Below are 72089 nucleotides of genomic sequence, written 5' to 3' on the forward strand. Positions count from 1 at the left end.
AGTGTCATCTCTCTATGTCTTTTTCTATCTCCTCTAATCATATGGGTATGGATACTCCTGCTGCTGCAATCAGGTGCTGTCCATGTGCCTGAAGAGGGTGTTGGCAGCTGCCCTCCATCCGTTCACACTGCAGGAATGTGCTGAACACTGTCAAAACAACACTTACCCTTCTGTTGTGGTCTGCTTATTTCTGCTGTGTGTTAGTTACATACTCACTGCATCAGGGAATTTAGGCAGCACTTCTACCCTCAGGGGCTGCCATTGTCATGCACAGACCTGCTGCTCTCCCCTGGCCCTTTGCCTCCTGCCACCCCAGACACTGCTCCTGGGAATGCCTCCTACCCACTGTCTGCTTCAAAAACTGCACCACGGGTCCTGCCCTACATCACTCCCTCTTTCTGACCTTTATATCTAAAACACAGCCATTTCCAAGCTTCATTGTACAATTGCCCAGAGCTGGTTGGCTGCGGCACTTCTGACTGCTGAAGCAATTCACCAAGTGGCCTCCAGTGTGAATTCAGGTGAGCATCTCCACTTTTTGCAATAAATTATGTACTCTCTCTCCTTTTTACCTCTCTTGGGAAATTCTCAGGAGTTGTACTGAAGGCAAATATTGCCCAGCATGGCCAGCAAGGGAATTATTACCCAACATAGATGATTTTATGTAACTTTAGAGATCCAAACTCATAAAGGTGTCACACCCAGGAGAAACACTGTTGAACAAGAATAAGGAGAAATCACATCCAGCTCATGGTGGTGAGGATAAAGTGTGATGGCTAAAGAATGAAGGGGCAGAGAGGGAGAAGTGGTTGTGTGTGTTTAAGCAGTATGGATGAATGGAAAAAGCACTTCAGTGTGAGAGGGAAATAAAAGAAGTAAGTCCACAGTTGTGCAGCAGAAAAGAAATGCAGGCCCAGGAGCTGGAATTTTTTCTCCTATTCCCAGTCATGTTATTGACCCACTTCATTCACTTCCACATGCAATGGCTTTCTTAGCTTCAGTTTCTTCATCTACAAGATGACACTGCTCTGCCAGAAATAGGTTTTAGCCTTCATTTATTTCAAACCTTCTGGCTTGGAGGCAATTTTGATTTGCCTTCCTGCTGCCTGCCAAGTATCTGACTGACCACAGTAAACAATTCTGACCCAGGAGACCTTGTAAAGCCATGGTGAGACCTCAAGAGTGGTCTCAAGATAATTGGAGTGCTGCCTTTTCCCATGCCCAAACAGTCCCAAACACAGCCAGCACAAAGGCCAAAAATAGCTGTTCCTCTGCTAAATATCCCTAACAGCCCAGATGTGATAGCAGTTCTCACTCACACCAATAAATTGTGCCCCAAGAAGAGGAATGTGGACATTTTCCTTTTATAGCAGGTTCAGTGTAAAGGTGGTCCTCTGTCCATCCCCTGGGAGCTGTGCAGGAAGCTGAGCACATGTCTGGTCTTCACACCACCTCCACATTTTCCCTCACAGTCCTAAGAGGAGTCAGCCCAGAGACCAAAAAGAAACACCACTGATTTGCCAAAGAGTCTCAACCTGGACATTAAAAATATCACAAACATTCAAAAAATGCAAACAGAAGTTGAAATTACCCCCTTGCCCCATGCAGGTACCAGTCTAAACCTTTTCCCGAGATTCACCAGCACACAGGTTTCAAACCTTTCTTCTTTATTACCTAAACAGCAGGGCTGAGATGGGAAGAAGGGAGGGAAGCAGTGGTGGGACTCACCCTCTGAGCTGGGGTGCCTGAGTGATCTGCACACAGACCCCTGAGCCAAACCCTGCTCCTGCTGCACCCTCTGCTTCCCCGGCCAGCTCGTGTCCAGTGCCTGCCTGTGGCTTTCACAGCTTAGGAGAGGCAGGAGGGGAGCCACTGAAGGCACTTCTTTCTGTCTTGGGCTGCAATTTTTCTGAGTTGTTCTCAATCAAGCTGCTGCCTCCTCTTCTCCTGAGAGAAGATTTCATGTTATGTTCCTATTTATCCTCTCCTGGTTAAAGTTCTTGAGCTGCTTGGGAGAAGGTTGCTGGGGCAGATGTATGGCCTTCTTTAAAAAAAATAGCTAGAAATAAAGCACCATTTTTTCTTTTTGATGGTTGCAATGACAGGGGAAATATAAACCAAGGTCTTGCAGACATCTCTTCATCTTCTCTGCAATGTTTTTTCCCCCTCTTTTTTTTCCCCTTTTCTATTACTTACAGGTTCTGATGTCAATCTTACCATACAAAATAGTCCCAAGCACACATCAGGTGCTAGCTGAGCAGATTCTAATATCTAAAAACCTGGTTGTGCTGGTTCTTTGGAGCTCATGAACTTGCAGTCATTTGTTCTCCTCTCAGAAACCCAGAGCATCGTTTCAGATGATCTCTGTTACAAGGATTCCTTTCAGAGAAATGCATAGTATGGTGGGATAATGATAAAGGAACTATGCATCCAACACCTTCATAAGCAGTCCATATTATCATGATATAAGGCCTGGAATACTCAGGCATAGCCTCTGTCTGAATACAAGCACTATCATAAATCCTGCATGTCAGCCCGTGGGGTTTATGGACTGAATCAAACCCAGATGATTAAACTACTGTTTTGATGATTAACCTGGGTTTCAATTATGCTATTTATTATGTTAGGCAAATAAACTATTTTCTGTTTAAATGAGTTTCCATGTTCTTTTCCACACTTGGGAGTCAAGTGAAGCATTAAGAACCAGCTTTTGCCCATGGATGAAAGAAATGTGTGAAAGGAAACAAAAGAGCCATTTGCTGGGATTTTACTAATAATCATTTCAGGTGTATAAATATAGCAGCTTGCCAAGCATTTGGCCACCAGAGCAGTGTCTGTGCAATAGCTCAGCTTTATTTTAGCCTTTGCAGAATAATTCTTAGGAGACTTGAGGAGAAAGATGGTTTGGTATCTAAAGCCTTGAGCCGAGATTCACAAGACTTTTCTTCCAAGTTTGTTGCTGCCTGCACAGATCAATGCATTTCCCTCTCTGCTTTTGCTCCTCATGTCAGCAGCTTATAAATTCTGGGTAATCAAATCTACATACTTGTTTGCTGTTTAGGGTGATGCAGCATGAGTTTGGTGGGACTTCAATGCGTTAGTATGAATGTTCATTGATGTGAAACAAAGGAAAACAACAAAGAAGGGAAAAGGAAAACAAGCGTTTGCTGGATGGTGCACAGCAGGGGTGATTTTCTTGCTCTTTGAGGTGGATGCTCAAAGGTTGCTCAAAGATGAGGTTCCTTGCATGTGGCTGCAGTAGGCTGGGAGCTTTGTACTGATGTTTCTTAGCAGTGTCAGGCTGGAGGCCACTGCTACTGCCTCAGAAACCAAGTCCAGCACCTCTGAGCAACGTGTCTTATATGAAGAAAGAAGATGACAAGTCGGGATTGAAATTCCTCCAGGACTGTGACATCTTGCTTCATGCTGGTGTAGTAGAGACTCACAGCAAGAATCAGCACTGCACAAAACAAGAGCCACAGGAACACAGGCAATCCAGATGATGTCCTGTCATCTGCTGAACAGTGATGAGAAGAAAAAAAAGAAAGCAGCATGATTTTAGTGCCATCTTAAATGCTTCCCAAATTTGATCCCCTGCTGATGCCTTTGTCCCAGTTTTCTGGCAGCAGCAGGGAACAGAGGGCTCTGATGGTGAGCACTTCTGTAGGGATCAGTTAAATGATAGTGAGTCACATCTCCTGATGGAAGGTGGTGAGTATAAAAGATATCATCTAATGGAGCATTGAAAGAGTTTAATTATATACAATAAGAACAGGATTAGCATAGCTAATGCATGATCTCAACTTCCCCTACAGCAATTATTTTTTATACCTTTACACTAAATGTTAAGTTGAATGCTAAGAGAATATGAAGCTACTTGGTCTAATTATTTAATGTTCACAAATGCTCCATAAAAGAGAGAAGCTGTAGATTTCTGTCCTTTTCCCTGGTAAGTCAGCTTGTTTGGGACTCCTGCTAATTATGGGAAGAACCCAAACATGGCTCCATTAACCAAGAGGCATGTTCAGAAAGCTCTGGCAGTTTGAACCACTCTCAGAGTGCTATGTGTGCTAATTACACCAGAACATCCTCTGCACTTGCTCTTCAGCAAGAGGATACTGTAAAGGTTTTTCTTGCCTTCAAAATATTTTTTAAACATGTTTAAAGTGCCGCAGGTCGGGCACAGCACACATGTGGAAATCAGAGGGCTGCATTCAGCTTGCTGACAGCTGTGTCCCAGTCCTTGCCTGTGTGTATCCATCCAGGGCCCTTGGGGATCCAGTTTGATTCAGATCTGGCTGCTCTGTCTGACTGCATGGCCATTGCACAGTCGGCACTATTTCACAAAGCACTTAGAGTATTACACATGCAGTATAAAGCCAAATTCATGCCTGAATAAAACCCATAGTGTGCAGCTATTTTCCTGCCATATGCACATAATCAATAAGAAGATAAAAATGTGGAGTGTATTATTATGGGTAAAGGGCCAACATTAGCTGTAACATATTTAAATTAGCTTCTACTCTGAGCCCTGGAATACACACCAGTCAATTAAACTGTCATACAGATGTACAGAGAGGAAGGTAAAAGTCATAAAACCAAGCCAGAAACACATAATAATGTATCAAAAAGTGTATGGGGAAAAGGTAAAATGTTAATAGGCAGTCATTTTATAGCTAACCAGAAACCAAATCAATGTCCCATAATAGATCTGAGTGAATTATTTGCAGCAAGTAATTTATTCATTTGAATTTAGCCCTTCTTTCTGTTTTCAAATTATCCATGTGCAGACTTCAGATTTTATAAATTTGTTTATTTGTCATTATTCTATGAAGGGTTGATATGAAGGTGTTTAGCCAGGGAACTGCTCACCACTTTCTGGTTTTGCAGAGATTTGTGAGTTGGGAGTTGGTGTTTCCCTTGTGAGATTTCCCACACCACAGGCTACAGCTCCTGACTGGGTGCCCCACCTGCCTTTTCCAACGTGGGGCTCGGCTGATGAGCACACATGGGAGTAGGGAAACCTTCCTGTGGAAGCTGAGCAGCTTTTCACATCAATCATTTCATATGAAGTGCTTGTAACCTGTTCCAACTTTTAAAAAGCTACTTTCCATGTGAAATTTCTGGGTGATCTCAAATGTAAAAATGGGCTTTCCTTATATCCTCTCAGTTATGAAATACGTTCTATCCATGAACAGAAAAAAATAATGCAGATGAGTAATTCCACCTGCAGAATTGTGGTGAGCTGTGCTCACAACAGCTTCAGCCCATTACTACATTTTGGTGTTGAAAATCAAATTTGCTTTTTTAGATTACAACTAGAAACTTAATGCTTAAATTTATTAGTTAAATTGCTTGTTGGAAGAGCACAGACCTGTGCCCAGTCTCACGACAACTCATCTGAGAAAAGCACTGGACCTGAATACAGGAGATTTTGTCTCAGTTCCTGCCTTGGGAACACATTTCCACCGTGCCCTGAAGAATAGTTGATCTTTGCTTTTCCACCGAGCCCTTTTCTGGCTGTAGTACCCTGTTTCTAGCCCAATAACAGCCCTAGATGATGGTTGCATTGTCATGAGCATACAGCCCCTCTTCCTGGACAAGAGCAATAGCTGAGGGCTATGGGGACATCTGCCTGAGAGGCTCTTTGGCCTCCCAAAACTACAGCTCTGTGTGTGTATATACACGTGTATAGTACCCCTCTCCCCTTCACTGCACTGCCTACAGCAGGGGCTGCATGTTGCCCAGGGTCTCTAGAAATGATCACCATCATCAGAATATCTAGATACACTCATTTTCTTGGGGGTCTGTGAGGCTGCCAGGCCTCAAACAAAAACAAAAACAAAAACAAAACCAAAACAAAACAAAAAAAACCAAAAAAAACCCAAACAAAAATAAACAAAACAAAACAAACAAAACAAAACAAAACAAAAACCTGATTATTTTTATTATTTCTACCCTGCTGTCAGCATGTAAATGAATTGCCTCTTCCCCTCATACAAAACTCAGCAGGGAGAGCTATTGTTTAGCTTGGGGTGCTTTCCTTGCATATCTTAGTGAGAAACCTCTACCTATTCTAATGCCATAAAATATATTCATTATATTTAAATTAAAAATAGCTTCAGGGATTTAATTCTTGTTTCCACTATTTGTCTTACTAGATGTCTTGTTTAAAATTGCGCCAGACCTCATCAGCACCTTGTGCTGCTTATGCTGAGAAGAAAAAGCAACAACCACTGACATCACAAACGGCTGTGTATATGGAGGGTATATTTGCACAGTGCATCCCACCAGCTGCAAAAGCAAACTCAGGTTAATGCTATCGATGGCTCACAGCTATAATGTGAAAAATTCTACTTACCCACTATGTAGTCACAGCAGGAAATTACTAGAAAACAAAATGAAAATGTTCTTACTTGCCTGGAAAGGTCTCTTGGCAGCGGGTGAACAAGAAAAGCCAGAACCAAGCAGTGTCTCTGAAATTGCCTGTCACCTTGGAGATGCTGGGCAACCTCTTACACCACTTTTGGCTCTGGATGAGGACCTACTCAATCCATGCAAACATGCAGATGCAGGTGAATTTCAGGAAAATGAGGAAAAATTATTGTGTGCCAGAATGCAGAGGCAGGATTGCTGCTGTTGCAGGGAGGTCAGGAAACAGCTCTGCTAAAACCCCTCCCTATTCCACATATTTCCTAGAAAGGAAAGGATTTAGACCAGCAGGCTGAAAGAATGAAAGTTAAGAAAGCACTGTCAGACTAACTTTCATTTCAACAATATCCTGGAAATGAGTCTGCTTGGCAGCCAGGGCCTAGACAAAATCCAGGATGAAAAATCCTGGATTGGAAATGGAAAAATTTCAGTGGTGCCAGAAACCTTCATTTTACCAGCCTTAATGTGAGTAATATTGTGTGGACAAACAGCAAATAACCTAAATCACAGACTGTTTGCAACACAGAATACTAATAATGGGTTGGAACATTCCTGATGTCTCCATGAAAAAGAGTCAGAGTCTTCTCCATGCTTGCAGCTCCCTGCATGAGTTCCAGCACGGCTTTGCTGAAGTCAGAGCCAGTGGGTGACCAGCCTGGTCCCCTGGGCTGGACTGACTGCAGGATTCCCAGTGCTGATGTGGGGTATGGACTCCAGCAGAGAGCTGAGGGAATTATTAATTCCCATCAGAATCCTGCTCTTGAGCAGTCAGATGAGCTTTGAGGAATTTAAGTCTGACTCACTGAGTCTTTCCAGGAGTTCAGTTTTGGTGGGAAAGCCCAGGCCATGTCAACAAGCTTATCAAGAAACAGCTTCCCCTTCATGCATCAGGAGGCATCCCAAACAATGTATTGCCAAACAAATGAGAGTTCTGTTTATAGACACAGCAGATGCCAAGCCTTATTTTCAGAAGCTGTAGCAGTCCAAACAGGTGGCTGACATAGAAATTTTACCATTCTGCCACCTGTGTTTTGACCAGCTGACATATCAAACACATATAATTTTAGTTCTCTACCAATAAATACAATTTTCTTGGTTGGATGGGTTTGGGAAAGTCAGAGGTAATACCAGTTATTATTTGGTGTGGCATACAGTCCATACAGAAGTGCAAACTGGATCCTTGTGCCAGACCTCTGCTGAAGGTCACTCCCAGTTGACCTACTTGCAATATTTTGGCTCATGAATAAAAAGACCAGAGGTTTTGTTAACTGTGTCAGTCCTTGGGTGCCTTTGTTGGCAGAAGTTATTACATCCTGGCTGCTAGGCTCAGACCTCTGCTGTTGTATTCTGTGGCATCTGAGTTACCCACAGTGACATAATTATGTTTAAATGTGGTCTGAGTGGAAACATTGCTCTGGGGAAGCCCTGGGGCCCAGCCAGGCCCATGGTGTACAATGACCCCTGTGGGGGCTGACTCAGGAGTCACTGTGACAGCAACTGAGGGTGAGGCAGGAGCCTGTCCATCCCAGGGCAGGTAGGCAAATGGACCAGATGCAGCTCTGCAGAGCACAGAGCAAAAATCATCCACCCTCTGCTCTGTACTGAGCTGAAAAATCACAAATTATCTGAGGGGGAAGCTGATGTGGGCAGACAGAGTGGATGTCAAAAGCTAGAAAGGTCATGCCAAAATTCCTGATAACTTGGGCATACCATGTTCAATGACTTCTTCTGGCTCACGAAATCGAACCCTTCTCTCTGCTCTCCGCTTTTCCCCCACAGCTTGGTCCACAGGTGGCCTTTTCCTCAGTATGGAAGGAGGATAGCTGCTGTCATCTGTCTAAAGAGTTGATCAAAACACAAAACACGTGAAGTTCAAACAGGGTGAAGTATCTGGGTGAACTTTTCATCTTTGGTGGATGTGTCCCTCGAAGGACATGACACGTAACACATCTGCTTGGACACAGCCAGACCACTGTAATATTTACAGCCAGACAAAAGGGATATTCCTACATTGCCACAGATCTGCAGTACTCTAAAGGTGCATTCTCAGGGAAAAGGATAGGTAGAGCAATGGACAGCAAAATGTTCAGAAAGGATTTCTCTAAATTGTAACAAATATTTGCTGAAGGTGGCTGCTCAACAGCCTTGGGCTGTTCTTGGAAGAACATAAATGTGATATGAAATATATGAACCGTATCATTTGGAGCACCTTTGAAATGTTCTGAGCTAAGCAGTTCCATTCAGAATGCAGCATTACCATTTCAAAAACTGGGACTGTGCAGCTGACTTGGGTTTGGACACTCCTGATGGGTACAAGAAGGTAATTGATTTGCATTTCAATATGACAATTATGCTGTTGCTCTGGTTTTTGCTTGGAAACCACATTTAGTCTTTGACAACAGAATCATAATGCTGTGGATTCTTTGAAATTACAAGAAACAGAGCTGCAATAACAGTAATAACTCACTGTTCTGCATAGGAATGCTCCCACTGCCCAAAGTAATCCAAAGAACCTTGATTCAGACACCCAGTGTCCCCTGGCAGCAGAGAGCAGATGGTAAATTTTCTGCTTTTCAAAGTGAAGGATAGAGATTCTTAACATTTTATTTTTAAGGCTGAAGTAATCTTCTCTAGCCCTTTCCATCTCTCTCCTCTGTTTCTCTACTAGATAAAGGTTATTATTTCTTCTGGATTTGTCTCTGCTCCCTTTTCCCCTCCTTGTTTGTTGTTCCCCCACTCAGTGATTGTGTGCTCCTTACTTCAATTCTTTTCCTTGCTTTAATCTTTCTACTCCTTAATTATCTACTTTTGTCCTTTTTTAGACCCAAATGCCATTGCCTTGACTTTTCTCATTGGATGCTTTCCCCATGCTCACCATTTCACACACCCACTCCTTGGACTGCAGAAACAGGATTAGATCCCATTGACTGCAATGTGGGGGTGTCAGACCCCAGAGTAAAGGGGATAAATAGGTTTTGTTACACATCACGTTCTGGATAACCCCAAAAGACATATTACATAGCCAGCAGGAACTGCTGTGGGGTGAGGAATGTCTTCAGCTTTGATCCCTTCTCCTGAGAGATTCATAAAACCAATCTCAGCACTGATAAGGATGCTTTCTCTGATCCTGGGGTCATATGACCTCTGTCTTCTGACTGGGGACAGTGTGTGTTAGAGCTCTGTGTTTTTCATTCAGCAGCTACAAAGCTGGAAGCCCCATTCAGGTTATGGAAAACCTGGATTTCACTTCTTTCTGAATCCAAAGAAATACAAAGCTACATCTTATATACACACTCTCATCATCAGGGTTAAGGTGCATACAGGGGAGCAGGGAATCTCAGTCTCTGCCACTGGAGCTGTCTTGTTTGGCCTTGAATAATTAAATATTCATTGAGCTAAAGAAAGAAAGAAAGAATGACTTTACAGCCTCGTGTTTGGGCGCTCCCTTGGGGGTGGCAGAAGTCTGCTCCTATCCTTGCTCCAATGAATACTTAATATGTAATACTTAAATATTCATTGGAGTGGTCACTGGGAACAGGGTCTCTCATCTACCAGGTGAATACCCCAATCCCTCTGCAACAGCCACACACACACTTACTCACATAATGAATATTTGATTATTCTGTGTAAAATGAAACAGGTTTAGGGAGACACAGCCTAGCTCAGGCTAGGGGTGGTTATAGCTATAAGGGCTTCTCCTGTGGCACAACCAAGGAAACTGAACCTTATCTTTGAAGAGATTTATAACTCCAAGTGTAGCTGTTGCCCATATGAGCTTTTCCAAGCACTTAGCTGTTTCCCTGTTATTTTAAAAGTTTTAAAGTTATTTTTAAAGTTTTCTATGCCTTCTGATTACATATTTCTACTAGAGTTTCTCACACACTGTCATATAAATAATAATTGTTTTACATTCATCTTTGTAAGAGGAAATAATTGATAGACTGTTAGTTTAACCAGTGTAGTTGGAGAAGTGGCAATTTCATCCTCCAATTCCCTGCCACTTTTGGAATTCTATATATTACAAGGTCAGAAATAAAGTTCCCTCCCTTTGCTTCCTTTTACTCTTTCTATCTTAGTGTGTGTGTGTGAGTTATTTCATGTCGTAGGGCGACACTTAGCAGCGACATCACATCAGAAGAGAAAAACATTAAACTGCCTGGTTGGATAACATCTAGCCAAGGAAGACCTTAAAAAGGAAGTGATTTCATGATATTCACTAGACTTTATTAACTTACAGAAATCAAAGCTCCACAGTGTCAGAATGAACAAAGCACTGTCCCCTCAGACAGAAATCTGGTGTTAACATACTGTGACAAGAGCTGGAAACCTACCAAGGTGATAGCTGTGAAATTGTATGACCCTAAAAACAACCCATTTGTAACAAGCTTCAGGCACTGGACACAGGAACTTCATCACCCATGAGAAGATTACTTACCTGCAGCTCTTTGGCACTAGGATCAGAAAGTGAGGCTGGACATATTTGGGACATGTACTCTGGATGCCAACATGAAGCCTCCCACATGAAGCTTTGGATGGAAAGCCTCTTGCCCAGAAAATGAGAAGGAGCAGGGAAAAGCGTCCGGAGACCCCTGAGCAGCGGGGACGGAGCCGGCAGCAGAGGACAAGGAGTGGAAAGAAGAGTTTGTGCCCTTCGTACCAGGCTGGCGTGGGAAGGATGAGATGTACTCGGGAGCCAAAAATAGCACCCAGTGATAATACTGGCTGTGCAGCTGGAAGCAGGGCTGTTCTGGCAGCAGAAGAGGGCCTGAATGGAGCAAGTCACAGATAAACACCTACGTATTTGTTCTGCATAAATGTGAAGTTGGGGGTGGTTTTTTTAACAGCAATTGCTGCATTTCTGTGATCATGTTGGTTTCCTTTCCGGAATCCATTCCCAGTCACAAAAATCTTGCAGGTGGGATTGCTTTTAATGCTTCTTCCATTCAAAATATGTGGGTAAAGTCATCAGCAAATTATATAAATATAGTGGGATGACAGATATCTCCCTCCAGAACAGTTATGGCCTCACTTTATATGTTTTACAAATTAAATCCATTATTATAGTAATAAAGTGGGATTTAAACATTTGACATTTCTACTCATATTATAATAAGATTATTGATAGAAAGAGAGGTGATTTAATGTTCAAGAGACTTTAACAGCCCCTTGTCAAATGCTGAAGGCTGGGCATCATCAAATATACAATTTCTAGTTAGAAATATACCTGCCATGATTGCTGAAATATACTGGTTTGTTGTCCCTGCAAGCACAAGCTTGTGCTTTTTTTTTATTTTTTTTTTCATTCTTTTCCTGGAGCAATTTATTTACAGTGCCATGTGTAATGTACATGGTTTGGTTTTATTGCAGGTGGTTGGATGGATATTTTCATGTCATGTTCAGGCTGGCCCTTGTTCTGCAGTGTAGAGAGGGTGGCAAGATGCTCATACAGGCACTGGGAACCAGAGGGCACAGCTGCTCTGTGGGCTTCACTACTTATTCACTTCCTTTCAGGGATATGGGGAATGGGTGAGTAGATGGAAAGGATTGGGATCCTCCCCCAGAGAAAACTGGGCCAGAGCAACAGAGGAGGCTTCTGTGGCTGATGTGGGGTCAGCAAACCCTTCAGGATTTGCTGCCCTCCTGCAGCTCAGCCTCTGCATGGGTGTACTGTCCTCAAGCCTGCCCTTAGAGACATCAGCATCCATGTGGAGAGGAATAGATTTTGCTGGTCTAGGGCTCTCCACTGAAGGCACCATACTTGAAAGCTCTCTGAAAAGTTTCCTTACCTTCTCTTTCCTATGCATTGGGGTGATGGAGGGTTTTTCCTCATGCTGAAACCAGCTCACAGCTGCAGGCCTTGTGAAATGCTTCCAAAATCCCCTCTCTGCTGTGTCCTGCAAGTGTTCCACAGAGGTTATTTCAGGAAATCTAGGGTGGCTTTTGGTGGGGAAAAGACAGTCTTTAAAATTTTGTTCATAGTAGATCCTAGACAGAAAGGTGACAAAACCTGTCAAACCATGGTCCCTGGCTTCTCTGGCTCCTCCTTCCTCCTGTTGTGATAATCACTTACTATTAATTCACGTAAAAGGAATTTACCTGCCTGCTTTGGCCAGCAAAATTGATGAAGGTGGGATTAGGGAACTCAGACTCTAGTCCTTATCTAGCTTTGACTTTGTCCATGCAAACTGTCTCATTTATTTTTATTAGTGTCACCCAGCAAGGCACATAAGAAGGTCTTGTGGAGCTTCTTATTTCTGCAGAGTGGGGCAATGCACTTTTAGATCTGAATGAAAAACCTTGTTCATGTCTTTTTCACTGAACCTGGCTTTGTTCAAAGGAAGATTTTACAGTTTTCTAAGTATTTGGTCAAAGATATTTTGGTAATTAAAAAACAAAAGCAAAAACAAAAACAACCCCCCCCCCAAAAAAAAAAACAAACCACAAAAAACCAAACCAAAACAAAACAAAAAAACAACCAAAAACCACCAATGCAGAAGTTGATGGGATTTGTTGTATTCAAGAAATGGACATATGGAGACAACAGTTATAATTTTTCATGCCAGCTTATAAATGTTTTCATGAAAGATTGCTATCTAAATGCCAGGGATGATAATTTCATAGTGGCATTCTCACTTTTATCTCAAGATGTGCTAATTATATTGATAGTAATGGCTGTAAATGCTTGAATAATTAGTAGTTACCTGGGCACTCAAGTTTCAGTGGATAAAGATGTTGTCAGGAGTTCAAATCTCATGACAGGGACAGTTCCATTCGTACTAAGTGCTTTTGATTGTAGTTTAACAGCCTAAAATTGGATATATGTTAGGAATAAAACACAGCCCAATGCTTAAAGTAAAAGAATCCAGGAAAATAACTTCTCTAGCCTCTGAAATCACTGGTAATAAATAAGAGTGGAATGATTTCTACATTAGAAGCTGTAAGAATTTCCTTTAATATTGCCCTTCCTTTTAAAGTAATTTTTCATCTAAGCTTTGATCTAATTTCATGCAAAGTATGTCAGAAACAAAGCTGGACAAATAATTCATAAATGAATTATTTAGCTTATGAGTGTCACCTCTATTTCTTTCAGCTAATTGTTCACAAATAGATAGTGACTTTTGTCAATGCATTCATTATTCAGATTTATTCAGTGGATAATTGCTGGGAGTAATTTTTTGTCTGTAGATTGCTTGGAAACATTTTGCTGTGAACATTTGATAGTAAAAATCAATCCAGGCTTTCAATAAAAGGCAAACTAAAATTATCTATAACTACTGATGTAGCCCTTAAACATGAACAATATAATGCAGTCTTAAAGAGCAACACCAACATTTTTATCAATTGCTCCACTACTTTCCATGCTACATAGGAGAGAAAGCAAAAACATTTCAACTCTCTGTGTAGCACTGACATTGAATGGTGCACATTGTATATGCAAATAAGTTTTTACAAGAAAAGGGTTGCTTAAGTGTTTGCTCAGCAGAAAAACAAAACATGCCTAAACAAAACATGATTGACTTCCCAGAGAATAAATATGAACAGTCCACACAAAGGAATTAACTGCACAGCCAGTATTTTTTCTGCAATACCTCAGTGGAAGATGTCTAGGAAATAAACATAACATGATAAAACAATTTTACACTCAGAGGATAGCTGTGTAACCATATGAACTCTTTTCCCATTTCCTTTTGTGGGAATAAATATTTTAGACAAGCAAAGTACTTTGTAAATGATGCCTTTGTGGGGATTCATCAGGCCTGGTTCAATTATTCTGAAACCTAGCAATTTTCTCATATCATTGAATCTGCTTTTATTGCAAATAGGGTCATAGAAATAGTCACTCATTGCAATAATGGACTTCGTTTATCTTAACTATTAACACTTCCAGTAGGTTTACACACACACACACGTCTATATTCAATATTTATGGATATGCACAGTGCATATATATTAATAATGAAGTAACTTTATCTCCAACAATCTGAAAACAAAATCACGTAATACCATACAGTGTGGGGTGCAGTGGTAACTGGAAGCAGCAGATCAGGATAACAGAACAGAAAAGGAATAAATAAATTAGAGGGGAGTCTTCCATATCTTCCTCAACTTCCAGAGTGTCAATTGAGCCTTTGTTCAGTATTCCACCTTTCGCGGTTCTGTGTACTCTTGATTAATAATTTAGAGATGCACCTTTTGGAAGCAGGGTAAGTTTTGTGTTTGCCAAGAGTGATTTTCCACTAGTCAGGGAGTACATCAGGAAATAAAACAGCAAATTGCCCCACAGAGTATAACTGGCTGTTGCCTTCTTCCTTTTTCTGCCTCTGGAGAAACAGATTTACTGCTGGAAGTTATGGGACACCCATGAGATGTCATACAGCACCATTTCTTCTCCTCAAACTTGCAGTAAAGAAAGCACTGTGTAAATCCCAGCCTCAAGACAAAAATTAGCTCTTTGGATTGCATGTTTCCATTCCACATCCAGAAAGATCATGATTAATCTGTTGTCCAGTGGTCAATCTAAAATGTGGCTTTTTTGTGAAGTTGGTGAAAAAAAAAAAAAAAGAAAGAGCAACAGCAAAGCATAATGGAAACATAGCACCAAATGGGAAGATGATCTGGTACCACTTGGTGTGTAGCCAGCCAGGATGAAAGCAATCAGTTTTACTTCCTGTATACCTGTTAGTTCCTGTGATGGCCAGAGAGCTGTGTATCCAGTGTGTTTTCCCCCAAGGAAGTGCAGTTGTGATCAGTGCAAAGTGCAGCATCAACAGTCCCTGTGGTGCTCCATGAAGGACCCACAGGACTACTCTCCCAGTGGGATCTCTTTGCCCTTCAGTTATTACTACTCTGTGCTGGGAGTTTTCATGGTCACACAGATCTCTAAGTACCCCTTTGGTGCAGGTGGGCAGACCTGGGCCATTCACCCAGGACCTGTGGGCCTGGATTGCTAACCTTTGTAAGAATTGGATTGGGGTGGTGGTACTGCATGTGGGCATCAGATCCATCACAACAGAGCTCACTTCTGAAGGCAGAGTCATGGCCCTATTTGCAGGTACAGTATGTCAGAATTGTTTTGGTTGGAAAAGATCTTTAAGGTCAGTGAGTCCAACTGTTAACCCAGCAGTGCCAAGGCCACCACTAAACCATGTCCCAGGTGCCACATCTGAATGTCTTTAAATACCTCCAGGGACAGTGACCTAATGGCTTCCCTGGGCAGTCTGTTCCAGTGCTTGACAACCCTTTTGGTGAAGAGATTTTTCCTTATATCCAATCTAAACCTCCCCTGGTGCAATCTGAGGCCTTTTCCTCTTATTCTATTTCTTGTTAACTGGGAGAAGAGGCCAACACCCTGAATCTACAGTCTTTTTCCAGGTAGTTGTAGGAAGTGAGACGGTTTCCCCTGAGCCTAATTTTCTCCAGTCAAAACTGGAGCTGCTTCCTCAGCTGCTTCTCATAAGTCTTGTGCTCCAGACCCTTCCTCAGCTCCATTGCCCTCCTCTGGACCTGTTCCAGCACCTCAATATCTTTCTTGTAGTGAGTGGCCTAAAAGTGAAAACAGGATTCAAGGTGCAGCCTCACCAGTGCTGAATACAGGGGGACCATGTAGCAAGTCCTTCAAAGTGGTAATCATGTTCCTGGAGCTGTGGCACCAGTTTAAAATCCACATCGTGCACAGGCTTTTCCTGGTTTTGAACTGGGCTTTTTCCTAAGGCAATGATAGAAGCACTGAGCAGAAGTGTTGCAGGGTTTTGCATTATGGTGAGAACATCCTTGCTGCAGGGCAGAGCAAGCTCTGCTCTATTTGGACTGACTGGAAGAGATTTAACTCTGTTGAGGAATTTGGTCTCAGTTTATTCCTGGCATGAGTTCATTGACTTATAAAAGTCTCCATTTCTTAAAATTGCCTCTCTTATTCATGTGTCTTTCCAGGTAGATGTTACAAATAACCACAGGGGACTTGTGATGATATATAGTAAACACAGAGAGAATTTCTGGCCGCTGAAATGAACTTTCTAAATAATTACAGAATGATTCCACATCCATTTCATAATTAGACTCCTGAGATTGCAGCCAAGCTATTATTTGTGATTCAACATGCATTTTTATTTTAGAAATGTCCCACAGCCATTAGGTTTATTCCACCTGAGATTTTCTAATTTGTTCTGATCATCCTGTCACTGGGGCCTAAAATGTAAAACATGTATTGATCGAATAAGAGTTACCAAGGAACCAAATTCTAATTTCTGCTGTTGGCTCACTGATTCTAAATCAGTCAGTCTTGTTGATGTGGGAGATGGACAGGGCTGAGCGAGTGAGGTCATTCTGAGTCAGCTTTTGTTACACACTCCTTGTATTTTAGGAACAAAAACTAGTGGAGCTGTAACTTCTGCCCAAAGCATTTGGGCTGCTGTTGATGGCAGGGCTGCCATCAGCCATGACATGAATTAGGAGAAGCCCACTGCCAGCAGGAGGACATCTGAGCTGGCATAAAAGAGAAAAGGCATGCAAAGAAAACCCTTTAGAAATAGGGAAAGTGGAATTATCTTCAGGAGTTCTGTTTTAGCAGTAATCACCCCGTGCTTGATGTTGTGTTCGCTGGGGCTTCCTGCCCACATTCCTTGGTGAGCTTTGACCTGAGGAGAAATCCACCTAGGATGACTGCAGGATACAGCCTCAAAAGGGGATTAGTGGTCTTGTCTTAATCTCAGGTTATGAAAAATCTCCAATTGACTTCTGTGAGCCACTGTCTCTCCCCTAAAAAGGATTTTAGAAAGCTGGCAGCCATTAATGCCAAACTGGCCCTCAGAGGGGCAACAAGCAGGGCAGGGCTGACAGCAATGGGAAGGGAAGGAGCCAAAGGAATCACAAAGCACCAAGACACAGACAACTACATAATGTGATTTGAGGGCACTGATGAAAATGCACTTGAGCTCCATTTGTAGTGTCACCTTGGAAGAGGATTAGATTAGATTAATGACATGAAACAAGGACATCAAAAATGGAGAAAAGAGCAGATTGAAGTGTAAAAAAAGCCCAAATGAGTAAAAAAACCCCATGAATTGGAAAGCATTTGGATGATGATATTGGATGATAAAGATTATAAAAATAAAGTGGCAAATCCCTCTGTCATCGGCAGCTGCTTTACATTTATGTTAAGTCTATTAATGATGATATTTGTTTTTCTAATTAGTATGTAAGTCTCTCTCCTCCACCTCTCCAAACCCTGGAGACTGGTGATTTCAGAGGAAAACAAATAGGTTTAACAAAAAGTAATTGGTACAATTTTCAAAACTGGCCGAGAGCTTCTGGAGCTTATATTCAATTTCATCTCAGTTTAAGCTGAGGCAAAGAAAATAAGCAAGGGAAAATTCAGGCAGAACATCAAAGTACACTTGTTGGTATCAGGCTATACAGATAAGTCAGGTTGAAAGCAGTTATGTTTTGCAGAGGCAAGCTGAATATTTAAGTTGTGCTTTCATCCCAAACCAGAGCATCCTTTGGCATTCCTGCAAGAGATTGTAAGATCCTGCTCACACCAAGACAATTTGTGTCTTACAATGGGGTAGCTGAGAGCAGGATTTGCTTTGAGAGTAGAGTGGGAAAACAGGGTCTGGCTTTGACCCCTGGTACGTTTGAATCAGAACCTTCAAGTGCAATGCCCCTAACATGCAGCTTCTTATTAGCTGCCTTCTACCAGCTCAGCTGTCTCTCCTTCTGCCCCATTCTCTCCTTCATTCTTATCAGAAATTTGGTCCAGGACCAGGAAACCTCTTGGCTTAAATTAATATGTTGGTCAGAATCACCTCTGCCTCAACAAATGCATTTTTTTTTCTCATGTGGAGCGTTTTCATCAGTATATTTTTCATCTCAAATGTATGAGCCTTTCAATCAGTCTCCTCAATAAAACAATTACTTTGCCTTTTCTTTTAAAGGCAGAGAAATGCAAAGTCAAGGAATGAAGCTTCATGGGAGGGCTGTGGAGATGCTGAAATAATAGTGTCTGAAGGGAGAAGCGTGGAAGCTGAGCTCTTGGTCTCTTATGTGATTCTGACTACATGGTTGTTCCCTGACAAAGACTTTTGGGTACACTGAGGTGGTGCAGTGTCTTGCATTCTGTCTTTCATGCATTATACCCACTCGAGCAAGTGTTTCTGGGAGAAGTTTTGAGGCTGGAGTGTTCCTATAGTTAGCATTTCTTCCTATGTCTGGAAATCTGGGAAAATATTAGATTCTTTTGGAGCATACAGGGCCAAAAGGCTCTTTGCAACTCTAAAGTGAAGATGATGGAAAAGTGACACCACCACTTCTCCTTCCCAGAAGTTCTCTCCTGCCTTTGTGACAGGGCAGGACATCTACTCTGTAGATCTGAAACATATTTTCCTGACACTCCTGCTTTTGGCAAGGTCTGTTACTTGCTGTGTGGATAATGCCAGAACTGGGAAATAGTGTGAGCTTCTTCAATGGTACATCTGACAGTCCAAATCAAAAGGTTATTAGCAAGGGATGCTCCAGGAGCCACCGCTCTGTCATGTCTTTCAGGAGGATCCACTGTGAGCCAGCATCAGTGTCAGAGATTTAGACTAAGTGCCAGGCTAATCAAAGCTGGAGGGTTTGCTCTATTCTGTTCTCTCCATTGTCATTTCAGAAAGGACACCTTCAGCTCCTTTGCCTTTACCAAACACAAATCAAATAGCTGGAAGGCAGTAAAATGACACTCCTTCCTTTTTCTTTCTTTTTTTTCTATTTTTTTTTCCCTGGGAATATGCAACATAAATAAAAAATACATAGGAGGAAAAAGGGAATTTGGAGAATTTAGAGCAGGTGGCATTGGTAGCTGTCACCTTTACTTGTCAGTTCAGAGTTTGATTTTGGGGCAGCATGTGGTGGAAGTGGGCTGGCACTGGGGAGGAGAAGTTAGTGCTCCATGTATCAAACACTTCACAGAACTTCAAGCTATCTGCTTATCTCTTTTACAAAGCCAAGGCTGAAGATGTCTTGGGGATGATTTCTCTTAAATCTTGGCACTACTCCAGCTCATGCAGTGGTAGTTCTGGCCTTTCTATCTGAAATCTTTATTTGTTCTCCAAAAATAAAGTAGCTGCTCCAGGATGAAGATATAGAACTTTGTAAATTCAGATACTTGTCAAAATCTTTTATTGCAAAACATACTCATCTGAATCATGATCCATTCATTCTAGGTACTTTATCTGTGTGAAACAGTTTAATTCCCGGGTTTTGGTATGTCATTAGGAAGGGAACATGGAACTTTCCTGATCCACACCATGTTAAGCAGATCAGACCTCCTTTCTGGAGGTAAAATGGGTTGTTTGGAATTTGAAATGTTGATAATCTTCTTTTCAACATTCATGAAAAAATGAGCTCTAGGGAAACAGATTACCATATTGCTTTTATACTGATTCAATTCTAAAAAGTCTGATGAGTTATTTTGTTGCAGCTCCAAATAAGGGTTACTATTGCTCATAAATGTGCTCAATTTCATCAGCCTTGTTTAAGACCAGAGCTGTACAAGAGCTGCAGACGCTGGCAAAGAGACTGTTCCTACCCTGCAGTCTGTATAAACTGAAGGAGCAATGCCACTTTACGCCAGCACAAAGGTCTGGCCCACAGTTTTCAGAGAGGCTGAATATAGAACAAAAGGGAAAAGAAGCCAAGAAGCTGCAGTGTTTTAACAGGAACAGGTTAAGCAGTTTAACAACAGAGGCTCTCTCCACACTGGTCTGTGCAGCTTAGAACACACAACTTCTTTTAAACATACCTGTTGGTCACGATGAAAAATGTAGGCAGCATCTCACACTGACATGTCTGGCTTGGGAGGCCTGCTCAGAAAAATCCCTCATCAGGGCAGCAGCTGTCTTCTTCCCCAGGGCAAATTCCTTTAAAGCTGTCAAAGATGCTGTAATCAGACTAGGTCATCAAAACCGGTCCTCCTGAGGACTGGAAATAAGATCCAGAGATGAGCATTCAGCTACATGGGCAAGGTCTAAAACACTAAAGTTTCCATTGAAATTAAATGAAGAGACTGTAATTGCTGTGAAAGAAAAGCGAAGCAATCATTGGGAGAGCCCGAAAGCTTTCAGAGCACCTCCTGAAACGATGCTTGCTGGAAAGCAGGGATCTGTGTCCTGAATAACAGAATCTGATACAGAGCACAGCTTTTACAGGGAAACCAACTTCGATAAATGCTGGAGCATTTGGCTCTGTGGCTCCCAGAGAGGCAAATTTTAATTGAGATTTCACCACACAGCTGAGTAGTTTCATTACCAGGTTAAATAAAAAAGGTTAATATAGTAATAAAAATGGATTCTTTGCATTCCTGATTTCAAAACACAGAGCTGTGGTCAATATGCTTAATAATTTCTAAATAAAATGAAACAAAGCACAAATAGGCATGGTGACCATGGAGAGGGGATTGCTGTGAGCTTGTACCCTCCCTTGCACTTTTGCCTGCATTAACAGTATTTCAGTTTCCATAAATAAGACAAAGCATATGAACTGAGTTCCTCTCTGTCCAATGTTTACTGCTGTTACTAGAGTTACATCTGGGACAAATTTGACTTGGATTTGACTAAACCCTATCTTGCATAAAATAAAAGGTATCAGTGTACTTGATTTTAGCTGTATTTACTATAAATTATTTACAGTGTCTCTGATTTTAAGTGATTGATCCCTGCCTGAGGAATAGTATCAGAGTAAACAGATCAAAACTTGTCCTTTATGCTTCTCCAGTGCTCTGGCATTACACCAGATACTGTCTGCCAGATCTTTCCTACTTTTTAAATTAAAAAAAAAAAAAAAAAAAAAAAAAAAAAAAAAACACCACTATACATGATGTGTATGTTCACATAACTACAGAAAAAAAGGGAAATAAACAAACTCTCTGCTAAGCAGGAATAGCTGGGGGAAATCACTGACTGAGTGCCTCTCCCATGGGGGAGCAGGCAGCGCCTTGGCTGCTGTGGTGGGCACGGGAGAGGGGATGGGGAGCTGCAGAAGCTGAAGTAATTTCTGATTGCTGTATTGGCCAAAGTGTCCAAGAATATGTTATGCCTCTGTACTGATTTTTCCATCTGTGTGAATGGAAAACAGAGGCACCAGGTTGCAAAGTGACTCACCCTCTCATAAACACAAGAGCAGAGCTGAGTGGTGGGGTCAGCTTACTGCTCATCCCACCTCCTACAATTCCCCTGCTACCAGGGGCAGGTGACTGCTCTGAGACACTTCAAGCAAAGGCTTCTGCAGGCTGTGCAGCTCACAACTATCCAGGGAAAGCACCCTAAGAATAATAAGATCATAAAACCTGTGGGAAATGCTGCTATAAATTCTGTAACACTGAAGCCCTGCAAAAGTTTTGCAGTGAGGCAGAGCAGAGTGTGGAGCAGGTAGCAAAGAGGAGTAGTGCAATAGATATAAAGCCATGTACTTGCCTGAGCACCCACCAAAGGCTCTGTGTGTGAGAGAGCAGCAGGGCTTCCTCAGCTGTTTATGCTGCTGAAGGATATTTAACTACCCAGTCAACTGGCTAGAGCTCAGCTGGAAACACACAGTGCCAAAAGCACAGGAGATGGAGCCAGTGCAATAAACACAGGGCTGCCTTGATTTTTTTTTTTTCCTGTCTAATTATATATCTATGTTCAGTGTTCCTGGGACTGAATTATAATCTTAAATTTGCTTTTCCTTCCTCAAAGGCTTTGTCCCTGAGTTAAGTGACCAAGAACAAAACAACAAGTGTCTTTACTCCGCAATCTCCTTGTCGCATTATTCCCATATCGAACCTGGCAGTTTCCAGCCTTCCCAGCACTATAATTAGAGCATCTCCAGCCATTGAAACAGCCCTGACCCTCACCACAGTGCTGACCTGCCTGCTTTGCAGCTCTCATCTGTCACACACGACAGCTCCTTCCCCATACAAAGCAAGTGTGTGGAGGGGACAGGGATTTTGCATTTTGGCTGTGCCTGGCCAGCACCCTGTGCACATCACCCCAGCTCCTGCACACCCCGCCCTGTGTTAGGAGAAGCTGACTGTGCCCCAGTTTGCCACTGAAATGTAGGAGCTGGAGGAATTATATTTGACATTTGACATCTCTTCAACCAGGCTGCTTCTTGAATTAGTGCATGAAATTCAGCTCTTCTGTCAACATTTCATTCTTGTTTGATATATAGGAACATGCAAGCAGGCTGTGGCTGGCTGTACAGACTGCTGATTTAGGGAGAGCTGAGACCCCAGGATAAATTAACACAGCCTGGTTTTCTTCAGTCTGTTCTGCTTGTTGGGCTTCCAGGTCCAGACTCTCCTTACTGCAAGCTGGGAAGCCCCCATCACCTCCCAGACTCCCTGCAAGGTCTGGGATAAGAGGAAATAGCAGAGGGTTTCCCCATCAAGCAAGGATTGCCATCTTGTGCATGGATGGGCTAAATTTGCCCTCAATCTGCTTTCTACAGGGGGCATTCAAAGTGCTCTAAGTATTTTGCTGAGTTTCATTTAGAGGCATTTATCCTCCTTAGCAAATGGGATAATCAGCCAGGAGGGGTGCAGGCAGTCACAGAGAGCACCACGCTCATCCCATTCCAAGAGCTCTAAAACAGATGAGCTGATAACCCCTTCCCTGGGCTAGGGGGGAGCTAATAGCTTTCTACAGGGAGGCGCAATGTCTACCTTAGGTCAAATATCTGAGTTTTATGTAGCTGAGAACACACATGGAGTGGGTTCCACTCTGAGTGGGAATGGGCTAGAGCAGGAGCCAGTGTCAGTGGTTTCACTGCTGGGCACACACCGTGTTCAGCTGCCTTGGGAACTGCAGGCTGCGAAGGTTCAAGTGCTCTGTCTGAAATGGCCAGGACTTCTGCATATTTCCCAAAATTCTTATCCTAAATGAGCTCTCATGCCTTAAGCATAGCACCCCGTGCCTTTCTCTCCTGCCTCTTCCCATGCTTACCAGCATAAAGTGGAAGAGACGCAAAAAGAAAGTTCAGCTCCCCTTCTTATCAGCTGTTTGGCAAATCCTTGCTCATCTGGATGGAGCAAAAGCATGAGTACTTGCACCCTGTGTAGGATTTCCTCCACCCCAGGAAACACTTTCTCTCAGCCTCCTGCAAAGTCAGGATTCAGCTGCTCAGATGTCTGCTGCCATGCAGGTGCCCACAGCTCAGAACATCACCCCAGGCCCCCACTGCAGTCAAGGAGACAAACAAGTGCTTTTAGGGGCAATTCACCCACACTAATTAAAAACCCTAAAATAAATAATCTGTGGGTGAATCCTATCCTGCAGGTGCCTCTTCCTCTCTCCATAGGAGGGAGGGCTGGCTCTGATGCAGATGTCTCCACCCAGAATGGTGGATCAGACCTACCCTATACTAAGGCAGAGAAAATTGCTTTTCCTGAAGGCCAGAATGACATTTTAAAACATATTGCTTGAGGGAGGGGAAGATCTCTCCAGTGTGACCTTGCCCTGAATGTGAGTTCTCTGTGTTGAGTTTTCTGGGCTGCAAGGGGAAAGGCAAGGAGGGGTTACCAAAGGGAAAACTGACCCCATACTGAAGCCTCAGTGCAGAACTACCCAGGTGAGCTGCATGTGCCTTGCACCAGCACCTCTTTCTGTTTCAATCTCTCTGTTACTGTGTTTCAGAGAGTTAATTTTAAATGTAAACCAAGGCTTCCCCCCCATTCTGAAGTCTCTCTTTGTTTGTCAGAACATAACTTACATTTTCTTTTACTTTTATGGGAGGTTTGCATTTCCATGTATGTCAGCAGTGCATGGAACCGACATCTGAGTGGGTGAAGTGGAATTTTGATTTATTGGAGGAGAGTGCATTATGAGTAAATTCAAGAGACTAAATCTGCCATGGAGAGGACTTCTTTTGTTTCCATCATCAAGTCAGACATTATATCCTGTCAAACATCCCAGGGGGCACTTTTGCTCCAGGCACCAGAGGTAATAACTCAGCACAGAAATGTATGCTGCATGCTGAACCCTTCATCTTACCAAGCATTCAACTCTTGTTCAAATGCAGGACACAAGTGAAAGAGAATAAAAACAGGAATTAATCCTTAGCCTTACCAGCCCAGTGATAGCTCTGCTTTTTTTCAGTGCAGACTGTGAAGTTCTTAATCTGAACTTTGTCTCCTGGTATGACCTGTGGCTGAGGGTGGTGTTGTGTGATGAAATTTTTAGGTTTGGATGCACTCTCATGGCATGGCAAATATCATCTGGCAGTGTCTTATTACTACTGGGATGACTTTATCACCTTCCAGGCCTCAGAGTAGCTACAATGCTTGTTATTAAAAGATGGATGGGTTCTCCTTCTTACTTTTATCCTCTTGCCTGGTGGTTATGCAATGGAGAGATGGCCTCTTGCTCTTGGGCGCCCTGGCATTGCTCCTGGTCCATGGGCTCAGCAAGGTGCCCTTGCACCGAGGGAGGCCAGGGTCAGATGCCCTGTCCCAGTCTCTGTTTCACTGACACCACTGCTGACTGCAACACCAAAACCACGTGGGTCCCTTGTGCTGTGACAGAACGTTAGTTCTGTCCAATACTCTTCTGTATTGAACATTTATTCAACATGCTCAGCTCTGGTGGCATCTGTGGAGAGCCACCAGGTCACCTCTGCAACTCACCCTTCACCAGAATGTTCCTTTGCCAAAAGCATTTTTTTTTTTTTTTTAAGAAGCCAATGGGACCTGTGGTGCAGGAAAATAACAACATTTTGCGGCATGCAATAAACACACTGGAGTTTAAACCCTTCTGCTTCTTCTAATGCCTCTGTGGAGCCCTTCTGCTCTTGACAGAGGTCTGGTGACCAGCAGAAAAATTTAGTGACAGAATTTTGACCCTATTTCGGGCTTCACAGGTCATTGAGTCATAGAAAGGCTTGGGTTGGAAGAGACCTTAAACCCCATATAATTTCTACCTCCCCATCATGGGTAGTGGTCCCTTCCACCAACCTTCCAGATTGTTCAAAGCCCCATCCAACCTGGCCTTACCCACTTCCAGAGCTTGGGCATTCACAGCTTCTCTGGGCAACTTGTTCAGCTGCCTCACCATCCTCTGAGTAAAGAGCTCCTTCCTAAAATCTAATCTAAATAGTGACCCACTGTTGGCTCACTGAATGGAGCTCACAGCACCTCATACAGGGATTGTTTGGTGCAAATTGACTGAGGAAATATATGGTTTAGTGAGTTCCACAAAGCAGAGGGAGACTCACTAAACAGCCAGCTATTTATGAATAAATATATCTATTCAGAGGGGGAATCACATAAAACAATGGGCTGGCAGGGGCTGGTAATTTAAAATGCAGCAGGCAGACTGTTGCTCACATTAGTAACCTACAAGACACATAGCTTAAACAGCACAATCAGCTCCAACCAGCTCCTTGGGAATTACTGAACCATTTGTGCTTCTGTGCCTCTACTCATTCTTAGAGAAACTTGCTCTTCAGTCTCTGTTGCATCTGTTTTCTTTTTTTACATAAACTTGCCAACTTTATGTGACTATGGTTTCTTTTAAACCATATGCTATTTTTTTACAGAAAGCCACATATAGTCAACCCCCAATATTACTTACTTTGGGTTCTTGGTAGAGTAATAATATTTAATAGTCCAGTACTATGCAATTTGTTTATTTTTGTAATTTATTTTCATCTCTGAAATGCATCATATTCTTCTCACCTCTAAATTTGCAGCTAAAGTCTGTGCATTTCCCATGTATTGATTGTGCCTTTTCCTAATAATTTTGTGCTTATAACATTCTCTTAATTTTTGCAAATACCATCTGCTGTAACGATGGGCTGTGTTTACCTGGTGGCTTTTTTTCTACCAAAGGGCTGTAAGGAAAATGGAGGTTAGGTCATGTGTTTGATGTAAGAGGTGGATTTTTGAGAAGCAGCTCTGTAGATCCTCACCTGGCCTCAACTCCAAATGGAATTAGCTCTGTTAAATGCAATGAAAGGTGCTGGTTTGGCCCAAGTTGTCCAAGCATGAACTTGAATAGGATCATAAAGCAGAATAATCATTTTTGGGATAACCATTGGTGATGTTGTCTTGTTCAGCCTTTCCTTTCTTTCCACTAATTGTTCACTCACACTTTTTCCATCAACTATATCAGGCTGAGCTGAACTGAAAAATAGCAACAATAATAACAAGGCAGGAGTTCACCCAAGTGAAATAAAAAGAAGTACAAGCTTGTTTTAGTTCTGGTCCTCAAACATTTTAGTGACCTTTTTTCCCCTGGCATTGTTTGACCAGAGAAGATATTGACATCATTAATGGAGATTGTATTGTCTCAAAATGACAGTCCTTAAAATCAACAATGAAGAAATGAATTTGGAGACTTGCTAAATGCTGACTGAGAAGGAAAAAGGTGCAGTAGGCATTAAATCCAGTCCCCTATTACAGGCAATCATATCATACAATTCCATTTCTAAATGTGGTAGACTTCACATAGTGTAGCAATTCTCAGTGCCCAGAATACTTCAGAAGCCCTTTTCAGATTTTCCTGTGTTCTAATCATCATATTTAAAGTCATTGATGGCTAATTTATAGTGATTTATTCTCATGGCAACATCCTTTAGCTTCCACAAGTACTCCACAAAAAAAAAAAAAAAACCAAACCAAAAAAAACTGCAGCACCATTTTACTTTAATTTTTAATTATTCACATTAGAAATAATGCTGTTAAATGCTAAAGATCAGGATGAGACCTAATGTGTAATTGTGAAGGGGGAAATCATTCCCAGATATCCTGCTGAGCCCATATGGTAATTTCTGTGTTTGGGTATGCTTGTAAATGTCTGATTCAGCATCAAGGGGGAGTGGCAAAGTACTGAGGGAATAAGAGAAAAGACATTGCTGAAGACATTTGCCCTCCTTCCCTCCTCCTTGCCTCTTCTCCTCTGAGCAGTGAGCCTCTTGCACGCCATCCTTCAGAAGTAATATCTGGAACTGAGATTTTTATCCCCTGAGGCATCATTTCAGAAAGTCCTTCTGCTGCATTCTGGGCAGCCCCTGTGATGTGCCAGCAGACAATGATGCTGTGGCAACTCTTGCTCACGAGTACAGCTCCATCCCAGCCCATACCAGAAGCTGAGACAGAAGCTGATTTTACTGTTTCTTCCACATCCAATTTCATCTCACTCTTGTGAGTGACAGGGTTTAGGATATGTTCATTATGCAAAACTACATTTGTGCTCCAGCCTGCTTTTTGGAGTGGGCTTGGCCAATACAGTGTCTTTGTGGTCCAGGAATTTTCACACTGGCTCTCTTATTCCACACAAGGCTGCTGTAAATGACAATTCCTCAATTTCGCTTTCCTCAGTAAACGGATGCTTAGATATTTAATTAGGAAGCAAACCATATAATCAACCTTCTGCAGATAGAGCTGCACACTGTAATCAGTCCCGTTCAGCTCCTTTGCATGCTGCTGGAGTGCCAGCAACTCCTGAATTTATCAACACTGAGGCTTGAGTGGCAATTTGCCCAAGGATTTCTCAATTAATAAATATGAAGCAGCAGGGAGTTCGAGCACTACACAGACTATGCTGCACGTCTAACATTGTGGTTTCACTCTATTTTTGCTGGGAAAAACAGCTCCAAAAAAAAAAAAAAAAATCAGGCAGAAACAGAAGTTACATAATAGCAAGCTGCATTTATCTTTTTGTGTTTATTTTTTGGGGGGGCTATTTCATCTTCCAATTCCCCCAAAATGCTTGTCTCAGTGCTGTCTAAGTTATCCCAGCTGGCATTCAAGGTTATCACATTCTTGGTGAGTGGTTCAGAGCCTGCCTGCCAGGCAGGTAAAAATATGGAAAACAAGAGCAGGATGTGTGTCAGACACCAGATATGCAGCAGAGATACAGAGATGCCCATATCAACACAGCTCATGGTTCCACAGCTCTTAGACTAGGGAGTAAAAAGAGGTAAGTCTGGGTCAAAGCTGATGCTAGATGGAAGTAGAATTCTTGTGAGGGTGGTGAACTGGAGGGAGCAGGAATAGATGAGCATTGCTGCATGCTCAGACTGGAAATTTCTTTTTCTGGTACTTCCCATGTAAGCATGGAAGGAAAGGGTTGAATTCAGAGGGTGAATTGAATTGAGGGTGTCTTCTGAATAAAACCTTCCTTCTCCTTCATCAGCTAAAGGAGTCAAAGAATACTGACCTCTAGCACGTGCCTGCGGTGGGTCTCTGTGAGCTCCCAGCGAAAGTGTCCAAACTTGCAGTCTGTGGCTGTCCAGATATATTCCAGCGAGAGTGCAGACACTCCAACCGTGGGATAGTCTGGATTCTCATGCTGAAGGCCACAGAATCACTGATACCCACCACACCTGGCTCCTGCTAAAGTCTAAAACTGCAAAAGATGTGTTCTGTGTTCATATGCTCAGCCCCATTCGTTTTGCTTGCAATGGTGCAGCGGCAGAAATGTCTCTGATCTGACCAAATCAGCTGGTTTTGAATAAAATGCCTGCAGGATCCATCCCAAATCTCCTCCTTGTCCCAGGCCAGAGAGGTTGTTGCAGAGGAGCCTGCTCTCCACTGGTTGTTAGTGAGGAGCTGCACATCTGTCAAAGCCATGCATCAGGTGTGCCTTCAGAGACGCTTTCTTGTTATTTTGGTTTGGCAGCCCTCAGTCCCTTCATGCCACAACCATTTTAACCACTGACACGCTAATCCTTTCTGACACTTCCACTTCTTTCTGCAGTCAAGCTCCAATGAAACATGAAGTGCCTCCCATGTTTCCACCTCAGCCTGCTCAGAAGCATTTGCTTAGTGTCCTGGAGGAGGCAGAGCTGCTACATCCCTGCAGGAGAATTCTCTGATTCTGGGCTTTGTGCATCTGTGTAACACCAGCATAAGCAGCAGTGGGACAAACTGGGACAACCTCCTGTAGCTCCTAGCCACCCAAGAGATTTTTGATGCAGGAAACTAAGGGCAGTAGATGATCCAAAGGGCTCAGACAAGCCATGCAGCTCTGGCTGTTGAGCAAGTGATTGTACATCACCAGGTCCAGAGTAAACTGGAGCTCACACTGATCATGGCAAATGGGTGGGATTCAATTTATCACAGAATCAAAGAATACTGTGGGTCGTAAGGGGCTTTAAAGACCCCCTGGTTCTAACCCCTTGCCATGGGCAGACCAGCTTGCTCAAAGCCCCACCCAGCCTGGCCTTGAACACGTCCAAGGATGGAGCAGCCAAAACTTCTCAGGGCAACTTGTGCCATGGTCTCACCACCCTCACAGTAAAGACTTCTTTCTAACATCTAACCTAAATCTCTCCTCTTTTAGCTTAAAATTATCTCCCCTAGTCCTATCACTATCTACCTGTGTAAAATGTCCCTCTCCTATTGGATGCTGCTCTGAGAGATCCACACTAGGTCACACTATTGTCCTTTTTTTGCAAATGAAGAACACTTATTTTAAGCTGCTACCAGAGTGCCTCTGATGTGCAGTAAGTTTTTTAGATGTGATTGAAGTGCACATATATCTGTGTAGCTCTGGAATACAGAAAGACTAATTAAGTTTACATGTTCTATGGAAGGAAGAGTTGGAGACTGGCCTTAAAAGCAGGCAAACTACACACTGAAAAGTGTGCATTGAATTGGATGTCCAGGGCTATGTCTGAACACTCACAATGACATGAGTTTTCTAGCCAGATGATGTTCAGGCTGTGTAATAAGCCAATGACATTTTTTTCTGGCTTTGACTCAGAAATGGAGGCTTAGAGATTGATAGACTTTTTAAGCCCAGAAAGATTCATATTATTTGATTACCTCCATAACACTGACTCACACTGAGCAAATATGTAGTGTTTGGCCAAAACATGATTTCCCAAAAGGTGCCTGTACATCATTTGCAACAGAAAATAATTGAAAAGTCCCAAGATCGAATTCCCCACTGCTATGTAATTACTGATGCCTATGTAATACACTATTGATTTGCCCATGTTTTCCTACACTCATTTTGCAGTTGCTAATGACTTACAAAACATAAAATGTTGGTGAAACAGCCCCAAAGTCTTAACAATAATAAATCACAGTTCAGAGGTCCTTAATTCCCTTATTTCCACTTTTTTTTTTTTTGTGGTCTGCATCCCCCAGCAGTCATCTTGAGGTTAAAGTAACCTAAGCATGGTAATGTTCCCTATTTGTGGCCTTTCACCTGTAAATGTAGCCCCACACCCTTCCTTGCTGCCTTGTGCACTACTTGCTGCCAGCAGTTTTTGTGGACCAAAAAGCAACAAACAATGTCTGCTGCTCTGGAGATCAGGAATGCAGGGATTATTCACAAGTTCACAGCCCCTTTAAGGATCCCAGTGGTCCTGGCAATCAATGTTTACTTTTAATGAGCCCAATTAGGTGCATCTCTCCAGTGTAGGATTATGAGGATTAGAAAAGGGTCAATTTGTAATTGTTCTCATGGTGGTCACTGCTACTTGCCACATTAATGAAGATTTATTAAATTAACAACACATGTTTTTTCAGCAATTCAAAGTTCACACACACACACACACACACACACACTCACACAGAGTTAATTAGTGTTGGATTTTACACATGCACTGACTAGGCGAGCTGCTTGTATCTTATGTGTGCAGAATTTATTGCTCTGGTCTTGAAAAATACATCCAGAACTTTGCTATACCTATTTATCATTTGTTTTGTTCCTCACAGAGTTATTAGAAACCCGCTGGAGTGCTGTCTGTATTTTAACCAGAGGCTCCCACAAAATATTTTTTCCTCAGCATATTGTAGAGTCCTCAGACAGCAGGTAAGGTTGCTGCAGAAAGGCCTGGATAGGAAATTGATTTATTTTTTAACATTTCTTTTCCCCCCTCAAATCTCTAATTAATACATAAGACAATATTCAGCAACTTCAACAAAATCACTGAGGCATTAAGAGAAGAAATGTCACCATAATACTTCAGGGAGGAATATTCATGTAACCAACCAGCCCATTAATTTTTTGCTCACATTTTATCACCTTAAACAATATCACTCGGTCAAGGAGACCTGAGTATTTTTGTGACATTCAAGGTTAGCTTCAAGGGAAATGTTCAGGCCAGATATGTGCTCTGGATGGGATATCTAGTAAATACTTAATCACTAAAAATCAGCCTTCATTCAGCAAGGAGAATTCAAAACATCTGATACAAGAGTTTTGGACTTCTCATCTCCAACTGGAAATGGATAGAGTTTGTCTAGTTCTGCTGAGGTGCAGGAGGTGTCCAGGTACTTTGGAAGCTTTGAGAACTATTCTCCAATTTATTGAAAATTTTACTTCTGTCCTGGGCAAGCTACTGTCTCCCTTCAGCCAGAGGTGGATTAGGGATGTGTAAATAGATTTAATCTGGTTTGGTGGCTGTAGCAGAACGGGCTGTAGTAATCACATGCCTGCTGGAAAGGAGACTCTTCCAACATCTATCCAACTAAGATATTTCCATGCTTCTCGCATTACTGGCATTACATCCAAGCATAAATCTTAATGTATTTTCCACCTGGAGTACTGGGTAGGTTTTCAGTAAATAAAATCCTCCACCCTGAAATTATAGTTATAAGTGTCTGATTTAGAAAATTCAAACTTTCTTGGGTGTTGAATTGGTTGCTGGGGACATGCTCTCAATATCTTTTATCCTTGGTGTTCCTTCCCATTAAACAGGGCATAATTAAACATCTGAACCTGGCTGATATATGGACAAATACATGAAAGATCATGAGGCTTCTCAGTTACTGTTACAATGGATGCCAGACAAATAATTGAGATGGACACCCAGCTACTCTGCCATGCCACTGTATGCAAACCATGACAGCAGCTCCTGCCTAGGGTTAAGGTAGCTCTGGTGTCCCATTAGATGGGCACTCTGCTGCCTTTCATTTATAGGAATGAGGAGCTGGACTCCTGTTTCAGGTTTGACCCACTGAACCTGCTCCCTGTCCCCTGTGCCCCCCTCCCCTGGCGCTCAGCCTGGGCATTGCTCCACATTTAAAACCAGATGGTCTCAGAAGAGTGGCAAGGTGGGAACATGGCAAGTGCAGAATGGCAGTGTATGGCTCTGGGAAGAATGGGAAGAGACTCTTTAAAATAATGGTGACAAATGCTGACAATCCTGAAATTTCCTGAGTTTCCCCAAAATTTCACACAAGCAAAAATGTTAACTGGGCAAAAATAGATCATCAGTCTTTGATTACAATCACTGGCAATATTTGTACTGCTCCAGTTCTGGGTGTCTCTAGAAGTAGAGTAAGTTCCATATCCCCTCTCCACACTGGAGCATTTTGCTAACCCTGCCTTCTGAAGATGGTTTGGTGGACAAGACACTGACCTGGAGCCTGACATTGGGCTGAGTGTTGGCTCCCACAGAGACTTCATGCTGAGGCCTGGAGAAATTGTGTCCATCTACAACTAACTACACATTGCTCAGATCCCTGACTTCCACTTGAGAAAGTAAGTCCCACTGATGTCCCTTTGCTGATGGTGTTTTATTTGCCATCTCTGGGAATTAGCTGTCAGGGTTTTAAATGGTTTTAAATGGCTTTGGTAAATAAAAAACTTTGTTTCTTGTGCTTGGTCTTCTAATTGGAATAATAATATTGTCACACCTCACTGCATATTGTAAGGCATGTTAAAGATTATGAGATGCTCACAAGCTGTTGTTATGAGACATCTGAAAGCACTGGGGGGAGATGAAGCGATACCGTTGTGAAAAAGGGAAGAAAGATACAGCATTGACTGATTGATTTTTCTTTTGTCTTGTAATAATGCACACAATCAGTGCTGATCAAACAATGAAGACTGTGGAAGTTGACCAGGAATTCAATATTTTTACAGTGCAACTCTGATATAAAGGATTGATCCAAAAATGAATCCTTTCATTAGTGCATAAAAGTTGAGGGTCTGTGTTAAAGAACTCATGCTGCTTCCAGCATCCTGTGTGGCTGTCCTCAAGGCATTCAAGCCCCTCTGTGGCCTGTGTGATATTATATGCAACCAGTGAAGGTGAAAATACTGAAGGACTTCATCATCTATTTCAGAATAAACTCTGCAGAAGGGTCACAATCCTGTTGTGCTTGTTCTGTGGTATCAGTTGGATGCCACAGAGCAGTGTGCATTGTGACTAGCTGAACCAGGGAGAGGTTCTGGCCTCTGTGCCTTCATGTCAGTCAGAAATGATGAGAAGATGCAGTAGTAGCAGGTGATGTCTTTTTTCACCTGGTTTGCTCAGCAGTGTGCAGCCACAGCACAGAGGGTGACATAGCTGGGTCACATCTTTGGTGGTGCTGGACCCAAGGAAGCCATTACAAGTTACAAAGGTTTCACAAGGCATTTCTTTGCCTGTGCTTGTCTCTTTCACATACTCAGGTGCATGAGGGACTGGGCTTTGCACTGGTGAGGGCAGGGATCATGGACCTGCTGCTCTTCTCTGGCCAGGCTGTGGAGGTGTGGGGCCAGGGGCTGGGGCTGGGGCTGCTCTGTCCCCATGGGTGTCCAGTGGAGCTGCTTCTGTGGAAGGACAGTGGCACAGGGTGGCACAGGGTGGCACAGCCCTGCACTGCTGTGTGTGGCTGTACAACTGCACCAAGGCCCTGCATCATCTGGGGGGAAGGATTTGAGACATGTGAGCCACTGTCCCACTGTGTGCACTAGGAACATTCCCAGCATGCAGGAGTAACAGCAGCTCTCCTCTGTACATGCATGGGGTGCTGGGGATATCTGGGGAGGCATTATCTGAGTGTCACCCTCCCAGCATGAGCTTTCCATTTAGAGAGAGAATTGGGAACTCAGAAATACAGGAAACAAAACTTAACTCTCACTGTTTATTAGCTACAATTAAACTGTTGTCAAATGCCTGTGCAAGAATGAGTCTGTGTGCAAACCAGAGGTTTTCTTTTTGTAGAGGAAAACAAGCAAACAAACCCTGACCTTGTCAGTGGTTGGAAAGTGGTAGGAAAGTGCTTTGGAGCAGCCTCATCTCCCCTTGCTGGTGTTTGACAGCTACTGCAGCCTGGCTTTGTGTCTGTGTTCAGTGAGCACTGCTTCCAGCTGCAGGTTTGCAGGATTTTCCAAGTATTGCCTGAGAAAGAATTATCTTTTCTGTGCATTTGCTTATGAAGCTAAAACTGAGCTTGCTTCTTTTGATGAGGTTTAGCTAAATAAATAGGCTTTTTTTTTTTCCCTTAAAGGCCTTCATTCATACTTAGCACCTGTATTCAGACTTGCTGTAGAGTCTGAATACTTCCAGAATACTTCAGACTTCCAGGAGACATGTATCTGCCAGGGGCAAAAGGGAAATATTTAATTTAAAAAAGAAAACTGAAGAAAACCACCAGTCAGCACTTGAATAAAAGGAGACCTGAAAAAATGTTGAATTAATTACAAACAAAAACTTTTGGCCTTTACGATCAAGGATTATGTTGACAAATTATGATCATCACCTGGGAGGAACTAGCAGAAGTGGTGGCTCAGGAGCAAATGGTCTACAAATACACTTGACTTGGAAATAGCAGGAGGATTTCTTGCCATCAGAAAAATGGAACAGCTTGGTAATAAAAACAGAGTTGTACAGAGCCAAACTGGATTTGCACCAGCTGACAAGGGAGGGATCTTACATGATGCAGGAACCAGATGTGGTAATTCTGGAGGTAGTTTCCAGGACTGGGTTCCTAAAAGGGTGGTCAAACTTTGGAACAGAGAGGCTGCACAGTCTCCATCCTTGGAGGTTTTGAAGACCTGAGGTAGATGGCCCTGAGCACCTTGCTGTCACTGACTGGGTTCTGATCAGGGGACTTGGACAGGATAATCTTCCAAGGTGGTTAAATACAAAATCCGGTGACAGGAAAGCAACTATCCACCTCCTTTTCTTGTGTGTTTATTTTTACATTTGCTCTTTATGGGTAAACACTCTTTTATTCCTCTCTTGTATTTATCCCCAGGCTGTATATCATCTTGCAGGAGTAAGTGAAATGTGAATGGGAGCAAGGGTGAACTTTTGTTCTGAAATCTAAGATCAGCCAAGATTAATGGTCTTTTTTTTAACAAAATGCAGCAGTGTTGTGCTGTATATGACAGGAAGGTGCAAATCCTCACACAAAAACCCAGAGAAAGAGCTAACTTAAAGCTTTGCCTACAGCAAAGGACTCAGGAATGGGTGTGGGTCAGCTATTCCAATGGGCTCCATTTTGTGTTACTCTTCTTTCTTCCTGTGATCTTTTGCTCAGCTTAGAGGTTTTATTCAGAGAGGAAGGATCCCTGGTGTTGCTAATCCACATACTTCAGCTCAGCACTGATTTGGGGATGGGAGCCATTTACTCTTTTAGGAATCCTCTCTCCCCGGGGCTGCCTGCCCGGGGCCATGCAGGTGTGTGGAGCAGAGCCATGCCAGGATGCTGTGCTGACTGATGGCCAGCGTGCTCAGCACTGTGCCTGGTTCCTGCCTCACATCCAGATCCCAGAGCCTGTTCAGAGCTACATCCATACCTGTCAACCTCGTGAGGGCTGGAACCTCTACATCTAGTCAGTTTTTTTCCTATTTATCTCTGAATAAGCTTTGGAAATTACTTTCCTCCCCTTTAAATTTTTTTTTTTTTTTTTTTTGGCACAAGATCCATGCTTCTGGCTTTACTGGTTAAAGAGCCATGGCTGGATTTACTGCCCTCCCTGACTTTAACCTGCTGTTCAAGGCTACAGTGATTGAACACTGCCTTGCAAACCCACTTCCTATATTTTTAACACCATATAACTTTTGCTGGTATTTCCCTAATGGCCTGGGAATGTGAATCATTTTTTTCCCGTGAAATAACCGCCCATTTATATATTTCTCTTGAGAGACAGCATGATCTGACATTGCATTTAACCCACAGCAAGGTATTTAATTTGTTGAACGGGTACTAGGAGGAGAAAAACTTATGCAGCACAGTCCATAATAGACAGTCATTTACCAGGTAAAATACTGCTCATATTTAAAATGCAGCAGGTTTGAAACAATGGCATGTTCATTCCTTTCTTTCTACTTTTCTCCTCATAACCTTTTTACACAATTTATATGAATTTACATAATATAGCAGCTAAACCTTATAATTAGCAAATCAGTATGAGGCAAGACCAATAAATAAAGACTTTTTTTCTGTACTGTATGGGGAATGAAACAAATGGCAGAGTTAAAACATGTCTGTGCAGTGAGGAAAGGCACAATCACACATGGATAAAAGCAGACTCACCTTGCTGGATTCAGGATTACAGCCAGGATTTCACTTTAAGCTGATTATGGAGTCATAGAATGCTTGGGGTGGAAGGGACCACTCAGTTCTAACCCCTCTGACCATGGGCAGGAACACCTTCCACCACACCAGGTTGTTCAAAGCCCCATCCAGTGTGACCTGGGAACACTTCCAGGGATGAAAGGATTCCACAGCCTCTCTGGGCAACCTGTTCTACTGCCTCACCACTCCCTGAGTAAAGAATTTCTTCCCAATATCAAATCTGTCAGTTCAAAAGCCATTACCCTTTGTCCTGGTAAGGGCAAATGAGCACAGCAGCAGTATGTACAGCAATCTGAAAACCCGTGCCAGTGTTTGCCTGGGTCAGGCGTGTGGCTCTCAGTGTTGCTGTCACACTTTCCTCTGCAACACCTTGCAACCCTTTGTGAGACTGTGGAGCTTCCCAGAGTCCTCATGGGAAGTGCACCCTGAGGTAACCCCAGTGGAAAGTATTCCAGCATTGTGCAGGGTTAGGACTCCCCAGTGTGATCTAAAAGCCACTGAAATCAATCACCAGAATATTCCTGTTCGTGTCAGTGGAGCAGCTTGCTCTTGGATTGAAATCTCCCACTAATGTAATTATTCTCTGCTAAGAGAGGAAAATGGAAAAGTGAAGATGGCATTTTGTACATCAAGGTCACACACACCACCCAGCTTTCAGAATCTTAAATGGCCCTGTATGGAGCTTTTATTATTTTTCAGACATAAAGATGTGTGAAGTGCATCCCAGCACTGCTTCCTTCCTGCCACTCAAGGTGAGTTTTGATGGAGAGCTGAGAGAAGAAGCTTTGTACTTCAGGCAAAGGGGGCATTGGGGCACATGGGGGATGAGCACCACATCTGACCTGAGCAGAATTAGGGGCAGAGGATAGAAATTGGGAAGGCTTTGCTGGACTGACCCCATGACAGGTTTCAAACATCACAATGGTTCCCCTGACCCTGCTCTGACCACAAATAATCTTTATTGCCAGAACTCTCACCCTCCTAATCCTCCTCATTCTTACATTGATCCAGCAGAAAGCACTTTCACAATCAAAAAATATTTCTTTGTTTTTGTAATGATTTTTTACTTAATTTTTAGGAATTGAATCATCTTTGTTCTGATTGGAGGCATGAGAAAATCTGTATCACTACCTAACTTTGTGCTTGTGCTCTGAATGAAATTTTGGTTGATTAGCTTCAGTTAAGTTAGTTCAAATAAAACAGGAGAGAATGGTTTTTGAAAAGCAAATAAAACATTAAAAACACCCTGTTTCTGGTCCAAAATTTCCATCTGTAGAAGTTTTGTATAGAAAGTTAAGTTTCCTTTAAAACTCTTCAGCACAATACCTGGTTTGACTATGGTTTAACTCTATCTATTTATTGATTACATGAATCATTCAGTTCCTAAAAAGTCAATTCTCTCTGCTCTCCTCCACCCTAATTATGGGCAGAAGTCAAGGTGAATCTCTCCATTAACTTCTGTGATCTTTGGATCAAACACTGAAACACGATCCTGCGAGTTGGGCATTGGTAATGAGCTGGGCACAGGGAGGTTATCTCTGCTCCAGGTATCCCAGTACCAGGGCAAAAGCAGGGCAATGAGACACAGAGCTGACACTGCTCCTGCAGTGAACTTGGGCCAGACACTGTGGACGAGAGCTTGGAAATGCTTGTTTTATGGTCTTAAGGGAGATTTGCACCTTGAAGAAAATGGCTCCTGTAACCAAACAGCAGCCTCTTAATTGTGTCACATCGTCACTCAATAATGGAATGGTTTAAAAGTGTGACTACAGCAAACAGGAATTTCTGTTTTGCACCAGACCACTTAGAAAGCTTTGTCTTTGTGCAGAGCATCAGGACCTTTCCATGTCACATTCTATTTCCGTCTCTTATTAAGAGAAAAATTGATTTGGTGTGCCAGGGGCTTCCCATTTGCATTTCAATTACGGATTTCAGTGGCTTCTTAGTCTTTCCAGGCTTTTAAAGGAGTAGTATTTCCTACAATATATTCTGAAGAAAGAAAAAATTTTAGGTTTTGAGGTGGAATGGAGTTCATTAAAAATAAAGCTTATCACAAGGGCTGCCATCCCCACAGTCAGACTCATTGATAATTGCTTATATTTCCATTGTTTATTAAATAAATAAAGAAGAACTCATTACTCAGAACTGAAAACCACTATATGTGAACACATGACTTCCATGATTTTCCACATCCTAAAGACTTCGTTTAAGCCAATTTAGCAGTGCTGTTGCAGAATCTGTGGGGGTTGTCTGGAAAGGGGTAAAGAAGGTGATAAGGGCAATAGAGTCCAGCTGGGGATATGGAAGTTTGAGCTCCCAGCACTTCAGAGGCTAGCAAGGAGCCAGAAAAATTTCCTTCAAGCTCAAATTCCCAGAGCCTCACCTTTGCTGGGATTCCCAGGAGCAGAGCCCCAAAACGGAGGTAGAAATCTCCCCATTTGTGCTCTGTGGTTCAATTGCATTTACAAAATTTTAAAATAAACAATTGGTAAGGTTATGAAAGCAGATTGAAAAAGTCTTCTCTCCCCACTCTTACCCCATTTCTCTCACACTGAGCACATTCTGGATAAAAGCTCTGTGTGCAAATCTCACACCAGGAGTTTTCCCCACACTCTTCTGTAAAAGAGGAGGGGGCTTTACTCAGGTAAAAGGTAAAAAACAGGTAAAGGTGAGCTGTTTAAAACATTTTTAAAAGTTTTTTAACACAGCATTAAATCACATTTCATCACTCCATCTTTGTGGAACTCAGCAGACTTTTTATGAATCATTTACTTCTCTCCAGAAGGGAATTTTTTACCCACACTTTTTTTTTTTTTTTTTTTTTTTGTGCACTATGGGGACTCCTGGCCATGCTGCCATCAGTTTTCTTCATGCCACACACTCTCCCAGGCAGGTCCTTGTGGACCAGCTCTCCCTATTCTCTCTACATCTCCTCTGGTAGAGGAAATGCAGGAAATACAGCCTCCTGCATAGCAGGAAGGGATTTCCATCCAGTCCATAATTCATTCTGCTTTTTCCATGTACATGCCCTTTCCTACCGTTGGAAAGGAAATTAAATAATTACACTGCCTGCAAGAAACATGCTTTATGGCTTACATTTATGATAAAATTATGGAGCTGTTGCAATGAAATATTCCATCAATACATTAAAACAAAGCAAAATCAGCATGGCAATAAAAAACTCTTATTGTCCCTGTTTCATCCTTGGTTTTCTTTTGTTTGGTTTATTTAGTGCCTTTATTAAAATATTTCTGTTGTAATACTGGTTTTAATGCTCTATTGTTTTTATAATGGCATGATTTTATTGTAACATCACCTCCAATTTAATATGTCTTTCCATTATATCTGAATTGCTACTAAAATGGAATTGCTCTTGTTATGGATATAATACCCTTGTAGAAAGTTTTAAGAGCCACTTCTACTACGTAATTACAAAAGAAAAGCCAGGAAATGGCATGAAGAGCAAAATCCTACATGTCCCAAAGTGGAAATCTGGAGAACACTGAAGTAATAGTACAGCTGTCCCCAAAAAAGGGAACATTGTCCCAAAAAAAGGAACATTTACCCAAAAATCTGGGCCTAACTTTACTGAAATACTTTTAGCTATAGACATAGATATCGAATCTGAGGCAATCATATTTAACAGTAGCCTCTGCTATCAAATGTGCCATGTTTTAGTGAAATAATAATAATAAAATAAATTGATGGGCTTTAAAGTTCCACAGATCAACAGATAAGACATGGATGCATTTTATTTCTCATGTGACATTTTGAGGGAGGAATAAAACCCCTTATGTTCACACAGTTCTCTTTTGAATCATTGAAACATATGGTAGCAGATTTATGGCAGTTTATCAGAAGATTTGTATATACATAGATACAAACTAAATATGCATGTAAAACTGCAGCAGGCTCTTTCGCACTCTAGCTGAAATTTATCTCAGGGTGGATCTGCAATTTCCAGAGAGTGACTTATAGTCTGAATTCTGAGTGACAGAACTCACTGCATTGGTTATCTAAGGATAATGCATTTTAATCTCAGCATCTCTCCAGGGCGGTGCAAATTAAAAAAAAAAAAGAAAAAAAAAAAAAAAAAGACAACAAATGCACACACACAAACCCCTGAAGCCAGTTTGATGAATTTCTATGATCTTATCTCTGCAGAGCATTTTCTTTTAGGCAGGGTAGAGTTTTTTTGCTTCAGCGGATAATACGGGAATTCAATCATTGTTTTCCAAAGTACGTATTATTTGCAATAGTGTGGTCTGGGCGATTGCCTTCCTCAAAGAGGAGGACAATATTTCAGCTAACAGGGTGGAAATCAATAGCAAAAGATTAAAGCTCAAAGGATGAACAAGTGCACATGAACCAAAGGAGAAAGTGACAGTGAGAGCTGCCTCTAAGTGATAGCAGGTGCTCCCACAGCCAGGGAGGAGGAGAGCAGAGCGACGCTTCAATTAACTCATCGCTGTGCTCCCGACAGCCCTGCTTTGTTCTTGGCTTTGAAGGATTCTTTCCTTTCTTCTGATAGGTTTGCAACTCCCTACCAATTTCTAGTTGCTGCTTGATCCTGTATTCCAGTCGAGCCCTGGTCAGTCTGTTTTCCTGCTTGGTGACTTTGCTAACTACATTCTGGCCAAAAATCAGTTTAGCTCCTTAAGTTTCACAGAATATTTCTATGTCTGCCCCCACCACTGCCAAGACTAACATACCTGATAGCAGTGCCAAGGTGCTTTGTTGCACCCCTTACCCCAACATCTTAGCTCTCCACAAATACTAGAATGCAATCATCAGATTATCATCATCAAATAAACAAACTACCAGCTAGAAATTACAAGGAAGAAAAAAGAAATAAATTATATGCAGCTACATGCTGAGTACTGTGTGCATTTTGGCTCTGCTTGTCTCTAAAAGGAGAGAGAAGGGCTGGAAAAAGGCAGCACAGATGCCCAGATATGTGGGGAAGGAATGGCTGCACAGATTAGGATGCTACAGGTTAGAGAAGATTTGGTCTAGGTAGGATGTAATTAGAGGTTACAAAACGAGGAATGGCATGCATAGGGCAACTAGGGAGGAACTTCTCTGTGCTTCTCCCAGTTGGGGAGCTGGGGAGCAGCAGTTAGATTAACAGGTTTGAAAAATGAAGAAAAAAAAATAATTTCCAGTGTGCATTTAAGCTGAAAACCTCCTCCTTGCAGTGCATTGTGGCTGCAGAAATAAACTGAATTACTTTGAGCTTGCCCTCTCTATGAGTTTGCATAGAGATAATTTCTGGGCATTTGCTGGTGCACAGGAGATTTTTAAGATGTACTAAGGTCATTATACACCTCAGTATGTAGAGAGGGAGAGAGGGCAGAGAGGGGCAGAAGAGGGAGAAAGAGGGAAGGAGGGGGAATTTTGGCCACTGGCATGTTTTCATGGAAACACATGGTTATCACAGCCTTGACAGTTTTACTTACTTCTGGGGCTGGGATGAGCAATTACCTTGACAAATTGTGCTTGGCAAACTGAAGTAAACAGGCTCCTTTGCCAGCCTGTTCCTACCATGGCATTGTCCTGCACTCCCCCATCCCAGTCTCACTGACTGCCCTTCACTGGCACTGAGTTACTGTCACTCCTGTCTGGGAAAGTGAAAATACACCAGCATTGATGCTGTACGTGCTCATAACACTTCAGACTCCCAAAGACCACAGAAAAATTTAACCCGCAATTAAATTGCATTTGGTGCAAGTTTGGGGGCTTGTACCTTAGGTACAAGTACCTTTTCCCAGAGTTTAGTCCCTCTCTGCTGTGCTGGCTGGGACCAGAACAGGATTCCCAACATGCCCCATTTCAGTGGGGGTCCAGATAAGGTTCTGCCTGTGAACAAGGCTCTGCCTGTGATGGCAGAGATTTTGTCTGGACTGAAACTGTGGATTATTTTTCAGGATGCAAAAAAGTAAATCCTGGTGTATGCTATACATTTGGTTCTATTGCAAAGGTTGAGAATAAGCATATTTATTTGGAAATGATGACAAATTTTATGCAGTCTGGGGATTTGGGGGAAAAAAATGAAATATTCATGTCCAGGACATCCCCTCTGTCACTTCAGGTGACAGGTAGGTTACTTGGCCCTTGTTCCAGTTCCTCCTGTAAATGGACAACAATTCCTGAAAGAATTTCCTTACACTCCTACCTGGGTGACTGCTTTGCTTTCCTGAGCCATGCGAAGCAGACAGGCAGAAAACTCCAGGCTGGGATGTCTGCCACTGCTGAAGAACTGGGAATAAATCCCTGAGTCTATGTAACATCTGGTGGAAAATAAACTGGGGTGAGACAGGGGATAAGAGGGACAGGTTTTGACAGCCCTTTTCAGGCTTAAGCTCTACAAACTCAGGTTACATGAAATTCCTTTGGAAATGCAAAGGTGGAAATGCTCCACATCAGGTCCAGTAGCAGAGTACTGGCTTGTCAGAGTACTCTGAGCCTCAGCTAAATCCAGAGGCAAGGTAAATATCTTGGGCAAGCTGCCATTCACAGACAGAGTGGTAGAGGTGTGTAATTTTCTTCTAGGGGAAACCACTTGGATGAATGTTTTCCCCAAGATAAATCCATACTTACTACATCAAGGACAGCAACATAAAATATATCTTCTTTTTTCCAGCCACAAGAGAGAAGCACCTGTGAGCAGAAATCCACAAATGCCAGGTGGCTTAGCACCCTCTTTAACTTCTGGGTTTTTATGACCAAAACAAGATTCATGGTTTCCTATTCCCAGTTAGCTTTACTGAAGCAGAAGTGAAAGGTTGATGTTTCCAATAAATGGCATTAACACCCACTGCATGTCAATGATACAGAAATGGAGACCATGAAAAAAAATTTGAAGGGCTGAAAGGAAATAAGGCTGTAGCTTAAAAAAGGAGGCAAAGTGCAGCCACAAAGAGCACACAGAAATAAAAATCAGTCCATATTTTTCTCTGCAAATTATGAACTGGTGCAATGATGCCAGGAATTTTGGTGTGCATCTGGTCTTCAGGCATTTTAGTTCTGTTCCTGTAGTTTTGGCTCTGTAAACTCACAACAGCAGTTGTGTAGAAATGTTTTGCTGACACTATGTGCAAGGAGAAAAGAGTAGGAGGAGAGTCACACTCACAGCCTGTTCTCTCACGTTACTGTCTCCCACCCATCCCAAAATGCAATTTTATGACACAAATTCAAAGTTAAAAGTTTGTGACTGATATATATATATACGACATAAAAATTCAGGGACTAAAAATAATGACAAGTCAATCAAGTTATGATTGGTGGGGCATTTTTTTGTGTTTTTTTTTAGGGGGTGTGTTTTGTTTTGTTTTGTTTGATTTTTCTTTCAAAATTCTCCTAGCTGAGATCTTTCTCTAAAATTTGCAAGGATTGGAATCTGTTTGTATTCTCATTATGTGCAACATTCCCACCATGTCTTTTCTGACCCAATATTAATTTACTTATATTTTATGGACATAGAGTAGCATTGACTGATAAGCTCTTCTAAAGGTCCCCAAGCACTAAAAGCTGCCTGAAGGAAGAAAAGTAGGGTAACTACTAGGATTTGGATTACAAAAACACCACCCTGGGGACTCAGGAATCACATTCTCTTTTGTGTGAGAGGACAAATGCTGATGTCACTCTACTTTGGCACCTGATGTAATTTGTAAGGTCAGAGTTTCTCTCCTGCTCAGAGACATGAGACCCGTCCTCATTTGCTTCTGGGCATTGTGCTGGACACAGATCTCTTTGAGTGTCACAAACCCTTGGAGTCACTGCTCCCAATACTTCATGCTGGGGGGAGGTCCTGGAGAACGTAACCTCTGCTGGACATAACTAAAATCCAGCAATTTCCACACCAACAAAAACTCCTCCTTAGGAAAGGGAAAACGTAACATGTAGAAGAAATGTTGCCCTGCCGAGACACTGGGTATTTGAAAATTTCCCAGCCTGGAGACACAGTGAAGTCCCTGTAATTTTCTGATACCACAAATTGCAGCACTGACCTCAAATGGCAAAAATTGCACCTGCAGCATGGCTCAGGTAACTGCTCTCATCCTGTTTTCCTTCCAGCCCTGCAGTACTTCCCTGCTCATAACTCAGCAGCAGCAGGTGAATTCACAGCCTTGCACTGACATCAGCCCAGAAGCAGAGATTCACATCCAGCAACCTGAAGAACAAAACACGCCACTGGTATTTATTAACATAGCCTTGTAAATCAAACCAGTCTGCCTGTCTCGTGTCTTGTCCAGAAATTATTGCCTCATTCATCTCAGCCATATTAAGCAGGCCACATTTATCAAGGTTGCATAAAAAGAGATGTATAAAGACCATTCTTGGACAATACTTACATGCAGGTATCATGCCTACAGCAAGTGCCTGTTTTGCAGGGATGCACAACATGTTTGACATTGCTAGGTTGCACAGAAAGAGAGGGAAAAGTGATTATCTGTGTATAAGTGTACAGGCAGGGATACAAAAAACTCAGAGGTGAAACTTCAAAACTTAACCACACAGGCTGAAACACTCTAAGCTCAAAGATCTTATGTTTGTGTGAATATTTTGGTAAAGATGTTGTGGAACTGCATCAGGTAACAGCAATATCCTCTCTATGCTCCCAGTATCTTACTGGGAACAGGGAGCTGTACCATATGGGTGTTGTCAGAAACACCTTTGTAGTCTGCCATTCACTCATTTGCGAAAGCCATCATCATCAATGCTTTGCTTTGGACAAACTTCCAGCAGGACAGAGGCTGCATTTCACTGGAGCCAGCTGCCAAGCACTTTCCCATTCCTGGCTGCTTGATGGCCAAATGTCTCAGGAGTCTTTTCATCTCCTTGAATGAAGACATGGACATTTTTTTCCACTGACCACTTTGCCAAAGTCAGTAGGTCCAGGGCAATTATTTGAAGCTATCTGTTCCTTTTTACCATTCAGGGGTTATCGTCCAAATCAAATGCAACCAAATGTTAAATGGTCCACATTAAGTCCATGAACTGGGATTATATCTCTTTTCCTGTGATTGCTATAAGGTCTAGTACATAGGTGGACTCTGTCAGAGTAGTAAATTATTGTGCTGGGCAGTGCACAGGCACCCAGAGAATCCCTGCCTCCGGGAGTTCCCACACTGAGAGACAGTCTTTTATTCAAAGAATTTATAGTCTAATCAGAAAAAAAAAGCAGGAAGATTGGGAAAATGGGGGTAGCAGCTTTCCATGAACACATATCAATAGAGCTTCTTCACAGAGAAAGTCTGTGAAACTGTTTACATTGTTTTTTTATTAAAAAAAATATGAAAATGGGTGCTTTAAAAATGGATGTTTTAGAAAAGTACTAGCTTTAAAAATTAATCTTTTTTTATCTACTTTATTGAGAAAAAAACTATACAGGAGGCAGTGCAATTGCCTCTGGGAAATCTTTCCCTTTTATTTTTCAGACTTCACCATGAAAATCACAGAGTAAAACTTCTCATTTCCAAGATGGTCAAAATCATACATGTAAAAAAACATGCTTGTGAGTATTTGTAAATACAATATTTGGACATTTTTCCTTTAGAATTATAGAATATATTTACTGTTTTTTTTTTTTTTTTTTTTTTTTTTTATCCACTTCACTATCTGCAACCCCACTTTGACTTAGTCACTACCTGTATGTTGCGGGTGACAGAATAAATGTTAAAACCCTTCTTCAGCAATAGATTTTCCATACATCACTGTCATAACCTTAAGGCCTGAGAACCAGCAAACCTTTAGAGCTTTCTGGAGACAGTTATATCATTAGAAATCTAAACATGCCAGACCCCCAAGACGGGTGTTTCTGGTGATGATGGGTAAAGAAAGCTATTACACCTTAAACCACTCCCTGCTCCATGCTCAGACAATGCTTATATGAATGATCAAAGCAGAGCAATTTGGGGAACAAATTACAGCACAAAGGCACCCTGGTTTATGTGTGCTTTTTTGGGACATTCCTTTGAACTGGATTATTTCTGAAAGGAAAATTCCACTTGAGCAAGAGATGTTGAGGTCTTATGATATTTTCTGTATTAAACTGAGAACCAGATATTAAAATTGCACTTGTGTGTGTTGCTAAGTGTAGGACAGAGGAATAACCCCTCCTTGCTGATATTCCCAGACAGGGGATGCAGGAGATTCAGGGTCAGTTCCTTGCTCTGAACCTGCAGAGATCCCACTCCAGACACCTGGCTATGGAGCCAGCCTTGCACGTGGATCTTGTGGTGGTTTCCTCAACCAGGAATTCCCAAGAAAGGTTAGAGGAAGACAAGAGTTGGCCATGTTGTGTTTCATCTCCTGAGTTATGGCTGTGGTGGTACCTCTGTGTCACCCTGTATCACTGTGCTGAGGTGCTGGGTAATGTTTCCCAGCACACTGAAACCTGTAGGGGTACATGCCACAGGGGAATGGGGACACAGACAGGACAAGAGAAAGCTTAGAAAACAGGAAGAATTGATTAGGTCCTAATTGTTTCACTGCATGAAATACACATATTGTATATAATGTATATAAATGTGGTATATTCATAATAGTGGCTAGCTGTTGCCCATGGCCACTACTCAAAACCAGATGAAATGAAAAAAGGAATTGTGTTTAATGGAGGGAGGGCAAAGCACCTCAACAGGCTGCTGGGACCTGTGGAGTCTCTTTTGCAGAAGAGGTTAAAATATGGGCAGAGCAAACATTTTGGGCAGGATTTTCAGACACTGGTGAATCTCTTTTCAACAACAGTCCTCTCCAGAGGATTTCCTGAAGCTCCCACCAACACATTATTTCTACCTCTTGACATTTTGGGTCTTTAGATAATCTGTCATCCCAGCCAGCAGATCACTGCAGTATGAAGTTCCAGATCAACCCAGCTTTTGCCCAGAATGCAGAGAGAAGATGCTAAATCCCAGCAGAGCTTTTGGGTGCAGTGTGACACCAAACAGCTCCTGACCCTGAGCTGAGCTGGCCTGGGGCTGTGCCATGGGGACGCTGCCCTGGCTCAGGTGCCCCTGCACTGCATCCTCATCCCTCAGTGATGTTACACTGCATGTAGGAGGGGAGGGAAGCAGCAAATATGTTTTCTGGTTGTGTCCACAGCAAATAAATCACCGTGTATGAATTATGGAGCGAGATGGGTACACAGCATGATACTGCTGTTATAAATGCTGGGGTTATTAGTTATGCTGGGATGCTGGAGGAGACAAATCAGTGTGGATGGAGTGTGGATGTGCAGCACAAAGATTAGGGATGATGGATTGCTGTTGCCTGTCTCTGGGATGGCAGCACTGTCTGAGATCTGTGTGTGGTCAGGCAGCCACAGAGCCAGAGAGGCAAAACTCACTGGTGGAGCCAGGGAGATCTGGTGTTGTTATGTGGGTGGTCATGTTGGGATGCAAGGAAACCAGGATTCACCCTTATTTCTTTTTTCCTGCTGCTTCTGAGCAACAAATGGAATTGAAAATGCAAGCCTGTGCAACAGCAGCTCTCTCAGGGGTGACTGTGAGTAAGTGACAGGTATAAATTGTAGCCCCTGCAAGCAGTTAGGAGGCCCGTGGGAATGAGAGGTATCATAACACGAAAATGAAGGTCAGCTACAATGCCACGAGCATGGACTGATCGCCCAGTATATTACAAGGTCTTTAAGAACTAGCAGAGGTACTCAGTCTTTTGCAGCCGTCAGGGGTCAGAGGGTTGCTCAGTGATGCCCATGAGAGCCAGGGATGTCTGCAGGATGGGGCAGAGCCACAAGCCTCCTCCAGGGGTTGGTGTCTCTGTAGCTGTCAGGCAGGAGGCATTTCCTTTGGGCTTTTTCCACTGTAGTACAAGACTCTGGGATCTAGCAAACATGAAACAGGAGAGTTGGAGGGAAATGGTGAATCTCCCCCAGCAATTAAAGTCCAGTCTTTCTGTGATATTTCTATTCAAACTGTGGTAAAAATAAAAAATCATCTTTATAATGACCCAAACACAGCTTATTTTCACTAAGTTATTTCACTAAAATATATTGGAATAAAAATACAAAACCAGAAAGAGCAACAAAGTGTTTACATGAATCTTATTACAAAAGATTTTCAGCCAAAGAGATCCACATTTTACTTTCTTTTTAGTTGTTTCTGTGCTCAAAGAAGAAAAAGACAGCTTTGAGGAGGAGACTTTACCCATTTTTCCAAACTATTCTCAGGTAAAACATTCAAAACTGTATGAATGACTTAGAAAATTACTATTTTCCCTTCAGAAGGGACATGGTTTGTTTGGCAGTTACTGCCAGGCACGCAATCTGTAATAAAACTACTTGCAAAGATTTCCAGAAAAAAGGAAAACTGGATCAGGACAGACCAAGGTCCATCAGAGACTTTTTTTATTTGCTGGGACAGGGAATCCAAAGGCATCAGCATGCATCTGGAGACAGTTTGTGGACCCTGCTGTGTGCTCTTGAGCAGAGGCTGGTGGGCTCACAGACAGATGTGGCAGACAGCCTTTGCCTCTGAGCTGTTCCTCACCTTTCACTACCTCCAATTCCCATCTAGGCAGAGGTGGGAGGCTTGGGAGATGAGCTGCCCTGAGCCCTCACCTGCTCCTAATGGACTGCTGTCTGCATGCCAAGAGTGCCTTGTGCTCAGGGACAGATACCTGGCATAGTACAGCTGCTAAAATGAGCTTTGGTTGCAGATGTAATGGACTACATGGATGGAGTCCAAATGGGGAGTTGTAACAGCCACTCAGCAGTGAAATATATCCCCAAACTCCAATCTGATGTGTAAGGACACTTCTCACAGCTGCTGATGAAGAGCCTTCTGGTAAAAGTCTAAGTCTCTGGGAAATTCTGTAGGGATTTTGTGGGCTCTGATCCCGCTGTACCCTAATTTCCATTGTCCACTAGGGCTCTTATGTGGGAGAATCTGGTTTCATTTTCAGTCCAAACCATACAAAAGGCAAATCCTCATCATCCCCTAGCAGATGTGATGGGCTGATCATTATTGAAGATGATGTATTTGGGATTTGTAATTAAAATTAAAGCTATTTGCTATAGAACATGTAGAATTTAATTCCTCTCATTAGATATCTTAGGCTAATTGTTGTATCCAGCAGGGAGCAAATAGCATTGTAATTGCTTGATATCTCATGCTGGTTTGATTAGAAGATGATAGGAATGGGAAAAAAAGAGAGATAACTCCAAGAAGAGCTTTGTCTTTCTTTCTTTGACTTCTGCTTGGTGCCAAACATTTCTAAAATAAAATTAAAATTTTCAAACTGCCTTTCTCTTGCTGTCTCAGTGAGAAGGTTACTGGGCTGAGGAGTGAAAATGCTGGTTTTGTTCACTCCTGGAGCGGTACTGAGTTGAATGGTGCTGTTTTAGGGATGCGCTCAGAAGGTGCTCACTGGTCATGCAGAGGAACTCTCATGAATGTTCTTTCCATCCTTCTGTCAGGGAAACTGAGGAACTGAAAGGCAAAGTGACAGCTCTCATATCATATAACACAAAGATTGACCCCAAAGACCTTTCCATTCCTTCTAGGATATACAGTTCTGAAAATGACCGTGTAGAGTTCAAAAAGCTGCCCTTGGCTCCCTGTATGGCACAAGCCAACGAGCCATGGCTGGGCACCTGTGGCTCACACTGGAGGCACCCAAAGTGCTGCAGGTTAGGATGAATGGGAAGGGAAGAAATGAGGTGAGCAGACAAGCCTGACGGGATTTGACTTCTTAATGGGAATTTGAAGACACGCCACAGAGGGAAAGCTTTCCACAGAAGACATAAAGGCAGGGAAGCTGTCTTTGTGTCAGGCAGTCACAGGCCTTGGGAAAGTGAAAATAGCAGCCTCTACAGCCTCTTCTTTCCATCTATAACATGAGATTTTCCACATTCCCCTAGTGCAATAATTGATAGTATTGGTGAGCCCAGCTCAGCCAGCCACCTGCATGCCACTCCATCCTCATCAGTGTGCAACTCAAAGCCTGTGCAGGAAACTTCAGCCCCCAGCAATGACCCTTTCATTAAAAATCTGGCTGTGCATAGCCCTGTCACAATGCAAGAGGCAGGTCATACATCAGTCTTTTAAAGGTGTTTTTATGGTACTTGCTGCTTCAGACTCTGAGCACCTCGTAATCTTTATTAACACCCTCTTCTCAGTATTTCTACAAGGTAAGAAAATGCCATTGCCTTGATTTTTGCAGGTGAGGAAAAGAGGTTGATTCACACCATCCTTCAGGTGCTACAGATATCTTTTGACCCTACACCAAAGCTCATGTATCCCTGCAAGCACCCAAGTTTTGCACCTGGGCAGATCATCTCAGTTCCAGGAGTTAAAGTAATTCCCAGCCAAGGCTGAAATTAGCTCTGTAAGAACTCCAAAGAACTGCTATCTAACCAGAAAAAGGTCCTGGAGGCAGGATCATGGTGCATACTTGGAGCACACTGATTCCAAAACAGTCAGACTGGAGCTGCTGTGCAGGCATGCACCAATCCCCAGTTGCCCCCTGTAAGTGGAGCTGTGACACAGGATGTGTGGTGGCACAGGGTGAAAGCAGGGTCTGGGAAGGGATCTCTTCTGCCTCCACCACTGTGTTAAAACTGGGCTTTTTTTGATGGGCTTCAGAAACTTTGTAAGTGGGGGAAATTTTCCTTTGTGTCTCTGAATAGTAGATATTTATTATTTTTCTGCCCTCATTTTTAGTTTACAAAGAGAATTGCCACTGGGTATTTCCAGCACTTCCTATGTGGTGGCAATCTCTTATTAGAGGTTTTTTCCATCTGTGCTACCAGCTATGACTGGCTTTTGCTAATAGAGGTATGCAGGCACCTTCTGTGCCTTCTGCTTTTAACTGTTTTAAATCATCTCCCCTTACACACACATTAAATAAGCTTCATGTTCATGAGTTTTGTCCATGATAAACGTGGCTTTTAAGTCCAAACCCCAAACCTATAGCTAGCTGCTCTGCACCAGGCTATATTAAGCCCATATAAGCAAGACTAAGCAGAAGGGGAAAAGTCTCTGTGGCTGCTGTACTGTCAGCCTTCCTTTCCAATTTAATTAGTTCTGTGAAGCTCCTTGACTAAATTTGCATGTAATTTATTCTCCCCTCCCTTTCCTTGTTATGTGTGTTAATTATTTTCGTGCAGCACGCTCGGGGCCCGCAGATGAAGCCGGATCTGGGTGAACATCTCTGCCTGCAGCAGGCACTCACCCCAGGGAGCCACGGCCCTGGAAGGTACAGGAGGGGGGATTCTGGGTGATAAATCCAAAGTTAGGCAAGGCTGAAAGGCAGGCATGGAGCAGTGAGAAACTGCTGGCACTCCATGTCTTCTGTGAGTTTCTGCATATATATACAGAGGTTGATGGAAAGTGGCTGTATGAAACTAGATTCTGCTGCTGCCTTAAGGGTCAATCCTGTGCCAATCCCTTCGGGATTCCAGGCTGGAGTACATAGACAGGACTTTAAGAGAAATAAAACTGTACTTTAAAGTGGTTTTTAGGGGTGTTTATGGGGTGTGCCAAGCCATTGCCTGGGTGCAGCCTGTCACAGGAAGGAGCAGAGCTGTGCTGGGGACAGTGGTACAAGATGTCACCATCAAAGACAGTGAGAGGGACAAAGTCAGCTGCAGGTTGAAGACTGATGCTCCTGTCATTGCTGTTGGGGCTGCTGGAGCAATAACACCCCTCCCTCAAAACCCAAGGGCTGAGGAGAAACCTGCAGAAACCAGTTTTGTTTATTTGTTAGATAAAGATACATGAAGTGAAAAGCTGACTGTTTTATACCCATGTCTAAAGCACACAGGTCATCAATCAGGACTGAGTTTCCAAGCAGTCATCTCCTTTGGAAGGAGAAGGAGAGTGCTACTGCTTGGCCATGGGACAGGGCCAGCAGTGAGCACAGACTCCAGCTCACAGGTCTCCCTGCTTTCATTTCCCCTGTTTCTTTCGTGGGGAGAAAGTGAAAAACTAAAATAAAATTTAAAAAATCTGCCTACTTACTGGCAGAATAGCAGATTTCCTCCTCCCACTTGATTTCAAAACCTAGGTTTATCTCTACCTTTCCCTTTACATTTATTTATTTGCTCACAGGGACATGTGGACAGGGACATGAGGAATTCAGATCAGCACCCTCTTTCTCTGTGTGGTGGAGCCCTGCTTTGACAAGACAAGGAAGGAGACTGCTTACTGCTCTGCTGTGCATCCAAATGAAGATAGCAGCAATCTAGTTCTGCATGATAAGCATAAAAATTGGTCATTTTATGCTAGATCATCTCCTGTTGTGCAAGGTAAAATGGTTTCACATATCTGTATGCTAGAGGCAGAACCACTTAAACACAGTCCAGGGGAATATTTCAGTATCCCCCTAAGTAATGACATTACTGATAACTACCAGCTAGCAGAATACCTTTGGCCAGTGGTTCCTACTAAATTTATCAGTGGAGAAACAGTTTGTGGGAGCTATTGCATCTTGATTTTGTTATTAATCCATCTGTACAGCTGTGCTCTCCCTCCGTGGTGAATGTCAGCTGTGGGAATTTTCAGAGTGGACAGAGGAAACACCACGTCTGGAAGGCACAGATTGTTGGCTAAATAAACCTTCCCCAGGAAAGCATTTGGATAATCATAGAATCACAGAAAGGCTTAAGCTGAAAGGGACCTTAAAGATCATCTAGTTCCAATCCCTAATGGGAGCAGGGGTAGAGGAAAGGGAAAATCTGCTTTCAGACACAAAGAGAATTTAGTTTAAATTCCTCAGGCAATGGAGCAGAGATTTTTAACATATGACATGAGCAAATTTTTTTTTTGAGTACTTTGTTTACTGCATAATTTAAAGGAAATTTTTGTCACCCTTTGCTATATAATTGAATTTTTATAGTACTGTTAATAAAAATGTACATCAAATGTGACAATTACTATTCTTCAATGGATTTTTATATTATTTCTGTCAGAGAGAGATATGAGAAAGAATTAAGGATAACTAATAATGTACTCTGAAATCATTTCCATGATTTAATACTTCTTAAAATTGGTGAAATAGTTGGATATATTCACTACTTCTGTGAAGTAATTCTGGATTTTCAGAGAATTGATATGTTTTAACAATGGTAAAAGAGGGGCCAATGCTGCAGTCACTTTCAGGTAAAAATCTCATTTGTTTCCACGGGAGTTTTGTCAGCTTGGGGAGACAGCTGCATCAAGTTGCATAAATGTATGTAAAAAAATGTCAGTTCCAGTATGTCATTTGTTTGAGTGTTCAAAATAGCATTATCCTTTTATGTACCATAGAGTGAGGTAGTAAATCATTTTTAAAAGGTTTGGAGTCACAGAAAAATACATTTGACCCTTTGTGCTTGAACCTGGCTCCTTACCTAAGTCACTGCCTAGGTTTCTGGGAACATGCTCCAGAAAAAGCTGCAGAATTTCCTTGTAACCATGAGTGGAACAACAATGCAAATCTCTACAACTTTACACTTCATGAGTTTTTCATGAGCCTTTACACTTCATGAGTTATAAACTGATGGGGCTCAAAACATTTTTTTCTTGTCTTTGTTATTTGTGAGGAAAAAAAATGACACATGAAATATCTGACATTGGATTTATTAGGGACAGTAGTTTCCAGCTGAACCTTTTCTTGAAAGTATATTTATCATTTGAAAAAGAAATGGCATTATTTCTGGAATTGAGAAAATGATAATTTAAATATGTTTTCAGATAATGGAACCACTTTGTTAATGAACAGTAATTTTCTCACTACCTCTGGAGGAATTAAGCTCATGGATTATATAATACATCTGTGAAAGCTTATCTGATCGCCCAGTAATTGTGACCTCATTGTGAGTTGTGCAATTAAGCATTAAGCTACTATTTGGCACCACAATTAATTGTGTTTTACTTTTCTGATACGCTTGTTGACAACAGGGAGCGAAATCACTGATGGCAGCAGAGGGGCTGGAGGAGTGGCACAGTCTGAGCACCATCCCCACGCAGCACTGCAGGTGCCCCTCTCCAGCGTGGAGGGGATAATTAATCAGGCAAAGAGCTAATGACAGCAGGGAGACTCTCACATCCAGTGTGAAGGGTTTTGGGATGGGCACCAAAGCCCTTCTCCTTCCAAACCCATGTGTAATGCTGAAAGAGGCAGATGGGTTCAACATGAGAGGATACGTCTTTTGGATACAGCTTTCCACATATAAATGGTTGTCTGGAAACATGAAAGGCAACAGCATACTAGATGTTTTTTTTTTTTTTTTGAGAAATTGTGACAAAAATAGAGACCTTAGTCAAGTTGAAGCTAGGTTTTGGGGACCTATTGAGAAAGATGAGAACGAGATGAGCAAAAAAGTAATGCATACAGACAGAGTCAAATAACTGCTCACTTGGAAGGGTTCTGACCCTCCAACATGACAAAATCTTCAGGTGGCCAAGAGCCAGGACATGCGTACCTGGAGCCTCAGAGAAAGCAGAGATTTGGCAATTGTTCATGGCAGAAACCTATGTGGTCACAGCATTAATTGCACTGCAGGGGTTCACATGTAGCTCTCCTGTAGGACAATTCATTTTAGGCAACTTTGTTGACCCACTGGATTTTCTTGTCCTTCTCATTAAGGACTTGTGCTGTGCATTGCTCCCTGCCCTGGCAGGGCCATCCTGCTTGCTGCACAACGTGTCTGAGCCTGTAAGACAGCTCTGAACTGATGAAGAGCCACAGGTTCCCATACATTAATGTGCAAGGACCAGAATGAGCAACAGGATGGAAAAAAAGAGATTAATTTTTTGGTTCTTTCATGCTGAGAGAAGCAAGAAGCGTAAGTATCCACCGTGACTGATTTCATTAATGCAATTAAGGAAGTAACAAAGGCTTTTTATTGTGGTGCAGTCATCTTTTCTCAATTAAACATGCTTCCTCTTGGACCTCCTCCTTGTTGGACTCTGCCATCTTTTGGGTAGTACATCAACAGTACGCCCTTTTCCGTCGTGATCTATTGTACCCGTATATCTTCAGAGTGAGCTTTCTTTGTAATGATCTATTAGTGAAATGCATCATTTCAGTGAGGATGATGATGATGATATACTACTCCATGGATGATGCCATCCAAAGGAAAGAAAAGGTCAAACAACAAATTCAATAGAGTTATTGGATTAAAGTCAGGCAACACATCATCTCCAAGGCTGCTTTCCTAATGCTAAAGAGGATTGCTGATACAAGCAGTGCATTCTAGGGACCATTTCTTTTATGACTGTGCTTGAACTGACCCCTGAACGTCAGGAGAAAGCAGTGCTTTGTATCATCTCTGTTGAGGAAATATGAAAATATTTTTGTGTTTGAGACTATGCATACGACAGGTTCAACATCAGGTCCCCAGGCACTGTGTATCTTCTGCTCTTCTGGCCAGGCTTCTGCCTTCTGGGTGCACATTCCCAAACACTGTATGTGTGTCCCTGCCTTGGCTAGTTCTGAAGCTGTATCTGTGTGGATCCTCATCATTTGGTTCACTGCAGTCATATAAGATGCTAGCAAATAAGCTTTTTTAGTGAGTTGAAATTACCAGAGTATGATTGTAGAATAGCACCTACAAAACTCTTACTTTATTGTGATAATTTCCCTCATGAAATCTGAAAATATATTTTACTCACTCTGCCTCTTTTCCACAGCATTCAAAAATCCTGCAATGCTCAGGTTGAACCAAAAGTATTTGCTGTACCTTAGAGTGAATTTTAAAAACATGATATGGATTTTTCTTGTCTCATGGATCTTATTTATTTTACTGAAGCCCTAGAATTCTGCTATGGAAGGACACTGAGAGACACATAAATAATGTGCAGAGCTGTATCCCAAAATGGCTTGATTGTTTAATGCCTACTGAAATGTAAATGTAGCTTATGAGAGCACTAAGAGATTCATCTATCCATCCAAGGTCAATATATTGAGTAAGGTGCAATTTGCTGGGGGGGGGGAGGGGTCTTCCAATGAATAATCTTGATTTTCAGAAAAAGGCTTCAGGCTTGTCACTCCTTTCAAGTCCCCATATTTGCATTTGCTGATAATGATGAATGGTTTTGTAATGCCAAGATGTGACATCTGACTGCTTGATTTTGCCATTTCATGTGTGAGACTGACATGCAATGCAGCTGCTCAGACACTGGGAATGTGACCTGGCACTGGCCTTGGAAAATCAGAAAGGATGCTTTTGAAGCCAGTGAGAGCTCTGTGCTGTACGAACATTTCAAGTAGTAGAGGGTGGTTGCTGCCAGCAGCAAAACCATTAACACTCCATTTTCTATACAGCATGGCGTATACTAGCAGCTCTATCTTTACAAGGGTGGTCAGACATCTCCCATTTGGAATCTGTGTGTGTGGAATAAATTCAAAACAAAATGCATGTACTTCATCTGTTTCACCAGACTTTCTCCATTTGGGTTTGTTTATTTTTCTCCATTATTTTCCATCGTTACACAAAAGACTGATTATTACTAGAGAAATTGTACAGTTCCCTGGAAATCTTTGCATTCCCAATTCTCTGCCACTCAGCCTATGCCTAATATAAACCCCATGGAATTTTGGTGCTTTGTAGACTTTCTCCACAAGGTCTACAAGACTGTGATCACCACTTTGACCAACAGATATCAAAATTGCAACTATTAAGTCTCATCTCACAGGTGGTGAGGTCTTTTTTAACCTTATCCTTTCTTCCCTTCTCTTTCTTTTCTTTATACATTTTCCTAAGTGTTATTTTGATGCTTTTTTATTGCTATATGACTGTAAATAATAATAACCAAAATGGCTGCATACCTGCTTTCCATAGCAACCAAATGGTTCTAAAATAAACCCTACATAATTATATATTTGTAAACACTGATCATTCAGAGTCACTTCACTCTAATCCACCCCAAGGGATATAAACAGGAACCTGGGTTAGCCTCACCTTCATTGGGAGGGCTCATAACAGGGAGAAGATAGAGAAAAAATTAATCCTGCCTTCAGCTTCATGAAAAATGCAACCTACTAATGTCCAGGAACAACTGTTTTGAGACCTTTAATTCTTGTGTTCTAGTCAGAGGTAGCAGACAGAGCACTGAATGGGAATTATAAGAAATTCATTACAACTCAGAGAGAAGTAGGAATGTAAGACAGCAAAGTCATAGAAATTTGCCAGACACAGAACAATTCCTGCAGAAGCTTAGAGACTCTTTCAGCAGTTTTGCCAAGTTCCATAATCTTCCTGTCACTTCGTTTTGTTTCAAGAAATGTATGTTCAGGAATGCTGCTGCTTCCTAATTGAAGCTGTTTCAAACAATTAGAACTGCTTCAGAACAAAGCTTCTTGGAAAGCATGATTTTTCTGGGTTAAGTTAGGGCATTTAGCAAGATAGAAAAATGAGAAGTTAGAAAGTTTTCTTGTTTTTAAAAGTTTGAGCAATTTTCTGGTAATGGCATGACAAATGCAGCTTGTAAAATTCTGTTTCATGACAGCATTTTCAGCCATTCCAGGCTTGATTCTAGTTAAAATAAAAGTGAGAACCAGTTTAGCACATAGAGGTGTATTTTCATAAATCACAGAACTAGTCCTAGGCAGTATGGGTCTACATGTTCACAGCAGCAAAAGCTGGTGTAAATGCAACTACAAAATAAACACTGGAAATATATGGGTGTATGGATATTAAAACAAAAGATCCTATAACACAGGCAAGCAAACTCTAAGCTATGGTTTTCTGAGATGTGGATATATTATCTATTTCACTAAATGCTTTTTTGAACAGCCACAATACAGCCAATTAATACTTTAAGAGATCCAAACATACATGCCTATACTACACAGTTGTAAAAATTTCCGAAGAGCAAAATAAAGGCTCACAGTTATCAGAGAACATTTCCACTATAAAGAATTAATTACACCTCAGTATGAAATATTTGTAGATACATTTTTTCTCAGTTTAACCATGTCCTAACAGTGCAGTGACTCACTCTACATTGCCAGTGTCTCCCCATCCCAGAGCCCGTGACATGTAGCATCAACTCATTGCACCTGTAGCCTAATTTTGCAGTATGGCAAACTTTCTCTTTAAAAATAAATAAATAAATGAATGGAAGAAGTGTCATCTTGTCACTAATGGTATTTGCGTCATTCTGCAGCTGTGTTGACTTTTAAGCAAGCAGCCAGTGATTTTTGAGTTAGCTAGGTGAAGTGGAAAAATAATGATGGATTCAGTAGTCTTTTGTCACTTTTGGGCCCGAATTTTCCTGATGTCTCTGTGAGTGTTGGCTGCTGGTAGTGAAAAATAGATTCCAGTTCAGGTCCTGCTGGAAGAAAAAATCTGGGCCATTTAGTTTCACATCATTTCCCCTCAATTCCCCTTTATAATGAGTGTTAATAAATAACTTGGGGAAAAGGGTTCATGATCTTTTATCACTCAAATGTGCAACAATGAAAATTAAAATGGAGGAGAAACCGATAAAAAGCCTAATACCTCATAAACACTCTTTACCCGAAACAATGTATAATAGGAAATAGCAGCAGCCCGTAATGGGAAGATTTGGAGGTTTAAGATCAGTCTTGATTAGGCTTTTTTGCCCTAATTTGTTGTACAGCTTATAACGTTTCTTTCAAGGCAGAATAATTTAGATCAATAGTTGACTTAAAAATCTTTAAGAAGTGGGATGATTAGTGATTGAGCAAGAGCCATTAGCCAGTGCACAAACTCATGCTCTTTCAGACATGAGCTTGTCTTTGGGCAAGGAGCATAAATCTAAAGCTTCAAACTCCATTGTTTGCATAAAATAGATCAATACTCAGCTCTACTGAGAGATGCATCGATTTGGTCAAGAGGAAGGAGGGACTGAGGGTTGCAGGCTCTTTTTTGATCTGGTTTTCTTTAGGAATTGCTATTTATTGTATTGTGTGTGCCTGCCTCCCTGATAGACTCTGCTACCCAATTTTAACTAGATTTTAGAAAGATTTTAGCCAGTGTGGAGGATGTTAAAGATATTGAAGTCTGACAATTTCTGAGAAAACAAGAGGTGTATTTTGGAAGTATGAGTGAGGATACCAGGTACTACCTGGTTGCTCCAGCAGAGACTTCTCCAAAGCTCTCGGGGCACATTTTCTGTTTTGTCCATCCATGGGCAGCTGCTCACAGCCCTTGTTTGGCTTGAGCTCAGGCCATTGCTCAGGCCATAAAAACTTAGAGCCTAAATTTTTATTTCATGCAATACTAGGCAATAATGAGCATGAGCAGTTGACTGTTCAGGGTCCTAACATCGCTTTTGTAATCCAGGGAGAAAATTCCCTTTTCCTGTCCTGTCTTGCTCAGTTTGGGAAGAAATCAAAGGTTTTTGGCTACAGTATTAAGGCCAAGGAACTCAATACTGGCTGAAGTGTTGGGATGTCACAGAAATATGGATGATGTGTGTTCATGTACTCCACTGTTTACTCATGTCCTTCTCTCCACCTCCAGGAAGAAAGGAAAATCCACTTCTTTACCTCATATAATCCAAGAGCAGAGGGCATTTCTCCACTTCTGGCCAAAATGCAAAATTAAATAGGTAGCCATAATTCTATCCCTTCACTGTCCCGGCTTTCCCAGTATTTTAACTTTCCAGCGATGACTTACTTGAACCAAAGCTCTCTTTAACAAGCAGCGACTTCCCATGACCTGTTTTTTCCTGCAAACCATCAAACCATGAGCATTTGGACAGAGGAAAATATATACACAGAACAAAGGAAAATATGTAAGGTGGTGCAATTTTTAGGACCTTTAAAGGCAGCACCCAGGTGGAAGAAAGATGTGGGGGATGATAAAGTGTAACTTTTTATGTTAATAATCACATAGAGTTTTCTTCTGCAATCTTCCTTCTGCAGTTTCTCTCATAAAATGTGACATTGGGCAAAAAGATTTGGATGTTGCTTTGATCTGCACGTGGTAAGCTTCCCCTCTTCCACATTGCTGTGTTGGGAAAGGCAGTGGGAAGAGAGACAGCTCAGATCCACGCTGGAGCACCTCTCTTGCCCTGCATACTGGGGCGGGAGGCAGGAAGATGCTCACAATTAGCAATGAACATTATCATCAGGCAAGTGATTTATAAATATTCCATGAAACAGGGCCCTGGATTGCACAAGCAACAGCAAATATTGTAGCAGATTTATTAGTGGAGCATGAAACATTTATATTTTTCAGATGACAGGATAGATGATGACTGTGTTATGCTAGCAGGCAGGATGAACCTCATTCAAAAAGTGCCTCGTAGGTGATGGGTGGATATGACAGCAAGATGAATTAAGGTCTCTGAGCATCAAGATGGTGTGATAGACCCTGGGAATTGAAAACTAAGCACCAGTGGTATCCTTCAGAAAGCTCAGCTGAGCTTTCTTTGTGTAAGTCAAGGTACAGCCTTGATAATTGTGTTGTCCCAGTAACTTTGGCAGGGATTGAATTTTCCTGTCATCTTTTAGAGGGGTGGTTTACTGGAATAAATGTTTAGTGTTTCAAATTAGGGTTATAGTTAGGAAGAGATTGAGAGAAACTGGTGTTCCCCAAAGATCTGGGCTTCAAAAAAGAACTACCTTGAAGTGGTTTTGAGACAGTGCCAACTTCCTTTTCTACTGTTCATTAAATGCATTACACCCCAAGCATGTCAAAGAGCTAAGCTGTGGTGGCTTCTTACAAAAAGCTGATGGAGGAGAATTGCTGAGTAAGATCTGACTCAGAGCTGCAGTCCAGGTAGTACTAAAGAACTAAGTAATTGTAGAAAATATGTCACTTAAACAGTCAAAATCTTTGGAGTTACTGGTGCTTAATTACACCATGTCAGTTCTCAGAGGGAAAGAAAAAGGCCATGGAGTGGAATCAAACAGGACTTTCCCCTCAGCCATCAACTGTTCAGAGGGAGAGACTGGCATCTTTATCTCTTCTGCACTTTTTATCCCCTTCTAGATTTTGCTATTTTGAGCTGACACCTTCCGTGATATAAGCACATTTCCAGATGACAGATCTTTCTGTCTTTCACTCTGTTACCATGTTTAAACACATTTCCTTGAAGCAGCTCAGTATGTGAATGAATTTCATGGTTCCTTTCAAATGTATATGCAGGTGGATCAAAACTCTGCTTGAGATGGCAGCTAGTCTGACTTATATCCTGGGAATGTGTCCCTTATGAAACTTCACTCTATACATCAAGACCTTTCACACGCAAATACTTTGAACTCAGCCACACCCTGACAAATTGCAATGGTCTCCTTTCCACAGAGAAGGGAGGAGGTTGTGCACCTAGATGCACTTTTTCTATTTTTTCTCAAACATGAAACAAATTTTGTCTTTTTTTATAGTGAACTCTGAAAAAAAAAAAATCAAAAATCCAAAGTCAAAATCTGATGGTTTCCCTTTCTTTTTTTTTGGCAGGTATATAACATTGTCCATAGTTGTTTTAGTCAGGATTGGACTAATTCACACCAGTGTCTGACCTTCTTTCCATTTCACTGAAGAATGAGTTGCTGTTATAGACTATAGTTAGTCAATTCAAATTTGTCTAGTTCCACTGAGACACTCATTTATCTCCCCTCCTAGAAGCCACAATCATTCATAACCAGCACTAAAGGGTTGTATCTTCATTTTACCAATGATCTGAGCTTCATGATGAATATTCCTATTGCTGGGAGACCTGAGGAGATAATGGGAAGCCTGCAGGACTTGAGCAGACTCCCTGTCCTTCACCAATAATATGCAGTGGCTGTGCTGGCTGCAAGCAAGCTGTGAGCCCTTGAGATTTAGCCTATTTGCATTTTCAGGCTTGTTGGCTCCAGCTACAAGCACTGCTGAACTAGTAGGAGAAAAAAATATAGGCAAATGTTAGAAAAAGCTATGTTCCAGATTAAGAATGGGACTAAGGTTTGGTCTCAACAAGCTCATGTTGATTAAAAAAAAAAAAAAAAATGCTGCTATTGCATACTTAAGTCTTTCCTAAACTCTGACCTAAAATAATTGGTTCACCATTGAGAGGTCATGCAGACAAGGCTGTCCCTTGGCACAGAGCTTCTCCCTGCCATGGCCACTGGCATTCTGCAGTGTCCTTCATCTGGAGTCTGCCCTCATTACTCTGGCAGACCACTGCAAGGAGGCCTGAGCAGAGCCACAGTGATCCCCAGGAGAAATTGGGTTTTTGCCTTTGTGACTAACGGGCAATACTTCCACTCCTTCAAGCAAACCTGGAATTTCTGGCACAGAACAATATTCCTTGAGTTTTATTTTAGATGTATTATGGCACCTGTGGCCTCAACCTTTTGTTTAGAGCCTGTGCCCTCCCTCCTCATTCAAGACATGAGGATCCCATGCTCTCATGCTTGTCCTACATTTCTTAGTCAAGCTAAAGTTTATAGAAATAAATAACTTCTTTTAATTTTGATCAGTTGGGAGAATTGGAAGAAAAGCAGTGAACTTTTGCTGTCCAGTTCTCTATGGAGAATCTGGCATTTTGAGTAATGCTTATGGATTAATTTCTGTGGCTTAATTCATCTTCCTGGACAATAGATGTAATCCTGATTTTAGTTATTTTTTCAGAAAGATGTAAAATAATTTTGTGTGCTTTTGAGGGGTGTTTAAACAGTTGGATGAAAAGGCACTTATGGCTAAAATGAGTTTGCTATGTCACTTGAATCTGCTAGTGCAGGATGCTCAGTGCAATCTGAATTGCCTCTAGTGCCTGGCACAATGCATTCCCTATTTGTTTGCTCATACCATGAAATCTGGGACTAGAAGTTACATGCTTGGCAACAAGTAGGTCTCACAGGAGCTTGGATGTCAGAGCAGAATCAGCTTTCATTGTGTATTGGAGAGGCAAAAAGGGAATGAAGTCCTAAAAAGGTATTTTATTAAATTCTTCCCATGAACACTGTGTTATTGGAGTAGCTAGTGAGTTAAAACAACCTTTGAAATCCCAACAAGCCAAGAAAGATCATAAAACTGCAAGGAGCAGGCTAAGCAGCACACAGCACACAAACATTGTAAATTAAGACAAAGCAAATGACTGTAAATGCCAGCAGTCCCTAAAACATTAGGGACTAATTTCTAACAAACCATTAGCTGCACAGGGAATTGTCAAACATTATTAAATATAATCTGCTGCATCTGCTTTATTATAGAATTCATTTGGCACATATACTATTTATGCTGTACACTACTTTTTTGCTATATGTAGTGTCTTTTTCTTTAAGTCTTACTGCCACCCCAGCATAGTACAGCAAGTGAATTTGGATTTATTTCACTTCTGCTGTAGGAACTCAGTTTGTGTGTTCTCATTCACATATATGTGAACCAGTTTCCCTCCTGCCCTAGGCCTCCTCCCACAAGCAGCTGCATATGAATGTTTCTGCAGTAAAATCAGCATCCAGCCCCCAGCAAATGCTCTTTCAGCTGCCTAATGCTATGACTGCATGTGTGGGGGACATGGTTTGCAGCCTTTGCAGGAATACTGTTGCCATCAGTATCATTGTGCCATTAATATTTAAATGTATCCATGCTCTGAATTATACTGGGTTTTCTTTTGAGCTAATATCCAAGGAGTAGGTGATATCCTGTAAGCATTGCTATCAGCCACATCAGCCAGCCAATGCTGTAATCTGGATCAAAAATAATAATGTCATCCATAACACTGTAAAGATTTATTAGTTGTGACAGATCTATACATTAGCAAATCACTACATGGCGCTGAATGCCAAGTAAACAGAGCCAGTCTCATAAGGAATAGTGAAACCTTTGGGGAAACCTATTAAGGAGTGTTTCACATAGGAAAAATTTGCTCTGAAAATAATCCAGATATTTGTGTGTGTTTGTGTGTGTTCACAAGTGATGGATGGCTGTCTGTCCACTCTTGCTCTTCTCAAGTCAGGGTGGGGCATGGCTGATAAACCAGAATAGGCACTGTAAGTGTTTCTGGTGCAGTTCTGATTCATATTCTGCTCTAGCTTGAATTTGTTCTGATTTGGTTCCACTTTTTCTTCTACAAAACTTCAGGATAACTCACATTGTACTATTTTGGGAAGATGTCCCAGTTAGGACAACTTTTCAGCTTAATTATTGTAGTGGATTCCTCCACTACAATATTTTATAATTTCCATTCCTATGTTGGCAGTAAGGTGATCTTTCCTGACACTCATTTTGGTAGCTTTTACCAGTTGGATGTACAACACATAAAATCAGAATTTTCTTTGTCATAATAAAGTTTTTAAAATATGATTAAACTAATGAAAAATGCAGGCTTACATTATCCATTCATGCTTAGCTCTTTCTCTAGATTATCCCTAGACACTGGTCTTCACTTGCCAAAGTGTCAAACAAGCTTCATACTCTTTTCCTCAAGCTTGGGATGAACTCTTTGTGAATATCCACCAACATTTATCCCTTTCCCATACCCTACATGGATCTGTGTCTGTCTGAGAGCCATCATAATCCCAACAGTGTATGACTGTGCTGGAGGAATAAGGTTGAACAGAGGGTTTATCCCTGGAACTTTCATTTTTAGTCACTGAGCTGGTGCCAGGATATGGAAGTCTCAAATTATCAGCTACCAGTTTTTGAACAACTGATTTTGTATGGTCTTCAGGGAGTATCAGCCTTTGCCAAGCATTTGCACAGGAAGTGGGAAAGTAAAAAAGCTGAGGATCATCTGGTGATCCAGTTTGTCAAAGGTTCAAAAAACTGATTTTGACTAATTTCATACTTTGGAGAGAAGAAGAAGCAATTCCTATTCATCAATGTCCTGTTTTGTCTTTTAAAATACTGTGAAAGGTTTTATTAAAAAAAAAAAAAAAAAGCTTAGATATGTGTGAAGAACACTGAAATACCCTCCCTTAGTTTTTTGAATGTGAGTTTAATAAGATCTTTGAGATTTTGGTTTGGACTTGAGCTGAGACAGAAGGTGGAGTATTTAATCGTCCATGCTCTGCAGACTGGGGGATCTGTTTTCTTCCTGGGAGAAAGAAAATGATCTTTCATTGTCAAGATCATCACTCTCCTGGTGGTCTATTGACCCAGGCTGACCATGTCCTGGACAGCTTGAAAGATACAACAGGATTAGATGAACAGGTTTTCAGCCTACACTTTCTTCTGAAACATGCAATTTATGGAGCTTTATTGGATAATATGTTAGGAAAAATATTTTTTGCAGTGCTCATAGGTATAGAACCCCTGATGTTATTGGGGGAATGCATCAAGTAAGGAATTGCACCCCTGAGGCAAAATCCAAGCATTAAAATCCTCTTTTTAACTATGAGACAGTGAGAGCAGGGTTATTTGTGTAAGGACATCTGTCTGCTCAGTGATGGAGCTCAAGACTGAACCTTGTCCCCTGCTCACACTCCAGGTTCAGGGCTGCCTTTTCTACCTGTCACACACAGACAGAATCTTATCAGGGTTTGGGAATTTTAGCTGATGTCACATGTAACAATTGACAAATTTCCTACTTGGCAGCAGAATATGAGAATATAGAGGAGTATTGAATATCTTCAGTACCTTTATTAACTGTGTATTAAAATATATAAAGAGTTGACAAATTGTATCTACAGGTAATTCTAATTGAGATAGGAAGATTTTTTTTCCCGAGGATTTAACTATCTAAAACTTTTTGATATTAAGAAAAGAATGGTCAAGAAAACTATGACATGGGACCAAAGCAGCAATTTGGTCCAAATATTGTGACTGGACAGAGGCCATGTTAACTTATGCAACAGACATAAGTTAAAATAGGATAAATTCAGCCTGGACATGGGGATAAACCATTACAGAGAGCAAAATTCAGCAACAGGTTACCTGAAGAGGCTGTGCTGTCCTTGGAGGTTTTCAGTGCATGACTAGATAAAACCTTGAGCAACCTGGTCTCATATCACAGCTGACTCAACTGTCCCATTATCCTATGGAAATGGGACATACTTCAACCAAGAGGCCAACCTGGGACATAGAAGTGTGGTTTTTTTCAACAGGAGAGTGAGGATGTGCTGGGAATTATTCAGTAACTTCACAACAGAGTGAGGATACAAGTAAAGAAACTATGACTTGGACTTTGCTGATCAATTTGTCAATATTACAAACCAATCTTTGTTTTCCCTCCAGAGAGACTTCAGGCCAAAGAAAACTTCTTGCTTTCCTTTGTCTCTTTCCCCTCTCCTTGTGAAGAGCCAAGAGAGCGGGATGTGAGGTGTGTTCTGAATTACAAGAGGGTGCTCATATAGAGCAGCACACAACCTTCTAGATACACTCTTCTCTACCAGGTTTTTGTATATTGCTTCCAAGCACTGCTTGCTCTGCCACCAGGCCAAGGTTGGATCCAGTACCAATATCCCCCATGTGGCAGCCTCTATGACTGGACCATCAAATCAGTCAGTGACATACCACTGGTGGAAAAGTCATCAATCTGTCTCCACAGTGACACATCTCCCACCAAGATACTCTGGGGAAGGCACTGCTAAGAATCAAAGTTACAAAAAGTGAGGTTTTGTGCTGCAGTTGTTGTTTATGTTTGCTTTTTATACCTTTTTTTTTTTTTTTTTGTGCTGGTTTGTGGTTTTGTCTGGTTTTTCTTTTTCAAACAGGTTTTGCTGTTCATATATGCTTAGGCTATTATTTTGCTCTTTTGTGCATTGGTTCATAGAATTCTAGAATCACAGAATGGTTTGGGTTGGAAGGGACCTTAAAGATCATCTAGTTCCAAATCTTCAGCCATGGACAGAGACACCTTCCACCAGATCAGATTGCTCAAAGCCCCATCCAGTGTGGCCTTGAACACTCCCAGGGATGGGGCAGCCCCAGCTGCTCTGGACAATCTGTGCCAGGGCCTCAGCACACTCACAGTAAAGAATTTCTTCCTTATATCCAACTGAAAAATCCTCTCTTTCAGTTTACAGCTGTAACCCCTTGTTCATCTTGTAAAATATATCTCTGGAAACAGATAATGGGTTAGGACTGGAAAAGAAAACCTTTAAAGCCTGGATCCAAGGCAACAAAAATGGTTCTTACACATTCCTATAATGGGGTCACTTCATGAGAAATCCCCAGCTCCAAACTCCCAGGAGAATTGTGTGTAGCCAGGGTTGAAATCGAGATCTGAGTTCTCCACTCTGAGCTCACCTCTAATCATTAACAACTCTTTGCTGGATTAATAAACATGCCAGTGCAGGAATCTTGTTCTCATTTTACTTATTTTCTGACCTGTCCATTTTAGCACGTAACTTGAAAAAAAATTCTAGTTTTACTTATTGTAGTATTTGGAAGTTCTGAAAAATTGCCTGCCACTAGAGGTTATTCAAATTCTGGTCTTGATGTATTAGCCTAGACAGTTTTAAAGCCATATCTACAGCGAGTAGTTAGCCATACTGCTGAACAGACATTTTTTAAAATGAACTACAAAGAATAGTCTATTGTGGTTAGCTTATTTTATTTACAGCATTTCACATGGTGTGAACATTAAAAATTTACAGAGTAATATTGATTTGCAGCTTCATCAAACCACTTCTACCCAAACTACAGACCCAAACTGTTTCAGGAAAGGTGCCTTATTCAAATGGTTATTTGTGCTGCTCCGAAGGCTGTGCTCTGCCAGGCAGCCATAAATTCATCTCCTGGCAGAAAGTTAAAGAGGAGGCTCAGAAAGTAAATAATTGCCAGGAAGCATCGAGTCTGCTAGTGGCTGTGGGAGAGGAGGAGGAAACTCGTGTGGCTGGGAAGGGTTTAATAAATGAGTTTTCAGTGGGTCCCCCAGCCTGCAGGGACACAGGGTGGCACTGTTGTCAGCCACATGGCTGGCTCCAAAGCATCACCCATTCTCAGCTGGTGCGAAAGAATTTTTGTCATTTCTGTCACTCTCCAGGTTAAAAGAAAAGCTAACAAATTTGAATAGACCAGAAAACCAAATGGTGCTGGGTAAATGGCACACAGTTTTTTGCACAGACACTTCTGCCTGACAAGTGAATCACAAAATAGGAAAAGAGAAAATAACAAACAACAAAACCCTCTAAAAATCCAGAGAGCCTGACAAATCCAAGTAACAAACAAAAAAAAATGCCACAAGAGGAAAAATGTGTGTGATGGAAATAGAGATGCCCTTCTCAACCTCATTAATGGGAACTTAATTAGGAGTAAAATTTATGAAAGATATAGGAAATGTGATCTTTTATCCCATCAGGAGAAAACTGGGCTGCTTCAAGTCTGTGGGAGAGCTAGGTGAGATTCATGTGTAAAAAGATACATCTCCATCAGGAAAGATATATTGAAAACATCTGGTGAAGTTCTTTGGTCAGTAATCTGTATGTCTTGAAAAATTATATGTAGAACCCTTTTGGTTCCCTTTGTACAAAACACGTGGAATTAAATTGTATTTCATGCCAATGTAGTAAACTAGATTATCCAGCTTTCAGTCCCTCTGCTCATAAGTTCTGCTCATACTTTGGAACTCAACATCCAGAATTTCAAAAGAAATTGAAGTGGCAGCATGACCAGGCTTCACTTGTCAATTCAAAAGAGATGAAGTCCCAGATATTTTGGAAGTACTGATCTAATTCTGCTGCCGCAAGCCTAAGTTTTTTTGTTTGTTTGTGGGTTTTTGTTTTGTTTTTAATTTTGATTGTTTTCTTTTTTCACGCTGCTATAACCCAAACAATTTTACAGTAAAACTTTCAGATTTTCACCAGGGTAAGTTACAGCAGGATAGAATTAATTTTATTTAACTCACTGCTCATATTAATTTACCAACATAGTAAGGGCCAGAGTTACAGTTAATTCATTTGAAAGCATCCAGAGCAGGAGGGATAAAAAAATGAAGATAGGATTTGGTAGGTCAGTCTAATACTTCTGAAAAAAGCACATTAAAAGAAAATCTGGTAAGAGCAGACAAAACATTGCTTGAAGTCTGTGGGTCAAATCCAACAAAGACCTGGACAACTGTGGAAGTTACACTGCAAGCTGTGAGGGGATGAAGAGAGATTTCTGAGTAATTTGCAGTAATCTGAATGCATGGATTTCTCAGTGGAAGGACAAGTAGCAACAAGAACAGACATTGGCAGTGTCTGATCTCTGTGGCATCACCTCCCCTTCACATGGGCTGGCTGTGGGGGGCTGCTGCTGCCCTTGGAGGGGGGCACATCATGCAGGGGCTCTGTGCTGGGGGCTCCAAGAAAGGCAACAAGCAGGGGAACATGTCAGTGCTGATTAACAATAGTCTGTTGTTCTGTTTTGAGGCCTTTGTCCACTGTCTAAATTACTCATGTGGGTTACTCAACAGCTTGTGGTCAGATGTGAAGACACTCAGGCTCTTCAAGTAAATGTAGGTGATTGAGTCCATCAGTATAATCCATTACCTTCCCCAGCCTAATCTTTTAAGTCTCTGGTAATTTTTTTTCATTGGCAAAGTAACTCCAGCACCCACAGTTTTGCTCTAGGGGATATATATAAGGAAGGAAAATTGCTCCTGTGAACACAGAATTGCTTTGGTCCATAAAATGGGGCATCCCAGAAAGGATTCATTATTTGTAATGGTCTTAGAAGTGATAGTGAGATAAAAGCAGTGTGAGATTTGAAACAACATGAGTGTTTTAAGGAGAGATCTGAGTGACAGGAGATAGTGAAAATACCTTCCTTTCCTTTGCTGGCAATTCAGTGTGTTCATTGAATCAAAAAAAGATTTACACTGGGGAGAAGAAAGGGAAAGGGAAAGGGAAGGGGAAGGGGAAGGGGAAGGGGAAGGGGAAGGGAAGGGGAAGGGGAAGGGGAAGGGGAAGGGGAAGGGGAAGGGGAAGGGGAAGGGGAAGGGGAAGGGGAAGGGGAAGGGGAAGGGGAAGGGGAAGGGGAAGGGAAGGGGAAGGGGAAGGGGAAGGGGAAGGGGAAGGGGAAGGGGAAGGGGAAGGGGAAGGGGAAAGGAAAGGAAAGGAAAGGAAAGGAAAGGAAGGAAAGGAAAGGAAAGGAAAAGGAAAGGAAAGGAAAGGAAAGGAAAGGAAAGGAAAGGAAAGGAAAGGAAAGGAAAGGAAAGGAAAGGAAAGGAAAGGAAAGGAAAGGAAAGGAAAGGAAAGGAAAGGGAAAGGAAAGGAAAGGAAAGGAAAGGAAAGGAAAGGAAAGGAAAGGAAAGGAAAAAGGAAAGGAAAGGAAAGGAAAGGAAAGGAAAGGAAAGGAAAGGAAAAGGAAAGGAAAGGAAAGGAAAGGAAAGGAAAGGAAAGGAAAGGAAAGGAAAGGAAAGGACTTGATTATAATCTAGTCAACTCTGTCAAAATTAATGGCAAATATCCTGTTCAAGTTTATTAGGCAGAATCAACCTTCCTAGTGAGAGTATGCTATGGACCTGGGGTTTGCCTGCAATCCCACTTCCAAAGGTGTAAAGTGGGGCTGCTTAATGAAAATGTAGGTCATATCACTGGGAAAATTATGCAGGAGGCAGTTGCATGTCTTCCTAATTCCAATTCTTTATCTTTTACAAAGATTTTTCTTAATGGTACAGTTCTTTGCTACCTTGTACAAACTGCTAATGGAAGGAGGGGGAGGAAGACAGTTCATTCTACAGAAGTAGGTCCACTGGAGAAGTATTTAGCTTTTATAAATAGGTCTATAAATAATACATTTCTATTTCTGCTGGTTTTATTGCTATTGATATGCAATATAGTCCTCTGGGCTTAAATCTGCAGATATTTTTTACTACTAGAGGTCGTTGCCATGTTGCATTGTACAAACAGGACACTGCATTCACCTCAGCAAATGTTTATTTTTGCATGCCTCAGTGCCTGCCTTGAAACAGCAGTGCATTGGGTGTTATCCATCTCTTCTACCTGTCCTTAGATTTTGCTAAGTGTATACTTTTATGGATCAGTTGAAAAGCCCCAATCACTTTGTAATTTAAGATTTTATGCCTGAATGCTGGATGTCATCTTAAGAAGCGTGGTGGTGTGTGTGTGAGTGTCAGGAGGTATAAAAGGAAATCACGCTTTGTTTCTGTGATGGATTTCTGTGAGTATTTCATGATACTGTCTGTATTTTGCTAATTGAATAAGGATTATTTTGGAACGAGGAAATCTGTAGCTGCTGAATAAGATTCAGTCAGTTCAATTAAAATGTTAACATAGATTGCTGTTAAAGATGCAATTCACTTTTTCTCATTGTGCACAGAAAGAGCTGAGGTGAGTGGGTGGTCAGCTGCTGGGTTTTATTCTCTTCCAGCTTACAGCCTGGCATACCACTAAGTCTGCAATAATTACCTTTCTGAAACTTGTTTTAATTGTATTGTTATATATGTCAAATCATCAAATGAGACCCAAGGCTGCTTGCCTGCTGCTGTGTAACTACCCAGCAAAAACTTGCAGCCTCTCCTAAGATATTTATGTGCTGGTTTCTGAATTTTGCCATGAGCTGCCTAATATATACACAATAGCCATACTGCAAAATCGCTCTGAAGAT

The 72089-nt window shown here is 41.8% G+C and overlaps 1 protein-coding gene across 2 annotated transcripts; it reads right to left on the reverse strand.

Moving 5' to 3' along the window:
• Positions 1 to 1601: 1601 nt before the first annotated feature.
• Positions 1602 to 20378, reverse strand: C6H14orf180 (chromosome 6 C14orf180 homolog). Of its 2 annotated transcripts, none has more exons than XM_053945825.1 (4): positions 10868 to 10933; positions 8143 to 8269; positions 6362 to 6388; positions 1602 to 3514 (listed from the first exon to the last, which is right to left on the reverse strand). In XM_053945825.1, exons 1-4 carry the CDS (start codon positions 10919 to 10921, stop codon positions 3315 to 3317), a joined length of 408 nt encoding a protein of 135 aa, XP_053801800.1. In that variant the 5' UTR covers positions 10922 to 10933; the 3' UTR covers positions 1602 to 3314. The 2 variants fall into 2 exon arrangements, 1 of the variants encoding a protein (XP_053801800.1); XR_008431494.1 differs by lacking the exons at positions 1602 to 3514; positions 6362 to 6388; positions 10868 to 10933 and adding exons at positions 12219 to 12326; positions 13134 to 13237; positions 20210 to 20378 and having other exon boundaries at positions 8188 to 8269.
• Positions 20379 to 72089: the final 51711 nt, after the last annotated feature.

This window comes from Vidua chalybeata, chromosome 6 (assembly GCF_026979565.1).
Source record: "Vidua chalybeata isolate OUT-0048 chromosome 6, bVidCha1 merged haplotype, whole genome shotgun sequence".
NCBI classification, from domain to species: Eukaryota; Metazoa; Chordata; class Aves; order Passeriformes; family Viduidae; genus Vidua; species Vidua chalybeata.

Excerpts from the sequence above, each read along its gene's own strand:
- C6H14orf180 (XM_053945825.1), bottom strand. The coding sequence starts at position 10,921 with ATGTCCCAAATATGTCCAGCCTCACTTTCTGATCCTAGTGCCAAAGAG. Across the intron at positions 6,389-8,142 it reads AGAAGAAGTCATTGAACATG|TAATTTCCTGCTGTGACTAC; the intron begins GTATGCCCAAGT and ends TTTGTTTTCTAG. Across the intron at positions 3,515-6,361 it reads CTGCTGTGACTACATAGTGG|ATGACAGGACATCATCTGGA; the intron begins GTAAGTAGAATT and ends ACTGTTCAGCAG.